We start from the raw sequence: 72,089 nt of genomic DNA, 5'->3' as shown, positions 1-72,089 counted from the left end.
AAGAACAGGTTTTAGGGTAAGGAAAGGGTATGAAAGAATCATGATATGCCTTTTAATATGTTTGATATATTTCTTTCATCAAAAAAATTTTGTTTTTATTTACGTTTTATTTTGCAATACTGAGTCTTGTTTTATAATTCAGTCTTAGCCATCAATCATTTATCTCCACATTTAAAGCTGATTTCTAAAAAAACAAAGACTAAAATTTAGTTTAGCCCTTCATTAGTTGACAGATACTTGACTTTTAAAATTTTGGGAGGTAGGGTTTTCCAAGTGAAAGGCTGGTCAGAGAAGCTTGTCAAATACGATTGAAAACTAAGATCCATCCAGAATTTAAACCATGTAGAAAAATGTTCCCACATTAGATAGATAGTGTTAACTCAACGGATAGGAAGACACAGATGACAAATACTTTCATTTTTGTTGTTTTAATATCATAAGAACTTGCAAATGTACATAGTAGGTATCATTTCTTTTAAACCCTTTAACAGCCTGGTCAACCAAACGGTTTATCATTTTTAAAGGAAAATGCAGGCTGGAGTTGGACAAGGACATAAGTGCAGAATAACATCGGTATCAAATTAGAGAAATACAAATAATGAAGACATGATTACAAAATGGGTTTAATCTTCTAAAAAGAATAAAACGCATCTCAAACTTAGTTTTTAAATAACACATCTTTTAGCCTTTTCAAAGCCCAAGAAAGTTGACTTCTGTGTAAATGACATCTTGCTCTAAAGATGCTGTCCCCGCTGTCCTTTTTCTACTGGCTTTTCTTCTTGTGGAAACTGCTGAATAAAGTAACAAATCCTCATTTGACTGAGGACACAGAAAATTAATTATTCTGTACACGCACCAAAAAGAAAACAGACTCAAACATATTAATATCCAGACTATTACCTTCTGGTTTTCTTGATCAGCATTGATCGAATCATTTGCTTGTAGGCAAACTGTAGCTGACTCTGAAAAAACAAACAAACATATAAACATTATTGTAAGGAGGTGTTTCAAGTTTTATAAGTTCATTTTTAAGATATCATTATCTGGCAGCTTACCTTTACCAAAACTATTTAACTTTTTATTAAGTTTTATGGTTAAGTATATAAGGCAGGCTATAACAACCAGACAGATAGCCAGAGCTGCAATGAGGAGACAGATAACTACATAGTTACTGCTTGAATCTCTTTTGATTTCTGGTGAAATGAAACAGAAATAAGGAAGCTTTAAGTAATCAAAACCAAACAAAAACAATTTAATATTACACTCCAATGTTATTAAACATACATTACCACTAGTATTAAGGTTTGATTTTCCTCCAGACTTTTCTTTATCATTCTTCATTACAGCGCAGTGGTACATCTGAGCCCCAGACAAGGAGGAGTTCTTGGAGTAGCTGTACAAACATCCTTCAGAATTAAATCTGAATCTGTATTTCTGATCACTGTCTGTGTAATTCAAATCTGGAAGATTTTGAATGGATTCAGCTCTAAGACAGAGCAAACTTTCATCTTCAGGACATGATTTATTTTGAGAGCTTTGAAGGGCGGAACAGTAAAGAGTCACAGAGTAGTGAAGATGGGATGGAGCAGATGTTGGGACTGAGGTGGCAGCAGGTTCTAGTGTCAGGAAACAAAATACCAGTTTTTAGGAAAAAATCCTGGAAACTATTTACAATAAATAACCAAATTGATACAAAAATTAATTATTTCACCAACATTTTATTACATTTTCTATTAACTTACCTTTAACTATCAGATATATGAGACTGATATATGTTTTGCTTCCTTCATACTCTCTTACACAGATATATAATCCAGAATCATTTATGTGTGCTTTTAAGATCCGTAAAATTAGTTCTCCAGGTTCTTTGAAAACCTTAATATGATCATGAATCTTATCTCTGTTGATGATTTCAGGAGCATTTTCAAAATTGATCCTCATCCAATATATGTTTCCAGCAGCCTTGCGTGGACATTCAAGCTTCTCAGGATCTCCAACATTAGCAGTTTTTTCTTTAAAAATTGGATAATCCTTACAACCTGAACAACCATCAAGCAAATCATTTACATAAAGAAAATAGGGACAGGAAGTGATAACAGAATTTGATTGTATCTGAAATTAACTTACATCCATCTTTCAGCATCAGCAGTAAATAGATTATAAACAACATTTTGTGGTTATCCAACAGAAGAATGCTCTTATTCTGTCACCTTATTAGATGTGATTCAGTCAAATGTAAGCGTATAAAGTGGGAGGAGCCAGTTTTAATGTCATACCATTGGTTTAGATCCGGGTCCATATGGTTCATTTTTTTTTTACTTTTCTACCTCAATGGAAATAAGATGAACTTTCAGACACAAACACACAAAACAAAAAACGGCAGTAAGCTACTTCTTTTCATTGTTGATTCTCACTGTGGTTTTTTTGTCAGAGATGGTTAAAAAACCCATAGAAGCTGCTTTTACATTCTCATGTCATTTAGATTTGTTTCATCTCACTCTTTTTTTTAATCTAAGAAATGTCTAAATATAAACAAAGTTGAAAAAATGATCAGGTTGTCATAATGTTTCAAATATAGATTCAGTCTGCAACTACATTTCCACATTTATATTGTGTTTCCAGTAGAAGTAAATTATAAATAAGTTATGAGTGCCACAAAAAAGTGAAGCGGATTTTTTTTCTTCCTCTTTGTTACACAAAGGAAAGCCTTCACCCTAAAATAAAAAAAAGAAACAAAAGTCCAAGTTTGCTTAATTAGATGTCAAAGGTGGGTCGTGTTTAATTATGCTGATGGTTTAACTTAATTAGTCATTTTCTGGTTCCATGATTCTGGCTTTAGTATTCACTGCATGAAGAAAATGACTCAAGTTGCAGAATTATACGGAGCTGACACATCTTTCAGAAAGCATTATTTTTCGAGCCCCGTTGTGAATCAGTCAGTAACAAGATTACTGTTTGGTGAGTGTAACTTTTAGTGATCCCATTTTCTTCTTTTACAAACAAATATTAGAAAAAAATATATATTAGAAAAAGAAAAACTCTCCCCAGAATGTTAGGTTGAATATTTATTGACGTCCTTATTAGAATCAACACATGTGGGAGAAGGGATCCGCATATCAGCGTATCTCAGAACCAGCTGCTGAAACATCTCATCAAGGGATGTTGAGAGGCCCTGTCGGTCATCATGCATGACACATTGTGGGCCTTCAAACATTAACATCACAACCATGTCCAAATCCTGAGAAGTTGGAGTTGGAAAATCTAAATTTTTGCCGCTCAACACAGGACATTAACTAAACTACCATCAGAGAAGCTGATCTGGGAACTGGTAGTTTTAGTTAATTATTTAGGTACTTTTTAGTTAATTTAGGTACTTTTAGACACCACAACCTGCATTGGGAAATCCCAGAGTGATTGGTCAGCTTTTGGGTGAGGTCATTGGGGATTTCCATTGGGGGCCTGCTGCCTGGAGCAACTACAAACATCACTGTTTCCAATGAAGCCTACTTAGTAGCACAGTCCTTTCACACCAAACCCAGAGCTCAGAGTGACAGGAACAGCAGTTCATGAGACAGAGCATGAATAATGAGTTTGCGTATATCTGCCAGGACTCTACATATGGTCCTTTTAGACAATAAGAGGCGTGCACAACTCTGCACTCTAAAACCCATTACTTTAAGGATGCATGTGCTGAGCTAGGGCATACAGTAAAGGCATTGTTTCAAGCAAAGTTCAAGCGCAGAGGGAGCGCTACTGCAACCAAGACTGTGAGACATTTTCATCAGGTGGGAGATCTGGAGCCATTTGGAGGAGAATGGGGTATAGTGTGTGTGATTTGTGCTAACTGAAGCGACCCTCCTGAAGCCAGGATGGTGGTGCACTCAATCCTGCGGCAAGTCAGTGTAAACCACATCCTGGCTGAAAGGCCCATTAGTCAGGTGCGCCAAAGCAACATTTTTACCGCCTCAGTCTTTCAGTATTCAAACCAAACTCTTTTAAATATGACACGGCACTAACAAGGGTTTCCCAGGAGATGTATTGCTCAAAGCAATAAGTCGAAAAGACCCACACCAACACAGCTGCGCACCCGCCACACTTGTCTCTCGCCTTTCTTCTCTCCTTGCACTGCTGTCTGTGTGTGGTAGTTTTTACAGTCTCAAACTTTAACCTTCTATGGATAAAGTATAAAATATTATTTTTTTTCGCCCACTCAACTATTGTGATCCCTTTCTTTTGTTTGTTTTTTGTACTACAAGGGCAGTACCTTTCATGGCAGCAAGGCCTAGGACACTAGAAAGGGGAAACTAGAAAACACTCAGTGAGCGCAGGCATCTGCCAAGAAGTCAATTTGTCTATTTCACAGCTGCAAGAAATCATTTAAAGCTACAGTGTGTAACTTTTAGCGACATCTAGCGGGCAGACTGCAGCAACATGAACATCTCCCCCCCACCGCTTCTCCCCCCCAACAGTACGGCGAGTGTTACGGGACAAAATGTCTTCCACGACGTCCGCATCACCTACCTTCTCAAGTGATGAGGTTTGTTTACATAGATAATTTTACAGATAGTATTTCATTAGTCTGTGTAGGGTATAGATTTCATGTAGACTTAAGATAATAAATATACCCATTATTTTTTCTACATCGTTGTGACGTTTTGGCGATCTCGCAATCGCTAGTTTGTTGGCTCTGCGCTGCCGTAGCGCAAAGATGTCTGCCTCCATGGCTGCGAGACCCGCTCCTATGTAATTATAAATAACGAATTCTAAGGCATCGCAAATATTAAGGTTAAGAGGCTGAGCTCGTAGATGATGATAAATAACATAGTTATGTATAATATATTACATTTCTGACTGTATATCCCTGTAGTTATTACACACTGTAGCTTTAAGAAACTCCTAAATCTGCATCGTTATCCAGACCACCACCATTATTTTTGGATTGAAAGCCAAGACCCGTCTGTTTCACAAATTTGGAGAGAGATATTATATCTATAACTGTCCCCTTAATCTTGCAAGCCAAAAGAGTTATTTTCCTTGGATGTACACAGACAAAAACACGCATGTTGCTTCACACTATCCATGTGGGATTTTCCATTTGACTTTCCAACTTTTCATTGACTTCTATTTATATTGATTTCATTTGTATGGCCTAAGCCACACCCCTTACGCTAACCATTACCAAGACATACAAAACCCTGCACCTAACCTAAACTCAATTCACACCTTTGTCCTAAACCTAAATTTAGTCCTAAATTTACACCAACCCTCTACAGACTATTTAACAGTAGGATAATAATACTAAAGATCTAACTGTACCAAGGACATTTTGAGGTGCACTTTCTCTCTTAAAGACATCTTGCAGTAAACAACATTTTCCCACTCATCTCAGCAAATAAAGCAAAACCACTCTTTCCATTGCCTCTTCTGTTGTACACTAGAGATCTGTGACGCACAAGAAATGTGTCTGCAAACACTTTGCTCAGTGTTGACTTCATTATGCACGGATGTCCAAGATGAGGCGTGCTTTATTGACACTTAAAACGTATTTGGTGTGAACAAAGCATAAGAGTGTTGGTACAATGCGGCCATTCTGGTTTACCTGTTTAACACTTTAAACATTTTTTTTAACTCAGTCTGGTGTGAACAAATGTAGACACTTTCAAAGTGTTGCATTTAACTCATTGAAAGGTTAAATTATTACTTAGAAATTGCCTGAGAACTGTGTTTGCTCTCATGTTGAGGTTGTCTTTTCTTTGTGGGTACTTATTGATTATTCAGCTTGTAAATTATGCATTTCCTGGTAAATATGCATTGTCAAAGCCCACAGAATAGTAGTTTCACTACTTCCTAGATTTTTATATTTGTAGATTATAATGGCAAACTTTTGTTTAAGAGTTGGGGATAAGTTAAGACACACAGTCCTTTTTTTAAAACATGTACATTAATAATTTGAATTAATCTGATTATGAAATAATTTCCCTTGGCTACAACACAGCTTTTAAAAGAAATGACATGACAATATTGAGTAAAAACAAAAAACAAATGGGCACGTGACACACCTCATTAAAGCTACAGTGTGTAATAATTACAGGGTTATACAGTCAGAAATGTAATATATTATACATAACTATGTTATTTATCATCATCTACGAGCTCAGCCTCTTAACCTTAATATTTGCATTGCCTTAGAATTCGTTATTTATAATTACATACTAGCGATTGCGAGATCGCCCATTACGCTCGAAAGTAACTACGGCAAGTTGAGAGAGATGAACTGAGACGGTACTGAACACACAGACTAATGAAATACTATCTGTAAAATTATCTATGTAAACAAACCTCATCACTTGAGAAGGTAGGTGATGCGGACGTCGTGGAAGACATTTTGTCCTGTAACGCTCGCCGTACTGTTGGGGGGGAGAAGCGGTGGGGGGGGGATGTTCATGTTGCTGCGGTTTTCAGTCTGGACGTTAGATGTCGCTGAAAATTACACACTGTAGCTTTAAGGTTTGAATTGAGGTTAGCCGACAACATTGTGGACACAAAAGGGATAGCAAGTATCATACCCATCTTCAGCTTATAGGTCAGGAGATGGTTTTATATTGTGGGAGAAAGTGAGGACGTTCTTAGTACAAAGCAAAAATGCTATAAACCATTTTTAACTATGCAGGCATTATAATTTTAGTTACATTACGGACTCTGAAACAGCTACAGAACCATGCTGGACCAGGACATTCTTGTATATTATAAACAGGTAGCAAGTAGCTGCTGTGGTTGAAGCAAGTCTGTATAAAGCATCCATGAACAGATACTCAGATTTACATTGCACTTTCTGACTGGAACAGTTTGGTTTGTGGCCATTAACTGGGTCACCATTTTGTTTACCACAAGCCAAAAATATTTTAGTTTGACAAAAGAGTAATTTAGCAGAACAAACCCACAACTTCTAACATGTGACAGTGGCTGAGGACTTATTTACATGTAAGATTAGATCTCTCAGCCCTATGTTGCTTATGGGCTTGGTTATTGTTTCCCTGACAGAGAAGATACCATTTAATGTTTTAAAAAAAAGTATAAAAACTCTTTATAGTTAAATGATTCCCCTAATAATATAGTATTGTAAATATTTTGTCAGATTTATTTACAGGTAAATACCAATAGAGGAGGCACAGTAAGATGTCTCTTGGAAAAAAAAAAAAAAGAAGATTGAGAAAAGTTTTTAAAGCTTAGTCTTTGTTCTTGACACCTTGCATTAGCAGGCACATTTTGTTTAACCTAAACAGGACATGACAGGCAAACCCCCTGACACTTAGTGCTAAGTAACAAACAGTGCATGGAAACTTGTGCAACATCGCGGTTTATCTCAAACAAAGGTGAGAAAACAAAGGGGCTTTTCTTCCTGTCTCACTTCCTGCTTTAATCTTAAAAAAGCAGACCATAGGTTGCTCTTTTTTAAGATTAAAGAGAAATGAATGTACACTTCAATAAGTTTGACCTATGTTACATAAGCAAAACATACAGAGCAGTTTAGCTCGCAAAGGATGGATATAGGCTCAATGTATCCTGTGGTTTCTGCAATATGTGCAGCGTGACTAAATATGAAACAATAAATCACCATGAAAAAAAGGTGATGCATCATTTAAAATTCAAAAAGTTGTATGGTTAACAATTTTATAACTTAATAAAATAAAATATTTTTTTAAGAGCAGGTGTGTGCATATTATATTTAATTAACTCATCCTTTTTACTTTGCTCAGCCGGATTAACCTAGTCTGATGTACTATTGCAGTTCCCAGAGCTCAGATCTGGTTGCTGCATATAGAAGGGTCTGTTCTGAGTAAACATCTCCAGTTGCTGGTCAAAGGGCGGGAAGAAGCCAACTGCGGCTTCTAACTGCCAGTGTGACTGTTGAATGTGCACCTGCATGCTTTTGTAGCAGAAAAGTATCCTATAGCTACAAAAAAAAAGATTTTAATTCATCTGGAAGGTAAAAATGTCAAAAAGTCAAATTTTTGTTTAGTTTTCCAATTAAAATTCTATATAAGCTGTTGAAATTTGGATTGGAAATATGTACTTCTGTTCCATCTAACAATATTACTGTTGGTAGATCATAAAACAATTATTTTGATACAGTGAATCAAAATCCATGTGTCAAAATAATATAAAACCAGAAGTGTCTGGGTTAAAAAAAAACACTGTAACTTTGAAAACAAGCAGGTCTTAAGAGTGTTATATTTTTAGGTTAACCAGCTTCTTGAATAATTTCTGTCTTAATGAACTTACTGTTTAAAAAAAACATTTGCATAAATGATTAATACCATAGATTGATTTAAAGTGCATGAAATATGTTTGTATACTTTTGGCTGCTCCCTTATGGCTCACCAGAGGAAGTCAGTATGACTTGCTCAGAGATTGATCAAAGACGTATCACAGGACACCCTTCCTGGTGTAACCAGATTTGAACCATTGTCCCACGCATAAGACTGTATGAAATCCTGTCTAACAAAAAAAAGGAAAGAAAAACAAAAACGAAAAAGCACCCAAAGCGCTATTTGAGTCTGGCTGACCTGCTTAGCAGAGCTGCCCCCTGCAGGCCACCAAAAATGTTTAAGTACTGAGGAACATTTGTCCTGGCTCATAGAGTGAGACACAATCTAATTTAGATACATTCTTATTGTTTTACTTAATTTCTCTATAACTACATCATCATTGAGGGATGTCAACCCAGCAAATCTTAGAGTAGTAATGATTAGCTATGCAAGTTGAGACTATTTTTTCACAATTATTCAGACAGTTTGATTTAAGTGATGAGGCAATACTAAAACACGCTTCAGAGAAGATGCATAAAAATCAAACATTAACATAAAGGTTAAAGAGAGAATCACTAAATACGTATTTCATGCTCGTGGTGAGCCTTTTGGATCCTCAGGAGGAGGCTGCTACACTTCATATTCATTACTCTCATTTTGCTATATGTAGTGAAGATAATGTGTTGGCTCTTATTGAATTCCATTATTTTTCATTTCAACCCTTTCTCTGTACTAACCCTAAAAATAATCCTAAACTTGACCATTACCAGTGCATACCTACCCCTAACCCATTTTACTCCTTAGCCCTTCACCTTATGTTAGCAAAACATCTTGTGAGGACAGGTCAAAATGTCACGCCAAAGGGGAATAACTGAAACCGGTTTCATTCTCATTCACACTATCCTTCTGGGGCCTTTCCATTGACTTCTATTCATATTGCATTCATTTGTATGGCCTTACCCAGATCTTGACCATTAATAACACATAACTGACCCTAAATCTATCCTAAACTTAATTCAAAGCTTAGTCCTGCACCTAACACCCACCCCGAGAGGAGAAATTCTCCTCATGAGAATATATTTATAAATATTTAAACATACACATGGTTGGATTCAATAAATAAATAGATAATTTACTCTCCAACTTAAAGCTACAGTGTGTAATTTTCAGCGACATCTAGCGGGCAGACTGCAGCAACATGAACGTCTCCCCCCCACCGCTTCTCCCTCCCAACAGTACGGCGAGCGTTACAGGACAAAATGTCTTCCACGACGTCCGCATCACCTACCTTCTCAAGTGATGAGGTTTGTTTACATAGATAATTTTACAGATAGTATTTCATTAGTCTGTTTAGGGTATAGATTTCATGTAGACTTAAGATAATAAATATACCCGTTATTTTTTCTACGTCGTTGTGACGTTTTGGTGAGCTGCTTTGCATGGTGATATAAACAGACGAAGTAATTGTAGTCATTAGTTTAACAGCGAGATTGTGTTCGCTGGAAGAATATATATTCCCCGTTTACAGAGTCCAAGTCTTGTTTGTGGCACGGGGGTTACAAGGCAAGGAAGAGGGAAAGGAAGAGGGCAGAGAGGCCGGGGTGAGCGTGCAGCTGGGGCCAGGCGAGAGAGGGGAGCCAGCGGGGTGAGAGCAGAGGAGGAAAGGCTTGAAGATCTCCAAAGGAGCTGGAGAGAAGTAACCGAGGTATATTTCCAGAAAATTATTTTACAGAAAATTACTGAATCATTACCTGTGAAACGTCAGGGACGTTGCTGAATAAGTATACTGGAGAGTAACAGCATCATCACGCAGCATGTTATTGTTTTAGACAGGTCTGAGCATCCTGTACTCCAAAAACTGCAGTGATATTAGACAATTGTGTGTGTAGGATTAATTACCTGTCCAAGAGAAAACTGGCAACTTGAGCATCACTTTGAAAACCTTTTTCCTCCATCAGTGACTTCCATCGTGTAAATGCCGTGCCAATGTTGATCCGTGTTTTTTGTCGTTTCTTGTCACTCTTGCGTTTATTCTCGTCGTGTTTCCGTTTCTTAGATGACGGGGGTTCGGTGTCCGCCGCTTTTCGTTGTGATACAGAGTAGGCATGATCCTCCATTCGTCTGATGTTTGGCCACACAGTGCCAAACAGTTTGCAAAGTCACTCACGCCTGCCGCCTTGTTTACCTTTCTTGTTACCGAGGCGCAGTATACCTGCTTCTTCTTCTTCTTTGGTTTCAGGCAGACTAAACGCTTCTCAGGCATAATACTGCCATCTACTGTTCAGTACCGTCTCAGTTCATCTCTCTCAACTTGCCGTAGTTATTTTCGAGCGTCATGGGAGATCTCGCAATCGCTAGTTTGTTGCCTCTGCGCTGCCGTAGCGCAAAGATGTCTGCCTCCATGGCTGCGAGACCCGCTCCTATGTAATTATAAATAACGAATTCTAAGGCAACGCAAATATTATGGTTAAAAGGCTGAGCTCATAGGTGATGATAAATAACATTGTTATGTATAATATATTAAATTTCTGACTTTATATGCCTGTAATTATTACACACTGTAGCTTTAATGTTTTTGAAGCTTTATTTATTTATTTTTATTTGTGAAAATTTTTAGCTTACAGCTAATAAACACAAAACTTGATAGATTACAAATTAAAAAAACAGGTTTAATAATGACATTTACTTTTAATGAAGGGTGTCTGTAAGTGACTTTGAGATAGATTTTGGCTAATAAAAGGCTGTAAAGCTTTGTTTGCACACAATGTAAAGTTTTCATCTATTATAATTTTCACATGGGCAAAGCAGAGCTTTGCTTATGTTATTTTAAAGTTTTGCAAAAAAGAAACTACTGAATTATTTGACAGTCCTTAATCCACTGACATCACTGTAGACGGCCTCTGGTGTTTTATCATGTTTTCTCTCCTTCCTGGAAGCTTTCCTTTTAATGAATGTGGGAGTAGTGTAAACTATCGACACTTCCTCCACCTAAGGAAAGAGTAATGGAATAATACAGTGGAAAGTGACATGTTAAAAGCAAATGTGCATATAAAAACCTGTAACTATAAAACACATTACCTGTTGATTTTGCCGATCACCATGGCCGCCAACAGCACCTGTTAAAGTACCACACAGATTTTAAAGATTATTCATAAAACAAATATTTTATACAATGGTACATATACTGATAAATGTTACCATTGGAGCAGTGGCAAGTTTTCTTCCGGAGGTTGTAAGTTAGAAAGAATATAAGAACCACACTTGCAGCCAAAGCGACACATAACAGAATAAAAACTGCATTTGTCTTCTGCAAATTCCAAATGTTGGGTTCTACAAAAAACAACATGTTACAAATTATTAAAAAAATATAAAATAAAAATAAAAAACATATTTTTTTTTCCGATTCTACATCCCTATTCTTTTTGTGTATTTAAAACTTTTCATTTACCTTGTATATCCAGTTTTGTTCCATTTCCAAACATTATCTCTCCACATGAGGCCACAGCACAGTAAAAAGCCCCGATATCAGAGGCGCTGATGTTCTTAGAGAGGCTGTAGAAACATTTCCTTTCAGAATGATCCTCAGGGCTATTCTCACATTCATCTCCATAGTTTCTCTGAGCATACACGAAACTGGGATATATTGTATCTGATCCAGTTTGGAACCAGTACACCATATCATCTGTTGGACAAGTTTTATCCTGAGAGTTAAAGAGGACTGAACACTGTAGAGATACCGAGTCTCCTGGATGGAGCACATCAGGAAAAGGATGCTGGATGATGGCATTGATGTTGGATTCCTTTCCTGGGAAAAAAATAAAAAAAAAAAAATAAAAAAAATTTATATATATATATATATATATATATATATATATATATCAGTGACGTGCGGTCAGGGGAGGCAGGTGAGGCAGTGCCTCACCAGCCATCATGGAAAGAAAGAAAATATATAATCATAAAGTAATTTAAATTGTTATATTCATCCGGTGGTTTGTACTAAAAAATATTCATTTTTCATGTAGCTTCACCAATTTCGATTTTTATTTGTTCAAAATCGCTGAATTTTCTTATTTTCCCATTCAAATGCTTGGAAGCGATGCCGGTGAGGCAGCAGCGAGCTCTGCCTCACCTTGGATTGCGCAACCCCTGGCTCTGCGCTGGCTGCAAAGCGGAGAGAGCATGTTGCTGTACGGCGTCAATAAAATGGTTTAAACAAATGTAATATGTGAACTTATTTCTAATAATTTGGCTTATGTATATAATGTACAGAGCTTTTTGTCACCAACTGTGTTTGTGTAACGTGTTTCGTGTAATGAGCGATTATAAACGGCAGAGAACAAGTTCGAGGTGAGGCAGGCAGTTCTCTTGCCTCATGGCAGGGGGTGCTCAAGAGACTGAAAACATAAGGCAGGAACAGGACGGATCAAGGAAGGCTTTCTTCCCTGGCAGTGATCTCCATTGAGACAGAGAGACTTTTAAAACTGAAGGAAGATAAGGAGGACTTCTATTCATTTATAAGTAAAGGTAAGACAGTAATAACATTTATTTTGTTTTGTTTTTTAAGGAAATGTGTGTTTTGTGAGCTACAGTTTGTATGTGTAAGGATGCAGAAGTGAAACATAACCTGTAAACTGCTGTCAATCTATGCATCTATTTGCAAATCTGATTCTGATGACGTCAGTGCCTCACCAGCTATGAACCTCACCGCACGTCACTGATATATATATATATATATATATAATTGTACCAAGCAATGTTATATTTATTTAGCAAACTGATGATTTCATATGTACTTTTGGTTACCTTTAATTCTTAAAAACTCTCCTTTTAAAGCTACAGTGTGTAATAATTACAGGCATATAAAGTCAGAAATTTAATATATTATACATAACTATGTTATTTATCATCACCTATGAGCTCAGCCTTTTAACCATAACATTTGCGTTGCCTTAGAATTCGTTATTTATAATTACATAGGAGCGGGTCTCGCAGCCATGGAGGCTGACATCTTTGCGCTACGGCAGCGCAGAGGCAACAAACTAGCGATTGCGAGATCTCCCATGACGCTCGAAAATAACTACGGCAAGTTGAGAGAGATGAACTGAGACGGTACTGAACAGTAGATGGCAGTATTATGCCTGAGAAGCGTTTAGTCTGCCTGAAACCAAAGAAGAAGAAGAAGCAGGTATACTGCGCCTCGGTAACAAGAAAGGTAAACAAGGCGGCAGGCGTGAGTGACTTTGCAAACTGTTTGGCACTGTGTGGCCAAACATCAGACGAATGGAGGATCATGCCTACTCTGTATCACAACGAAAAGCGGCGGACACCGAACCCCCGTCATCTAAGAAACGGAAACACGACGAGAATAAACGCAAGAGTGACAAGAAACGACAAAAAACACGGATCAACATTGGCACGGCATTTACACGATGGAAGTCACTGATGGAGGAAAAAGGTTTTCAAAGTGACGCTCAAGTTGCCAGTTTTCTCTTGGACAGGTAATTAATCCTACACACACAATTGTCTAATATCACTGCAGTTTTTGGAGTACAGGATGCTCAGACCTGTCTAAAACAATAACATGCTGCGTGATGATGCTGTTACTCTCTAGTATACTTATTCAGCAACGTCCCTGACGTTTCACAGGTAATGATTCAGTAATTTTCTGTAAAATAATTTTCTGGATATATACCTCGGTTACTTCTCTCCAGCTCCTTTGGAGATCTTCAAGCCTTTCCTCCTCTGCTCTCACCCCGCTGGCTCCCCTCTCTCGCCTGGCCCCAGCTGCACGCTCACCCCGGCCTCTCTGCCCTCTTCCTTTCCCTCTTCCTTGCCTTGTAACCCCCGTGCCACAAACAAGACTTGGACTCTGTAAACGGGGAATATATATTCTTCCAGCGAACACAATCTCGCTGTTAAACTAATGACTACAATTACTTCGTCTGTTTATATCACCATGCAAAGCAGCTCACCAAAACGTCACAACGACGTAGAAAAAATAACGGGTATATTTATTATCTTAAGTCTACATGAAATCTATACCCTAAACAGACTAATGAAATACTATCTGTAAAATTATCTATGTAAACAAACCTCATCACTTGAGAAGGTAGGTGATGCGGACGTCGTGGAAGACATTTTGTCCTGTAACGCTCGCCGTACTGTTGGGAGGGAGAAGCGGTGGGGGGGAGACGTTCATGTTGCTGCAGTCTGCAGTCTGACCGCTAGATGTCGCTGAAAATTACACACTGTAGCTTTAAGAATGTCAGATAAAGAATATCGACTTTTACACAGTAATAAAGGCCGGCATCATTTATCTCAACTTTGCTTATATAAAGAATAAAGTTCCCATTCCCTTGTTGTGCTTTAATATGAGTGGTCTGTTCATTAGTATCCTTAAAGTCAAAGGAATACGATGCTCCAAGAATTTCAGGCCATTTTCCAGGAATAAATCTGATCCAAAATAACTTTGCATCAATTTCAGATTTTATCCGTGGACAAGTAAGGGTCACGTCATCTCCCAAAGCTGCAGTTTTTGTTTCTAATGCAGAGCCATCTTTGCTTCCTTTGAAAGGAAAAATCAAACAAAAATGTAAAAATTTTAGCAGCAAAAGACACACAGAAATGTGGTAAAGGAGAAATTATGTGCCGAAGATTGTGTAAAAAACTAACTTTATACACTTACTTCCAACTCCAACAATCATCAAAAGATAGAAAACCATCAGCATCTTGTAAATATTCAACCTGAAGCTCTTTTTACATGAGAACACATTGTCGTCTGCATCATAAAACGATCCATTATAATTCAAATGTATAAAGAAGGCGGGGAGAAATTAGAGACGATTTGATTGGTTATCTGTAACATTGCTGGTTTACTCTGCCACCAGAGTGGAAATAATATTGATGAACTTTCCACTAAAAGCAAATACACAAACATCACAGGCTTTTTTTTCATATTTTTTGCCTGATTTCCATGTCCCGCGTGAGTTACTGTAACCATGACCATGGCTTTACCATTTTTTTCTTTCTTAAATTGAGTGATATTAGATAATCTGTACTGTTGTAAATCTGTAATTATTTAAGGATTTTTTCTTTGAAGGACTTCATATTTACAAAAGTACACACATTCTGTGTGTTTTTTTTTTTAACAATTTTTATGTCTTTTTTTATAGTTATTGAACATTTTCCATAAACAAAAAAAAAAGGATGACACTGCATTTTTCATTTTTGTGTAAACTGTAGCATAATGATTTTGATTTTGATGGAAGGGGTAAAGCGTCTCTTCTTCCCAAATTCTTTTTTAGTCATTTTCTCATGAGACAAATTATAACTATTGGCATGACTATCCTATAAATGTGTCAAACATTAACCAAACATGTAAATTGGGCCCTGCACTGCATAGTTAACCAAGAAATGCCTGTGTTAGAAAAGGTCATAAAATAACCATCATTTTTTTTAACAGAACATTTATTGCTGTTTAATAATATAAGTTGTTTCAAGGGGCTTCCAACCAGGGTTAAAACAGTATTCAAACCACAATTACCACAAAACATGGCCGTCCACCTTAATAGACAAGCTGTTAGGGTTTCTGTTTGTGGTAGATGTTTTGTGTTTTCCTTTTTTTGTCTCCACCCATCCACTAGATGGTGCCCTTTTCCCCTGTTGGCCTGGAGGAAGTCTTCTGGTTTTCCACCCACACCTGTGGCTCGTATGGTCATTACCAGAGGAGTATATGAGCAGCGGACTGTCACTACCTCGACGCCAGAGTGTTTGCTAGTATTGGGTACTCTAGCCTTACTGAGATTAGCTGAGTCTAACCTTCCGAGTTTTTGTCTCTCTTTGCCCTGGGTTCTAACCCTTTGTCTCCTTTGTGGTCTCCGGCAGGATAACTTCCATATCAACTGGATAAGCCTGGTCTTTCAAGCCTTGGAAGGAATCATTTGTCTCCCTGAGATTCAAGGAAAACATTCACTGCTCCTGTTAGCTGTCCACTTCAGGAAAACTTGTTGACAATCGGCTCCGCTGCTCCTCTGGACCACTACCTGTCTGCCTGTCCACCCTCCAGCAAAGGAACCACCAAGTCTGTAAAGCCCCCACAAACAGGAATCAAGGAGCAACCTCAAGTCTACTTCTGTGAGTCCTTCCCTGCCTTAATTTAAGCTTTGACGTGAACATTCCCACGGAAATTGAACTCACCACTTTGATCTCCCTCTGGTGTTTCCGGTTCACCTGACTGTTGGATGTTCCCCAGCTGAGAATCCTCCTTTTGTTCTCTTTGAGTTATCCCTTTCCAATAAACTGTTAAACTTTTCATCCGCCTCTGAGTTGTTTCTGCATGTGGGCAAAACATCTGAAACCCATCATGACACAAGCCAAGGAAGGAGAATATCAATCAGAAACACAGCCAAAAAGCCAATGATAAAGTTACAGTTACACAGGTAAAGGGGGAAAATCTGATGAAAGAGTAACAATTCTGCCTGCTCCCTACTAAACTTAAGCAGCGATGTATAATTTAAGGGCAATGTGCATTTTTTGTCCTCTCTCTTTTACACTAATCCTCTATATATTTTTCTATATTTGGATATTTTGCTGGGTTGCACTTAAAATATAATTAGATTCTTCTAAAGTTAATCTGATAGGGCAGTTGGGTGAAGTAAATATCTGGAACAAAGAGTTAACGTTTGGAGAATAAAGGAGACACAGAAACGTTCAGACTGCAGGCATTAATGCTCAATTCAGATTTTTTTGTGAAATCTGATTCTTTTGCATGGTTGTTCATTTTAATGACCATTCAATCACAGACCCGATTCAGTGGTGCATCTGATGTTTGTAAAGTGAGCTTCTCCAGAGTGATAGCGGTGACAGCCAATCACACAAGAAAAGATGGTGCCCCAATCAGGAGCTTGTGGGCGGTCCAAACTCAGGAAAGCATGCTTTAGTTTGCGCTTTGGTCTTCTGCTTGGTCCTAGTGCTAGACGATTGTCTTTGTACTGTAGCATAACATTGTTTTTGGAGAGTAAAACATGTAGGGGGCCAAAACAGACATTTGAAAAAGTGCAGGGAATATATCGCCTCCATCGCCCCCACAAAAGAAAATTATGTCCATGGTCCCACAGGCACAATAGAGGACGCAATGACGTCACAAGTGTGTGTACTTTATGTTGTTGAGTATTAATGATGTACAAGTCAGATGAATGCGACCTGGCGGTTCAGACAGGTTGTAACTGAAAATATCAGTTTGGTACTGGATTCAGGACCACATACCCAAGTGGCCTGGGACAAATTGGATAAAATTGGATTTGTGTTGTTCAGACTGTCATGAAAAAATCAGAAAAAATCAGATACAGGTTGTACATGGGCAAAAAAAAACAACTGATTTGTGTCACTTCAGGCTGCTGTGTGAATGTAGCTTAAGTTCATAGAGGATTAAAGCTAATAAGACTGGAACCTATCCTTTAGTGAATTATAAAGAGAAAACAGCTCAAACATAAAGCATCCAATGTAAAGGCTATATGGACATCTAGGACTACATCAATTTTGCAACCAAGTTCTTTATGGAATATGTTGTGCTGCAAAAGACACATTTCTGCAATGGACTGTTTTCCTAAGGTTGTTCAGACTGGTTCTCTCTGCAACAGGCCTCAGACTAGGCCTCAAGACTTGAAACTTTCATGAGAATTTGCCTCTGCTTCTCCAGACCACAATCTGATGGTTAAAGCCTGGCTTCACTTATAACAGGTAGATCGTCCACATAATGAAATATATTTAGAATACGTACAGTAAAATATTAAAAACAAGAGGAACAAAAGCCTGTTCAACACATAAGGATCATGTAAGTGACAGCAGGGATTCATTTATTTGCTTTATAAGACATGGTTTTAATTTGTAAAGAGTACTGTTAATCCAAACATTTGGAAAAACTAAATGTATGACATCCTGAGAAATATTTGACTTAACTGTCAGCATAAGCTAAATAATCAAAACAGCCCAATGTTAAATATATTTAAAAAATAAATAAAAAATACAATCAGGCAGTGTTTATCTGTAAGTAAACACAGAAACTAATTTGTTTTACTTAAATAACAAATTGAATCAACTCTTTGCTGCAGCACATTGCTAAGATAAAAATTCAAACTTGAATGATGCTTAAATTGAAATAATCGCATTATTCATTATGGCCCAACCATAATGCTAAACATAATTCAAACCTTAGTCCTAAACCTAACCCCCAATCTGACAAGAGAAATTTTCCTCTTCAGGGAAAAGTCTTCAGTTCCCACAAGTACCTATAGGTTGCAAATACGTTGTATATTTGTAGAAAATTGTCCCCACATAGTAATAGAAATATGATACCACACAAATATATATATATATATATATATATATATATATATATATATATATATATACATATATATATATATGTATTATACAGTTAGATTCAATACATTATATGTACAGTACCATATAGATAATTTTCTCTCCGACTTGATGTTTTTGAACTTATGTTTATTCATTTTCATTTGTGACAATATTCAGCTTACAGCTAATAAAGACATAAGTTGAAAGATTACAAATTACATCTGATTCATAAATACATCTTGAAAACTGACATTTCTTTTTAACAAAGGGTGTCTGTAAGTGACTTTGAGATTTATTTTGGCTAATAAAAGACTGTGAAGCTTTGTTTGCACAAGATGTAAAGCTTTCATCTATTATAATTTTCACATGGGCAAAGCAGAGCTTTGCTTATGTTATTTTACAGTTTTGCAAAAAAGAAACTACTGAGTTATTTGACAGTCCTTAATCCGCTGACACCACTGTAGACGACCTCTGATATTTCATCATGTTTTCTCTAATTTCTGGAAGCTTTCCTTTTAATGAATGTGGGAGTAGTGTAAACCATCGACACTTCCTCCACCTAAGGAAAGAGTAACGGAATAATACAGTGGAAAGTGACATGTTTAAAGCAAATGTGCATATAAAAATCCGTAACTATAAAACACATTACCTGTTGATTTTGCCGATCACCATGGCCATCAACAGCACCTGTTAAAGTATCACACAGATTTTAAAGATAAATCATAAAACAAATATTTTATACAATGGTGCATATACTGATAAATTTTACCATTTGAGCAGTGGCAAGTTTTCTTCCAGAGGTTGTAAGTTAGAAAGAATATAAGAACCACACTTGCAGCCAAAGCGACACATAACAGAATAAAAACTGCATTTGTCTTCTGCAAATTCCAAATGTTAGGTTCTACAAAAAACAACAACATGTAATAAATTATTAAAAAAATAGAAAATAGAAAAAAAACATTTTGTTTTTCAGATTTCACATACCTCTTCTTCTTGTGTATTTAAAACTTTTCATTTACCTTGTATATCCAGTTTTGTTCCATTTCCAAACATTATCTCTCCACATGAGGCCACAGCACAGTAAAAAGTCCCAATATCAGAGGCGCTGATGTTCTTAGAGAGGCTGTAGAAACATTTCCTTTCAGAATGATCCTCAGGGCTATTCTCGCATTCATCTCCACGGTTTCCCCGAGCAAACACGATACTAGGATATATTGTATCTGATCCAGTTTGGAACCAGTACACCATATCATCTGTTGGACAACTTTTATCCTGAGAGTTAAAGAGGACTGAACACTGTAGAGATACTGAGTCTCCTGGATGGAGCACATCAGGAAAAGGATGCTGGATGATGGCATTAATGTTTGATTCCTTTCCTGGAAAAAAAAATAAAAAATAATATATATATATATATATATATGTATATATACCGTATTTTCACGACTATAAGGCGCACTTAAACGTCTTTTTTTTCCCTCAAAATGTGCGGTGCGCCCTTTGGTGCGCCCTATGTGTGTTGTAACTGCGACTTTTGAGACCACCTCATTGAGGAGATGATGAAAGAGTGGCTGAATGTAAGGAGACCAGGTGTTTTTTTTTCCACTCATCACCATCGCTGTTAATATGTAACTCCATGCGTGCCCATCTCACAGCTGATGTCAAAAACATGGTGAAACAAATTAGGCTGTGCTCACTGTTCAACCACTCGACATCGGTGTGAACCGGACCCAGCAGGTGCAGCAGAAGCAGTGAGTTTACATGCAAAGTCAATGGTTGACGCGCGTATAGGTGCAGCAAAAGGTCCCGCAGCGCGTTTTGAGCAGCAGGCGCAGCGCGTCGGGAGCGTTTAAGCATCTGACGCACCGCCAACGCGCTGCTGCTGCTCGAGATGGAAAAATTGAAGTTTTGTTGCTGGACGCGCCGCATCAACCAATCAGAGAAGCTGATCTGGGAGCTGACAGCGAGACAGACACAGCGCTCTGATGACATGATATTAACGCAAATGAAAAAGGCTGGATGGATGAGGAGATGATGAAAGCGTGGCTGAGGCAGGTGTATGTGAGGAGACCAGGTGGTTTTTTCCAAGCATCACCATCGCTGCGTGCCCATCTCACAGCCGATGTGAAAAAAAAAGGTGAATCAAATGAACGCTGTGCTCGCTGTTATCCCGGGGGGTCTGACAAAGGAACTTCAACCGCTCGACATCGGTGTGAAGCGGCCGTTCAAAGTAAGGCTGCGAGCGGCGTGGGAGCGATGGATAACCGACAGACCACAGTTTCAGGATAAGTGGAAGGCAGCGCCGGGCAAGTTACGCCACCGTTTGCGGATGGATTGTAGATGGACTAACGTGTCTGCTGGCTCTGTTGTTCAAGCTTTTGCAAAAGCCGGCATTATTTCTGAGGAGCTGCGCTGCACGGAAAGTGACTCTGAAAGCGAAGAAGGGGAAATTGGCATGTCTGATTTAGCGCAGCTGTTTAATTCAGAAACAGAGGATTGATGACTTTGATGGGTTTGATTAATACTTTGTAATAAATACATGAATAAAGCACAATCATACTCAGTTTTGCTCCCGCTCTATTTTTCTACCTGAAAACTTAATTCAACAGCAGCATCTGGCCGGGTCTCCTCTGGTTTCACCGCGGTGGCTGGCAGGTGTTTTTTCATCTAAATAATCTAAATCTTGCAGCTATATTTGCTGTGATCAGTGGGAATAAAGTAGTTTTAACATGTTTCTTAAGTGAGAAAGTCCACCTGAAAACTTAATAATTGCAGTCAGTTCATCCAGATTATCTATTTCTGTGGGAGGCGCTCAGACCCCCACATACCAGCGGTGCGCCGACAGTAGAAATCCCTTCAACAGCAGCCTCACCGCGGCGGCTGGCAGGTGTTTTTCATCTAAATAATTTAAACTGCAGGCACCAGGATACCGGCAATAAAAGCGAACATATTCCGTCGGCAGGTTTCAGGATTTTAAGTTAATTTAGGAGTGATCACAGCGCTGTGTCATCTGCGATGTGTCTGTCTCACGGCCAGCTCCCAGGTTTGATTAATACTTTGTAATAAATACATGAATAAAGCACAGTCATACTCAGTTTTGCCCCCGCTGTATTTTTAAATACGCAGTAGAGGTATTTAAAGGTAGTAGAGGACATGTACCTGTATATAAAAAACGCGCCCTATAGTCCGGTGCGCCTTATGTGTGTGTTAAATACAGAAATGTGACACATAACTGAGAGTGCGCCTTTTAGTACGGTGCGCCTTATGGTGTTGAAAATACGGTATATATATATATATATATGTAACAAGCAATTTTATATTTATCTAGCAAATTGATGATTTCAGATATACTTCTTTTTACCTTTAATTCTTAAAAACTCTCCTTTTAAGAATTTCAGATTAAGGTAACCGACTTTTACACAGTAATAAAGGCCGGCATCACTTTCTTCAACTTTGCTTACATAAAGAATAAAGGTCCCATTCCCTTGTTGTGCTTTAATACGAGTGGTCTGTTCATTAGTATCCTTAATATCAAAGGATTTTGTTGCTCCAAGCATTTCAGGCCATTTTCCAGGAATAAATCTGATCCAAAATAACTTTGGGTTAATCTCAGATTTGTTCCGTGGACAAGTAAAGCTCACATCAGTTCCCAAAGAAGCAGTTTTTGTTTCTAATGCAGAGCCATCTTTGCTTCCTTTGAAAGAAAAAACAAACAAAAATGTAAGCAGAAAAGACACACAAGAATATGATAAAGGAAAACTTATGTGCTGAAGATTGTGTAAAAAACTAACTTTATACACTTACTTCCAACTCCAACAATCAGCAAAAGATAGAAAATGATCAGCATCTTGTAAATAATCCACCTGAAGCTCTTTTTAAATAAGAACACATTGTCATCCGCATCATAAAACGATCCATTATAATTTAAATGTATAAAGAAGGCGGGGAGAAATTTAAGGCAATTTGATTGGTTATCTGTAACATTGCTGGTTTACTCTCTCTGCCACCAGAGTGGAAATTATATCGATGAACTTTCCACTAAAAGCAAATACACAAACATCACAGGCTTTTTTTTTTTCTTTTTTTTTTGCCTGATTTCCATTACATGCATGAGTTACTTTAACCATGACACTGGCTTTACCAGTTTTTTTTATCTTAAATTAAGAGATATTATATAATCTTTACTCTGTGGTAAATCTGTAACTATTTAAGCATGTTTTCGTTGAAGGACTAAGTATTTACAGAAGTACACACATTCAGTGTTTTTTTTTTTTTTTTTTACAATTTTCTGTCTATTTTAATGGTTATCAAAATTTTTCCATAAACAGAAAAAAGAATGACACTGCATTTTTTCGTTTTTGCGTAAATTAATTATCATAGTTCAGGATGCTGTAGCATAATGATTTTGAGTTTGCTGGAAGGGATAAAGCGTCTCCGCTTCCCAAATTAATTTTTAGTCATTTTCTCATGAGTCAAGTTATTTCCATAACTATTGGCATGACCATCCTATGAAAGTGTCAAACATTAACCAAACATGTAAATTGGGCCGTGCACTATATAGTTAACCAAGAAATGCTTGTGTTAGAAAAGGTTGTAAAATTACCAACATTTTTTAACAGAACATTTATTGCTGTTTAATAATATAAGTTGTTTCAAGGGGCTTCCAACCAGGGTTATGAGCCCCTTAAAACAGTATTCAAACCACCATCCCCACAAAACATGGCCGTACACCCTAACAGGCAAGCCAATGAAGGAGAACATCAATCAGAGACACAGCCAAAAAGCCAATGATGAAGTTACAGTTACATGGGTAAAGGGGGAAAATCTGATGAAAGAGTAACTACTCTGCCTGCTCCCTACTGAACTTCAGCAGCGATGCATAATTTAAGAGCAATATGCATGTTTGGTGCTCTATCTTTTACACAAATTTTCTATATATTTGTCCATATTTGGCTATTTTGCTGGGTTGCACTAAGAAAAATAATTAGATTCTTCTAAAGTTAATCTGATAGGGCAGTTGGATGAAGTAAATATCTGGAACAAGGAGTAAGTTAAAATTTGGAGAATAAAGGAGACACAGAAACCTTCAGACTGCAGGAATTAATGCTCAATTCAGATTTTTTTTTTTGTTTAAATCCGATTCTTTAGCATGGTTTTTCATGTTTCCAAATAGATGCAACTTGTATGTGATCTCCAGTTTGAAATGCATTCACAGAACGCAAGTATTAATATAATATAACTAACTTCAAGGTGTTTGACCATTCAATCACAGACCTGATTCAGTGGTGCATCTGATGTTTGTAAAGTGACCTTCTCAGGAGTGATAGCGGTGACAGCCATTCACACAAGAAAATATGGTGGACCAATCAGGAGCTTGTGGGCGGTCCAAACTCAGGGAAGCATGCATTCATTTGCGCTGCGGCCTTCCGCTTGGTCCTAGTGCTTGACAAATGTCTGTGTAGTGTACCATAACATTGTTTTTGGAGAGTATAACATGTAGGGGACCAAAACAGACATTTGAAAAAGTTCAGGGAAAGGGTTTTCCCCATCGCCCCCCCAAAAAAAAATTACGTCCATGGTCCAACAGTCGCAATAGAAGACGCATTTCCTTCACAAGTATGTGTACTTTATGTTGTTGAGTATTAATGATGTACAAGTCAGATGAATGCAACCTGCAGACAGGTTGTATTTGAAAATATCAGTTTGGTATCGGATTCAGGACCACATAGCCAAGTGGCCTGGGTCACATTGGAAAAAACTGGATTTGTGTTGTTCAGACTGTCATAAAAAAATCGGAAACAGGTTGTACATGGGCAAAAAAAAATCAGATTTGTGTCACTTCAGGCTGCTGTCTGAACGTAGCTTAAGTCCATAGAGGATTAAACCTAATGAGACTGGAACCAATCCTATAGTGAATTATGAAGAGAAAACAGCTCAAACATAAGGCATCAATTGTAAAGTCTACATAGACAGTAGGACTACATCAATTTTGCAACCAAGTTCTTTATGGAATATGTTGTGCTGCAAAAGACACATTTCTGCAATGGACTGTTTTCCTAAGGTTGTTCAGGCTGGTTCTCTGTGCAACAGGCCTCAGACTAGGCCTCAAGACTTGAAACTTTCATAAGAATTTGTCCCTGCTTCTTTAGACCACAATCTGATGGTTAAAGCCTGGTTTCACTTATAAAAGGTAGGTCGTCCACATAATAAAATTTATTTAGAATAAGTTTAGCAAAATATTAAAAAGAAGAGGAACAAATGCCTTTTCAACACATGAGGATCGTGTTAGTGACTGCAGGGATTCATTTATTTGCTTTATAAGACATGGTTTTAATTTGTAAAAAGTACTGTTAATCCAAACATTTGGAAAAACTAAATGTATGATGTCCTGAGAAATATTTGACTTAACTGTCAGCATAAGCTAAATAATCAAAACAGCCCAATATTAAACATATTTAGAAAAATTAATAAAACATACAATCAGGCAGTGTTTATCTGTAAGTAAACACAGAAACTCATTCGTTTAACTTAAATAATAAATTAATTCCACTCTTTGCTGCAGCAAATTGCTAAGATAAAAATTGAAACTTGAATGATGCTTAAATTGAAATAAGTGCATTATTCATTTTGGCCCAACCATAATGCTAAACATAATTCAAACCTTAGTCCTAAACCTAACCCCCAATCTGAGAAAAGAAATTGTCCTCATGAGGACAAGTCTTCGGTTTCCACAAGTACCAATAAGTTGCAAAAACATTGCCTATTTGTAGAAAATTGTCCCCACATAGTAATAAAAATATGATACCACACAAATATATATATATATATATATATATATTTAGATTTAGTAAATTTTATGTAGCATATAATTTACTCTTCAACTTGATGTTTTTGAACTTTTATTTATTTATTTTCTTTTGTGACAATATTCAGCTTACAGCTAATAAAGACATAATTTGAAAGATTACAAATGAAACAAAACACGTTTAATACTGACATTTCTTTTTAATAAAGGGTGTCTGTAAGTGACTTTGAGATTGCTTTTGGCTAATAAAAGGCTGTAAAGCTTTGTTTGCACAAGATGTAAAGCTTTCATCTATTATAATTTTCACATGGGCAAAGCAGAGCTTTGCTTATGTTATTTTACAGTTTTGCAATAAAGAAACTACTGAGTTATTTGACAGTCCTTAATCCACTGACATCACTGTAGACGGCCTCCGGTGTTTTATCATGTTTTCTCTCATTTCTAGAAGCTTTCCTTTTAATGAATGTGGGAGTAGTGTAAACCATCGACACTTCCTCCACCTAAGGAAAGAGTAATGGAATAATACAGTGGAAAGTGGAAACATGTTAAAAGCAAATGTGCATATAAAAACCTGTAACTATAAAACACATTACCTGTTGATTTTGCCGATCACCATGGCCGCCAACAGCACCTGTTAAAGTACCACACAGATTTTAAAGATAAATCATAAAACAAATATTTTATACAATGGTACATAAACTGATAAATTTTACCATTTGAGCAGTGAGAAGTTTTCTTCTGGAAGTTGTAAGTTAGAAAGAATATAAGAACCACACTTGCAGCCAAAGCGACAAATAACAGAATAAAAACTGCATTTGTCTTCTGCAATTTCCAAATGTTGGGTTCTACAAAAAACAACATGTTATTAAAAAATATAAAACAGAAAAAAAGCATACTTTTTTTCAGATTCTACATCCCTATTCTTCTTGTGTATCTAAAACTTTCCATTTACCTTGTATATCCAGTTTTGTTCCATTTCCAAACATTATCTCTCCACATGAGGCCACAGCACAGTAAAAAGTCCCAAAATCAGAGGCGCTAATGTTCTTAGAGAGGCTGTAGAAACATTTCCTTTCAGAATGACCCTCAGGGCTATTCTCACATTCATCTCCATGGTTTCCCTGAGCATAAACGAAACTGGGATATATTGTATCTGATCCAGTTTGGAACCAGTACACCATATCATCTGTTGGACAAGTTTTATCTTGAGAGTTAAAGAGGACTGAACACTGTAGAGATACCGAGTCTCCTGGATGGAGCACATCAGGAAAAGGATGCTGGATGATGGCATTGATGTTGGATTCCTTTCCTGGAAAAAAATATATATAATTGAAAAAAAGCAATGTCATATTTATTTAGCAAATTGATGATTTCAGATATACTTTTCGTTACCTTTAATTCTTAAAAACTCTCCTTTCAAGAATGTCAGATAAAGAAAATCGACTTTTACACAGTAATAAAGGCCGGCATCACTTTCCTCAACTTTGCTTATATAAAGAAAAAAGGTCCCTTTCCCTTGTTGTGCTTTAATATGAGTGGTCTGTTCATTAGTATCCTTAAAGTCAAAGGCATGCGTTGCTCCAAGTATTTCAGGCCATTTTCCAGGAATAAATCTGATCCAAAATAACTTTGCAAAAACCTCAGTTTTGTTCCGTGGACAAGTAAGGCTCACATCATCTCCCAAAGAAGCAGTTTTTGTTTCTAATGCAGAGCCATCTTTGGTTCCTTTGAAAGGAAAAAACAAACAAAAATGTAAGCAGTAAAAGACACACGGAAATATGGTAAAGGAAAAATTATGGGCTGAAGATTGTGTAAAAAACTAACTTTATACACTTACTTCCAACTCCAACAATCATCAAAAGATAGAAAACAATCAGCATCTTGTAAATATTCCACCTGAAGCTCTTTTTACATAAGAAAACCTTGTTATCTGCGTCATAAAACGATCCATTATAATTTAAATGTTTAAAGAAGGCGGGGAGAATTAGAAACAATTTGATTGGTTATCTTAAACGTTGCTGGTTTACTCTGCCACCAGAGGGGAGATAATATCGATGAACTTTCCACTAAAAGCAAATACACATTTCCATTACATGCATGAGTTACTGTAACCATGACGCTGGCTACAATTTAGAGATATTAGATCATCTTTACACTGTGGTAAATCTGTAAGTATTTAAGCATTTTTCTTTGAATGACTAAGTATTTACAGAAGTACATACATTCTGTATTTCTTTTTTTTTTTTTTTTATTTACAATTTTTATGTCTATTTTTTTTAACCCTATTGGCATTGCCATCCTATGAAAGTGTCAAACATTAACCAAACATGTAAATTGGGCCCTGCACTGCATAGTTAACCAAGAAATGCCTGTATTAGAAAAGGTCATAAAATAACCAACATTTTTTTAACAGTTAGAACGTTTATTGCTGTTTAATAATATAAGTTGTTTCAAGGGGCTTCCAACCAGGGTTATGAGCCCCTTAAAACAGTATTCAAACCACCATCCTCACAAGACATGGCCGTACACCCTAACAGACAAGCCAAGGAAGGAGAACATCAATCAGAGACACAGCCAAAAAGTCAATGATGAAGTTACAGTTACATGGGTAAAGGGGGAAAATCTGATGAAAGAGTAACTACTCCCTACTAAACTTCTGCAGCAATGCATAATTTAAGGCCAATGTGCATTTTTGGTGCTCAATCTTTTGTCCATATTTAGCTATTTTGCTGGGTTGCACTTAGAAATATGATTAGATTCTTCTAAAGTTAATCTGATAGGGCAGTTGGGTTAAGTATATATTTCAACAAGGAGTTACCGTATTTTCACGACTATAAGGCGCACTTAAACATCTTTTTTTTCCCTCAAAATGTGCGGAGTGCCCTTTGGTGCGGTGCGCCCTATGTGTGTTGTAACTGCGACTTTTGAGACCACCTCATAGGGGAGATGATGAAAGAGTGACTGAATGTAAGGAGACCAGGTGTTTTTTTTCCACTCATCACCATCGCTGTTAATATTTAACTCCATGCGTGCCCATCTCACAGCTGATGTGAAAAACATGGGGAAACAAATTAACGCTGTGCTCGCTGTTCAACCGCTCGACATCGGTATGAACCGGACCCAGCAGGTGCAGCAGAAGCAGCGAGTTTACATGCAAAGTCAATGGTTGACGCGCGTATAGGCGCAGCAAAAGGTCCCGCAGCGCGTTTTGAGCAGCAGGCGCAGCGCGTCGGGAGCGTTTAAGCATCTGACACACCGCCAACGCGCTGCTGCTGCTCGAGATGGAAAAATTGAAGTTTTGCTGCTGGACGCGCCGCATCAACCAATCAGAGAAGCTGATCTGGGAGCTGACAGCGAGACAGACACAGCGCTCTGATGACATATGATATTAACGCAAATGAAAAAGGCTGGATGGATGAGGAGATGATGAAAGCGTGGCTGAGGCAGGTGTATGTGAGGAGACCAGGTGGTTTTTATTTGAAACAAAACACCAGGCCGGCATTATTTCTGAGGAGCCGCCCGGCACGGAAAGTGACTCTGACAGCGAAGAAGGGGAAATTGGCATGTCTGATTTAGCGCAGCTGTTTAATTCAGAAACAGAGGATGATGACTTTGATGGGTTTGATTAATACTTTGTAATAAATACATGAATAAAGCACAATCATACTCAATTTTGCTCCCGCTCTATTTTTCTACCTGAAAACTTAATTCAACAGCAGCCTCTGGGCGGGTCTCCTCCTCTTCACCGCGGCGGCTGGCAGGTGTTTTTTCATCTAAATAATCTAAATCTTGCAGCTATATTTGCTGTGATCAGTGGGAATAAAGTAGTTTTAAGATGTTTTTAAGTGAGAAAGTCCACCTGAAAACTTAATCATTGCAGTCAGTTCATCCAGATTATCTATTTCTGTCGGAGGAGCTCAGACCCCCACATACCAGCGGTGCGCCGACAGTAGAAATCCCTTCATCAGCAGCCTCTAGGCTGGGCAGTCTCCGTGTTCACACCGGTGGCTGGCAGGTGTATTTCATCTAAATAATTTAAACTGCAGGCACCAGGATACCGGTAATAAAAACGAACATATTCCGTCGGCAGGTTTCAGGATTTTCAGTTAATTTAGGAGTGATCACAGCGCTGTGTCATCTGCGATGTGTCTGTCTCACGGCCAGCTCCCAGGTTTGATTAATACTTTGTAATAAATACATGAATAAAGCACAGTCATACTCAGTTTTGCCCCCGCTGTATTTTTAAATACGCAGTAGAGGTATTTAAACGTAGTAGAGGACATGTACCTGTATATAAAAAACGCGCCCTATAGTCCGGTGCGCCTTATGTGTGTGTTAAATACAGAAATGGGACACATAACTGAGACTGCGCCTTTTAGTACGGTGCGCCTTATGGTCGTGAAAATACGGTAGTTAACGTTTGCGGAATCAAGGAGACAGATCCATTCAGACTGCAGGCATTAATGCTCATTTCTGATTTTTTTGTGAAATCCGATTCTTTTTTATGGTTGTTCATGTTTCCAAAAAGATTAAACTTGTATGTGATGCATTCACACAACACAAGTTTATTTTTATATAACTAACTTCAAGGTGTTTGACCATTCAATCAGTGACCCGATTCAGTGGCGCATCTGATGTGTATAAAGTGACCTTCTCAGGAGTGATAGCGGTGACAGCCAATTACACAAGAAAAGATGGTGGACCAATCATCGCCCCCACAGAAAAAAAAAATGAACTTCATGGTCCAACAGGCGCAATAGAGGACACAATGACGTCACAAGTCTCTGTGTTTTATGTTGTTGAGTATTAATGATGTACAGGTCAGATGAATGTGACCTGGCGGTTCAGACAGGTTGTAATTGAAAATATCAGTTTGGTACTGGATTCAGGACCACAAAACCAAGTGGCCTTGGTCACATTTGATAAAATTGGATTTGTGTTGCTCAGACTGTAATGAAAAGATCAGATACAGGGCAAAAAAAACAAAAAAAAAACAGATTTGTGTCATTTCAGGCTGCTGTGTAAAAGTTCAAAGTTGCTTAATTTCATTGAGGATTAAACCTAATAAGACTGGAACCAATCCTATAGTGAATTATAAAGAGAAAACAGCTCAAACATAAAGCATCCATTGTAAAGTCTACATAGACAGTAGGACTACATCAATTTTGCAAACAAGTTCTTTCCGGAAAATGTTGTGCTGCAAAAGACATTTCTGCAATTGACTGTTTTCCTAAGGTTGTTCAGACTGGTTCTCTCTGCAGCAGGCCTCAGACTAGGCCTCAAGACTTGAAACTTTCATGGGAATTTGCCTCTGCTTCTCCAGACCACAATATGATGGTTAAAGCCTGGTTTCACTTATAACAGGTAGATCGTCCACATAATGAAATATATTTAGAATACGTACAGTAAAATATAAAAAACAAGAGGAACAAAAGCCTGTTCAACACATAAGGATCATGTAAGTGACAGCAGGGATTCATTTACTTGCTTTATAAGACATGGTTTTAATTTGTAAAGAGTACTGATAATCCAAACATTTGGAAAAACTAAATGTATGACATCCTGAGAAATATTTGACTTAACTAAATAATCAAAACAGCCAAATGTTAAATATATATATATATATATATATATATATATATATATATATATATATAAAATAATAATACAATCAGGCAGTGATTAACTGTAAGTAAAGACAGAAACTCATTTGTTTAACTCAAATAACAAATTAATTCAACTCTTTGCTGCAGCAAATTGCTAAGATAAAAATTCCAACTTGGATGATGCTTAAATTGAAATAATCGCATTATTCATTATGGCCCAACCACTCCATCTTTCAAACACTTAAACAGGAAGAGCACAGCAGAGTGTTGAAGGTATAAATGTATTTAAACTGCTCTCCTTCTTCATTTCTTTCATTGCATAAAAATATGCAATGGGAAAAAAAACAGTATTGTATTAACATATATTACAGAATAGTTTAACACCAGCTCAACTCAGTACCAAAATAACTAAGCAAAAAGTTAAGTCTTATAAAGTGAAACTATCTGTAAAGGTTAAAACTGTAGATTATATCAGGTTGGAACATTCTGGTTTGTGGCTTTCATTTGGTCAGACTGTACCTTTCCATAATATACAGCATGTGAGAGGTCTGTAACCACGTTGCTGCTAGTTGGACTGTAGGCGTGAACTAGTGCTGTGTATTCAACCGTCTCACCTCCTTTTTTTATTGACTGCTTTAAAACTATTGAGATGTCCAGTAATGATGAGAATTACATTTTCTGAATTAGAAAATCTGTTTTTTGAATTACAATAAAACTTGTTAATGAAAACAAAGATTGACACAATGATGTGGAGATTTTATATATATATATATATATATATATATATATATATATATATATATATATATATATATATATATATATATATATATATCAAACAAACGATCATACTTTGATCCTGAATCTGTTGGCCTACCTGCACGTTTTCATGACCTATCTTATTTGTAGGCTGTGATTTATTTGTTTTTTTAAAAAGAGGAATTTAGATTTGAGATTTAGATTGTAGAGCTATTGATTATCCTCTGATTGAGATATGCTATAAACTTATACCTTTTACAGCTTTGTTTCACCTTATATGTGGTTGAATTTTATATTCACATTTTATTTCTATACAATTAGTTTTGTCAAAGGGGTGGAAATGGGTTATGGAATGTCTTGACTGCCAGTGTAGCTGTAGAAGCTATTCATTTTATTTTTTGTGGTGTTAAGTATCAAAGCAGTATGTCCGTTGTGAAAAAAAACAAAAAGAAACGTCAGTGCTTCTAAGCATTTTTACAAATACAACATCCCTTTATAACACCAGAGGCTTGTTTTTGGGTTTTACTGGTCCTGATTGTGTTTGTTTTAACACGAGAGTATAAAGGCACACCATAAAATTTTTTTATAGTTTAATAGGGTTTCATAGAGATTTGAAATAATTGCAGGAGGCATAAAATTTAACACACACCTCAAATGGATTTGAAAGTAATACTACTAGAAGGTGTGTTTAAGGGCAGGCATGCAATGTATGATATTAGTATTCATTGTAATCAGATACAGCACAAAGTGTGCGACCAAACCAAAGGATTTAAAATTTCACAGTTCATATCTATTCATACACTGTACAGCCCGTCGCTTTGATCCGATCTGACTGCTCACACTGTGCATCCAAAATCCACAAGTCGGACTCAGGGATATAGATAGGGCTTTCCATAGTTGTCTACAAAATCAGAGAAGATGATGAATTGAAGAAAAAATAAGATTTTCTGTAATTTTCGGGTTCTAGAATATGTGTGCATATGATCCTTTTCTTTTCGAATTGTTTGTTACCTTTTTGGGTGTTTCCTTTTTAGACACCATCTTGGAACCTTGCTAAGGAGGAGGCCCGCCTCAAACCCAGCTCTCTTATAGAGGGAGCCATGATGGCTGAACTTTGATTGGCTGAGGGTAAATTTAGAAGGCGGGGATAGCAGTATATAGGTGGACTGCTGGCTGTAGTAAGGAGTCTGATGGGAAAGCTGCCATTTTGATCTAAGTATAACTATGCTCTGATGAAGGAGACCTAATAAATCACCTTTTGTTTGTGCTCCAACCAATTTTGCTGAATTTGTCCTTCCACACCACACCTCTCAGCGCAACAATGTGCAGACCTCTGATTCAACAGTATGATATGCTTAAGATCACCTCACAAGGGCCGACTGAAGTGTTTCATTTATATCTGACTGTACCATTCTCAGTTTAGTTGGAGACTAATCATTACCTCATGAATAGGCTACTACATGACACAAGATTCATGATGAAACTAAAACTCTTCTTGGTCCAAAAATATCTTACACGACTGAAAAATCAGCCCACAGACAGCAAACAGTCATATACTGTGTTTTCGTGTTAAAAAAAAGAGGAAAGACAAAGCAATTTATTTAGTATCGGTTTAATGGCAAACCAGTTTAGGAGCTCTAATAATGTAACAAGGATGTACTTATATTATTATTAGCACAAACATAGGGGCCTCTGTGGTTGGTGAAACATCGTCTATTCTTACAGGCTGTGTTCAAGGCATGCTGAACATTTTCCTATATTTTAGTTCCTCAGTCTGTCAGCATCTGGTATTCTTTTCTCAGCTCGCTGCTCATCCCTACAGTAAAAATCTCTTCTTAGAGCAGAGACAGTATGGTTATGAGCAGTAGTCTAGCTGTAAAAAAAAAAAAAAAGGGGAATGGTGCATTTTTTTGTAGCACACATAGCCTATTTAATATAGTCTATTAACATAAAGCAATATATATGGCATGGTTGTTACATGTCAGGTATGCCGTTCATTCACCTTTGACCAAGGCACCTTATAGTAGAAACACAGTGAGTCCCTGGACTGGCATGGCTGTCATGTTTTGGTTGGTGTTTGTGGACCCAAATGCAGAGGCAGAGATGAGTTCTTGTAGATTTAATCAGAGGAAACAGTTTAACAAAGGCAGGAATCCAAATTTCAACTTAATATGTAACACAAACCACAACCATCGAGACACCAGGGGAAAATAATCACGAGGAGCCAGGGAGAGACGAGGTAGGAAGAAAACAGCATTGAGAAAGCAGCAGTGACAAGGAACCAACAAAGAGTGACAGCGGAGGGAGAGAATAAATTGCTGACTGAGACAAAGGCAGGGCTAACGAGCAGATAAGGAGCAGGTGTGAGAGGAGACAACGAGGGAGCCAAGGGGAAAGGAACACACACACAAGAGGGCAACAGAGGGCAAAAACAGAAAAACCTGAGAACTTACATAAATCTAGAAACTACAACAAAATAGAATTTAAACCAATAAAATTAGAAAACAAGGAGCAAAGTAAAGCACAACGGAACTAAGACCATGACAATGGCTATCACTGCCCCTACATAGTTAGGGACTAATTTCCCAGTGGTATCAGCTACATTGTCATGGTAGGCCACTTCTTTAATTTTGCTCAGGCTACTTGTTAGCCCACAGCCCGCCAAATGTTCAAATGGCAATATTACTGCCATTACAGTTAATATATAGTAGAAATTTTACACATTCAGTAATAAAATGTCCCATTGGATGGTGTGTGAGGATGGTCATTTAAGAAGGGTGATTATTAAGATTTTTTTTAAAGACTTTACCAATATGGGAAAAGTAATTAGTGGAATTACTTCTTAAATGCAATTATCACACTGGTAAAAACAATGGTTTGCAATTGCTCTGCAGGAGACCTTGGTAAAGGAAAAACTGGTAGGGAATTAATTTTCAGGGATCATACAATCACCAAGGTTTCCTGAGCAATGATGATGACTGGTTTAAAATTGTTAATTGCTGTACTTATATAACTCTTTTCAGGTCAGGAGACTTGACCAAAGTGCTTTAAACTACATTCAGTCATTCACCCATTAACATACACACTCAAACACTGATGGTGGAAAGCTAGATGGTAGCCACAGCTGCCCTTGGGCTCACTGACAGAAGCGAGGCTGCCGTAAACTGGCCCTCTGACCACCATCAGTTTCAGGGGAAACTCCTGCATCCCAAGCCATGTCGCTCTGGTTTGTTGCTGATCTGACTTTCTAGACTAGAGCATTGCTCTTGATTTTATACAGTTTTCTAATGTTTGGCCCCTTTCCGAGAGACCATCCTGCTGGACCATGCCTTCCCTGGTCGTTACAGGTGTTAAGCAAACAAAGCTCAAATAATTTGTTTTTATTTGAGGGTAAAATGGAAGTGGTTCATGCTGCAGCCAGCTTATGAAATATATATAAATATATATATATATATATATATATATATATAAAATATATAAAATAGAGACAAATTATAAAAGAAAGATTGAAAAAAAAAGGAAAATCATAAGTACAATATAAAATTAGACCAGATTGTAGTAATAAATAAAGCTGATTTAGCCCACCTGTTTTAAAATCATATAAATATGTGTGTGTGTTCCCCATCAAGATTTTTTTGGGGGTGGGGGGTTGTTGCTGTCTTTCTTTTTTTTTTTTTTTTTTTTTTTTTGTCAATTACAGGTGTTAACCAATCTGTGTTTTCAGGCAATGTTTTCCCCAAAGGTGCTATCATAAGCTGCCTGAAGCCACTTGCATGAACGCAATATTTTGATGAATTTTTTCTATAATGCTGTTAAAAAAAAAACAGTGCTGAGTGCAAAACTACTAATTGTCTGGATGACATTGGTAATATGACCAGTCCATATAACCTGACTCTTGTTGCCATTTCATTTACTTTTTTTTTTTTTTTATCATGCTATCTCTCCGGCAGCCAAAAATATTTATTCGACTTTCCTCCATGTAAGTAAAGATTAAATCACATTGATCAGCTGGTTTAGGTTTTGTCTGTGTGGGTGGTTTAATATATTTGAATTTTTTACCGTTTATAGTTTATGATGTTTAGTATGGATCTATTGCAGCTCTATATAAATAAGGTGAGTTTCACTCTGTATTTTACCACTAATCCGGTATACCGGTAAATTCCATAACAGCAGCATAGATCCTCTGTGTGTTTGTTTTCTGTTTTCCACATTTAGGATTTATTACTGTGAAAATGACAGCAGTGTAAAAATTTGCTGGCACTGAAATGAAAAAGGAGAAGAATAGATTATGACAATGTACATTAAAATAATTGTGGATATTTTTTGTATAAAAAAATGCATAACTTTGATTACCGTTGCCATTGCTTTCCTTGATGATAAAAGTAAGGAAAACTAAAAAGATGAGGCTTATTGCCAAGCCAAAGCAAATGAAAATGTGGATGTGCTCTGATTTATTGATGGCTTCTGCAACAAAAAACAAGAGGGAAAAAAATAAGATTATTTCTATTATTAAAAAACAAATAATATTTTTTTAATTAAACCAGTCAAATGTTCTTTAATGTATATTCTGCTTAGATATAAAGTTTATTTTAGCAATATTTTCAAAGAAAAAAAAAATCAGATTTTATTTACTGTTGGTTTCGCATAGAAAAAGTATCGTGCTTCCTAGGCTCTGAAATAAGGTGAGCAAAACCTCACACATAATGTGTAAAGGTTATTATTACTTTTTCATAAATTATATCTAATAAAAATCTAATTACATAAAATATGATAAAATTACCAAATACCCTCATTCAGTGAGGAAATTCAAATTCTTAAGTACTAATAACCAAAATGCTAATTTTGATTTGTGAGAAACTTAGACTATAACATTTTCTATTATAATGTAAAACCAATTTTGGCAACACATGTTTAATATATGCGATAACCTTATCATTAACTGAACATAATTAGGTTTATTCTTGCTTGTGGAATATGGATAGAGTACCAAATGCATTTATTTACAGTAGCAGCCATTCAAAATGGCGCTTCCCAGTCAAACGCCAGCCGAATGGCAGCCAACTGGTGTGACCCTCCTCCTTCTCGTGGGTGTACATATTGTTTTACTCTGACTCCATCTTGCCACTGAATTACATGGAGATGGTGCTTCTCTTTAGATGTTAATGTCCACAAATCAGGACAGAAACAATAATTTAGTACAAAGATTGATGTTTAAAAAGGAATTATAGGGGATCAGCCAAGGGCCCATCAAGGAAAGTGGGGAAACTTTGAATAGCTAATACTGCATCTGGTTATATTTTTCCAATATTGGTTCAAGTTCATGTTTACGGTCTTTCAGGTGCAGAATTCACTTGTCTTTCTGCTCAGTCAAGATTTGTGTAAATATACTGCTCTATAATTATTGTATCATAATAGTGAAAGTAATGTCACAACAAAGAGAAAAGTTAGATTTTTACCTTTGCTATGCAGTTTTGTTCCATTTCCAAATAATATCTGACCACATGCAGCCACAGCACAGTAATACGTTCCAGGGTCTACCGTCTCAGAGAAGTTGTAGAAACATTTCTGTATTGATGGAGCCTTTAAACTATCGTCACATTCCTCTAAACTATTTCCCTGTAAATAAAGTAAACTGGGATGAGAGTCATCTGACCCAGCTCTGAACCAGTACACTCTGTTATCTGCTGGACATGTTGACCTCTCTGAGTTGGACAGAACTGAACACTGTAAAGCCTTTGGGTTTTCTGGATGACCTGGACCAGATGGAGGCTTCTGAAGAACAACGCTTACATCTGAATTCTTTCCTGAAAAAAAAAAAAAAAAAAAAAAGGTTTACCAGCAAAAAGTCACTGATAAGTAAGGATGTGAAGTTATTAAACATTAAATTAACACTAAATAAATACTTTTACCTTCAATCTTCACAAATGTTCCTTTCATAAACATGAAGTCAAGTTGTCTGACTTTAATACAGTAATAAAGTCCAGTATCATTCTGCTGAGCTTCAGTAACATCAAGAAGAAATTCTCCTCGGTCTTGTTTTGTCTGAATGTGGCGATTCTTGGAATCTTCATCGCCCATGAAGTTAAATGTTGCCCCAAGAAATTCAGGCCACTTTCCAGAAACAAGGCGGATCCAGTACAAAGTTTCTTGGTAGAGAACAGAGCTCTGGCGAGGGCATGTCAGGGTGACATTTTGTCCTGGAGGGACGGTCTTTACCTCAAACTTAAAATCTTCAATACAACCTGGAACAACAAAAACAAAATTATTATTCAAACAGTTAAAGATTTGCTTTGCTTGAAAAACAAAGAAGACTAGTTACAATAGATTTTACTCATACTTACACCCAAAACCAACTATAAGAAGAAAATAAACAATCCGCTGCATATTGTCAACACTCTTCTTGAGAGTAAATGTACAGTAAAGGAGATCTTATGATGGGTTAAACTATTACAATAATGTTTAGTGGGAGGGAACAACCTAGTGTGATACGATTGGCCATAGACGGTGATTGTTATCTATCATGTAGAATAGATTTTTCAGCTTGTCCAAACTAAAGGAAGCATTTTCACTACATATTTTTATATTGGGTTACCTCAAAGCAGCTTTTTTTATTTTTTACTTTTGGATACATACTACTTTTGCTTAGTGCAACATAAAATAAACTACAAAGAATTGTGGTCTATCCCCTTAACAGGAGAGGAGCATAGGGGGTATGCGGACATTGTACTTCTCTTATACAGTTGATAAACAAAAATGTATATAAGCCATTGTTCATATGTACATTCTGCATACAGTATGAACAAAAATGAATATTTTACTGTCTTTTTCAACTGTAAATCATTTTAGGCCATAACAAACACAGCACATTCACCTTATATTCACCTAGTGGGAGGAGTGTTGGCCTAGTGGGTTAGAGCAGTGTGCTTTTGCTCTGAGAAGGTTGCAAGTCCCTGGTTTAATCCCTGCACCCTCCACTCTGGGTTACTAAGCAAGAAACTTAATCCCACACTCCTCTCCAGGCGCTACACAATGTCAACCCACTGCTCCCCAACATGATGGGTTAAATGCAGAGATACATTTCTTTTTGAGTTTACACTTTTCACTTTGATCCATGTTTTTCTGTTTTCTAGTTGTAATGGTTAATTATTTTGTGGTGTTTTCTGTATTCACTGTGATGGACTGGCGACCTGTCCAGTGTGTAATCCGTCTCTCACCCATAGACAGCTGGAGATAGGCACAAGCACCCCTCGCGACCCTGCTTGGGATAAGCAGGACAGAAGATGGATGGATGTTTTCTGGATGTATTTAAATTCTAAGGTATTTCTTGTTTTTCCTCTGTTGCCCTTTTGTGGTGGTCTCCTTTTCTCCAGCTCCTTTCTAGACTCCTCTGTTCACACCTGCTCCCAATTTGCTGATTAGCCTGGTCTTTGTTTCTCTCTCTCAAATATGCATCTCCTAATCAGTCACTGTGGCTGATTTGTTGTTATTTCTTTCCCCCCTTGTTGAGAGTATTCCTAGTTCTCAGTTTTTGTGGATTTATGTTTTGGATTTTTGCTTCTGTTGCCACCTTTTTTAATTAAATCTGCAATAAACCGCCTCAGCTTCAGTATCTGCATTTGGGTCCTGTCAAACCTCCACCCCACCGTGTCAGGCATAAACACAACAAAACTTCAATATAACTTTCAATCTTGGAAAAAAAATTTATATTTTTTTATTTCTATTTGTAATCACAGCATCAATACCCACTGGACAGGGCCATGATGTCTAAATGTAGGAAAAGATATTAGCTTTTGATTACCATCTTGTTTACTCATTTACAACGAGGTAGGGCAATGAACGTCAAGCATGTGTAAAAGTTTAGACAAACACGTCCACCCAGATTTAACCAACGAACACTAACATTTACATGACTGCCACAATTTTTAGCCAATTAAATTATGGTCATAGAGATGCACCCAATTTGGAGATGAAAATGAGGGGTAACTTTTGCAGAACATATTAAAGGCTGTGGCTACGTTTTTAAAGTTTTGAATGTTTCAGGCACCATTAACATTAGAGCCACAGCCAAGTTGAATGAAAAATAAGTAGCATTCAAATAAAAAATACTTTATTAATCCCAAAGGAAAAAACTATATCACTATAAAGTACCAATGATCAGTGGCTCCTCATAATACCAGAGGCACCAAGGGCTAAGGGTCACGCATAAACCGCGTAGAAAGACCTGGGAATGGTTGGATGGTTTTTCCAAGAAAAAAAAAAAAAAAGTATTAAATCTTAAACATATTTTCCATAGCCACTCATGGCCCAGAATTCTTGAAGGTAGATTTAAGGTTGCTGGAGCAGACTGGACAGCACCTTTTAATACTGCAATAATACATAACCTTATCTGATGAGGCCAAAGCTAGAATTTAGTCATTGAGCACACCTCTCCTGGGGAAAGAATAGTTTAGAATATTATTTAATAACAATAACAATTTAATTGCAAATAGAGGCAATAGAAGCATAAATCCAGAAAGGCTAATCAAGGACCATATGAAACCAGAACAAAGGAGAACACACAGGTTAAGGAGGGAATGAAGAAACAAAGAAAGATGGAAGAATGAAAACGTATTACCAAACTCGCAGACCTCAGCATCAGAGCACTCGTGTAATTGGTTTCTCAACTTCCTGACCCGCCGGCCCCAACATGTCCGACTGTACAACCACTTCTCATCCACCATCACCATAAATACTGGAGTGCCACAAGGCTGCATGATGAGTCCCTTCCTCTACTCCCTCCTCACCCACCAATGCAGACCTGTCCATGGTTTCAGTGTTATCATCAACTTTGCAGATGACACCATGGTGATTGGCCTCATTAGAGACAATGATTAGGCCGCCTACAGGGAGGGGGTGGACCGTCTGCCTGAATGGTGTGACACAAACAACCTGCAGCTGAATACCGAAAAGACTAAGGAGCTCATTATGGACTTCAGGAGGAACGCTGACCCACATACACCCATCCACATCAAGGGGACGGTGGTGGGGCATGTGGACAGCTTTAAGTTCCTTGGAGTCCACATCTCTGAGGATTTGGTCTGGATGACCAGCTGCTCCAAACTCATCCAGAAGGTGCACCAGCGCCTCTTCTTAGTGAGGACCCTCAGGAAGAACTATCTATTCACCATCAAGAGCATCCTCACCAACTGTATCACAGTTTGGTATAGGAACTGCTCTCCCTCAGACCAGAAGGCCTTGCAGAGGTTGGTGAAAACTGCCCAGTGCATTTCCAAGGCATTACTCCCTGCACTCAACATCTACAGAAAACGTTGTCTGAAAAGGGCTGGAAATATCACCAAATACTCCACTCAGCCTGCACCAGTGGTGTCAAAAGCACACCTTTGTTTCTTCAGTAGAAGTATAGATACCACAGTTTAAAAACACTCTGGCAAAAATTAAAGTATCAGCTTGACCTCTTTACTCAAGTAAAAGTGAAAAAATATTTGCTCCAAAAACTACTTAAAATATAAGAATATAAAGTAACTTAAAAAAAAAAAACAGCCAGATGCCAATATATCAATTGAAAGCTCAATTTTTTCAACTATTTCAAACAATTCTTTGAGATAGGGCCAAGTATGAGGGAGGTCTTGATGGTCTCCGTCTCCATCTCCCGATACGCTCTCGCCTGTGTCCGACCTTTCAACATCTTTTTCTGAATCCGACATTATAGCATGGCATACACAATTCGCGTTTGTAGTTTGAAGAACACCTGTTTGCTTCTGATGATTTCCTTTAGCTCACAATGACTGTTTGTGTTCTATGACTCATCTAATTACAATAGTTTTCACTAGATGTGGATGGAGCCAATGACCTGCATTGAATGGCGCACATGAAGTGAAATAAATATTTATAGACATTAAACCGAAGCCAAGAGTAACGAGTAACATTTGTTTTAAAAATGTAAATGTACTTGTTACATGAAACCTCTGCCCTGCACACTATTCTCACTCCTGCCCTCTGGGAGGTGTTACAGAAGCCTACGGACCAGAACCGTATATAAAGTGGGTCCACACACACACACACACACACACATATATATATATATATATATATATATATATATATATATATATATATATATATATATATATATATATATATATATATATATATATATATATATATATATATATGGCAGCTGAAGTATTTTTTTATAAGCAGGAGCAGGATTATTATATAGGGTTATTGTACTGGATATCAAATATAAAGAAATAGGTTATTGAACAGCGTGTTAAACAGTAATTGTACGTTATACATTGCAGAAGTTATTGCCATTGCAGTGTCGCATATCCTAACTAAGTATAATCTGTATATAATTTTTCATATTTACTTATTTATTTATAGCCTCTTACAATTACTCTCTGTTCATACATTTATGGATGCAAACTAAATGTTGTTGCTTTGTACTTGTGACAGTGAAATTACAATAAAGTTGAATTCTATTCTGTTTAATTCTATTTAATGTTTTTTTATAAAAAAAAACAAACAACATTTTAGATATTTATGTTAGCCTTTTTGCAGGAAATGCATGTACACATGAATTTTTTTTTAAATGAGCAAATACAAACTATGCACTTTTTTTGTTTGTTTTTAGTATCTTTTATTGGCTGTTTTACACCTAAGCTACATACATAAACCTACTTGCAGCCTAGTTTTAAAGCAATAGTAAAATGGTGCATGAGAGCTTAAGCACTGCTGTGGTTGTGGTTTGTTCATATAAGATTGTTTAAACAAAGGGGCTTTCCTTCCTGTCCAAGCTGCAGCTTCACTAAAGGAAACAAAAAAAAAACTTTTGATCTATACCTAACATGCAAGTAAACTAACACATTCTTGCTATGACTTATTCACCTAATGAATAAGTACACATTCGCACATGTACAAGTATGCTGAGCTTTTGTCCGCTTAATTTCCTGTTGAAACTTAGCGCTTGATGCATGTTTTTAGAGTAAACAGCTTTGCGGTTGGTCGAAGGAGTAGTTGACAGAAAGAACTGTCAGATATTATTGATTCTGCAGTCTGAAAAAACAATTTAGCGAGCTGAATATTCTGAAACATTGTTAAAGAATGAATCTATATCCATTACAATAATAAATAATTTGCAAACTTAATCTTAAAATCTTATTTTATCAGTGTGCACATGCAGAATACTGATGTGGTTGGATGGAGCTGGGTGATGAAAAAAAGTTTCCTACTGTCAGAAAGAAGTTAAACACATCTCAGTTTCTACTGTGTTTGCTACAGACATGTTGATATCACTATCAATTAAAATCTTATTCTGTCACAGCAAAAATCTTTGATAATTTTGTTGATAATCTTTTATAATCATGATTGGAAAGAAAAAAAAAAATTAAGATTGAAGACAAACTTAATGCGAGTTCAAAAGCCTTAACGCAAACTGATGGACCGCCTTTGTTTTTCAACTCCGCCTCCTTTAGCAGGAGGAGCAAGAGGTGGGGAGGTATGGAGGAGGTGTTTGTGCCCACAGCACTGACCTAAATGTAGCTCTTTCAGAAATGCTGTCAGATGGAGGAGTCTAAAATATCATCTAAAGACAATATGACAAAATGTTGTAACCATAGTCATATAAACCCCTCTGAAGACAATTTTATGATGTTTTATTTTTTATTGCTTTTTAGTATTTTTTCTGGTTAATGCACCTCTTACAGCAATTTCACAGGGAACTCTAGGGACAGAAAAATATAAATTTGCAAAGTAATGTCTTATATTTAATTTTCTAAAGGTTAAACAGAACAATGGTTAATAACTGGACCTTACCTGATTTACCATCATTTTCATATTCTTATCTTGATTTAATGCTTCTTTTTTTTGAGCCCACTGGGTACACCTCGAAGCATGTTTCATACATGCACATATAAACACATGTTATTTGTTGAACTATAATACAACCTAATGTGCAGAATTTTAACGGTTGGTACACAGATAATTCAGTGGAATTATATGCAGATCCACATTTAAGCAATAAAATAATAATGTGAGAGTAGAAATATATTTTAAAACTTTCATCTGAAATGTGAGGGGAAAAAAGGCCCAGAATTAGTGCTAAGGTTCTTATAGGTTGGTACGACTGTATGCAGTCCAAAAGTGCAGGAGAGCCAATATTTAGGATGCTCCAACTTTTAAACTAACTGCACCCACTTCGTGTGAGTATACTTCCTGGGTTAATCAGTAAGCTATGTGTTTACAATGCAGGGTCTCATCTCTTAACAACAGATGTTTCCTATGTACATCTATTTCGCTTTTGGTTTGAATTATTTTTTTTTATCTCTAAATTCGGAACTTCAGGCTGCCACACTTACTTTTTATAAATGCATCAGTCCTTTGATTGACAACAGAGCCTCTTTTCGCAGAGCTCTCTCTGGTGCATTTTAACACATACACCGATTACACAAAAATGTAAAATTACCCAAAATTTTTTGATACACTCAATTTTAATGAGCATACACCCCAGAAACTGTGTTTTTAAACACATTTACTTTAAAAATGTGCTGTGAAAAATTGAACCCTGTGTCCCTCAAACTATGTCATCGAACCCACACTAAGCTAACACATTGCCTATGCGTAACTGCATTAGTACGGCTGCCTGTGGGTCAGAGCAACGTCTCTGGGTCTATCTGATAGTTCAAGTATTAAGTGGGAAATATTAAAATTGTTTCCAAAATGGAAAACAAATTGAAATAAAAAAGTGAGGGCTTAATTGGAAAATAAAGAAAATATGTGTATAGCATATTAAACCCTCCACTTGAGAAGATAAGTATTGATGAGCACCATACTATTGACAAGAACTAAACAATTTTAGCTTCTTATTTCCTCCCATTGTCATGGTAGTGTAAATGGCCAGACACAATTTCACCTCCAGCTTCTCTTGGTAAGTTTCTAAACGATTTCACCCCCGCAACTTCACCTGTCAATCACCTTCACTACAACTGTGACAACAGTTCCTGCCACCTTAGTGCAGGAACTCGTGCACCCAGAGCTCTGCTATACCACTGTATTGCAAAGGAGCTATGGCACAAGTACAACATTTAAGCAAAGATTTTTGCGCCCTACGGTGGAAATACGTCACCAATCCAAAAAAAAATGAACATAGCTTTACATGTCATTAAAGATTAAATATCTATCTGCACATCTCAAAAAAATATTATAATTTAATTTTAATTTGTTTGTTTTTTATGTCTTAATCAAGGTTAATGGGTGGGTGGTAGCGCTCTCTATAGGCCAGCCGCCCCTGGAAAGGACACTTTTTTTTTGTTCATCTGCTGATCTCAGAGCAGTATTGGGTTTTTCAGTGATATCACTGCAGGCTTTGATCATACTTAGAGCAAGTTTAGTGATGCTCGATAGAATAATGCAGGCATTTGCTCATTGGAGGATTCTGAGTTTTCCCTTTCCAGCGGAGAGACAAAGATCGCTGGTCGAGGTACAGAAAGAGAATCAGTCAACAAAACCGAGCTAGGCAAAGGGGACCTAGGAGAAGGCAGAAACTAAAAACTAGGCACAGAGGCAGAGAAAGTGTTACAGACCATAGGACAGGGTGAGACAAAGGGTCTAGGCAAGGTCATTGTTGAAGTCCAGAAATTAGATGACTTATCAAATCTATTGACCGCTGGAGTAAGGCTGCTGATCCTCATGTTTCTGTGGCTTTTGGTATCGTAGCAGTGTGAGCAGTAAGAAAAAATCAAATCCTCTCACTGTTTTAAAACATTTTTAAAGGGGACATAGAATGATTATATAGGATATTTGGTGCTGGTCCTCAAGGTTTCTGAATAGGGTGTGTAACATTGGTTGGGCTGAAAATGGCATATTTACTGTTCTATGAGCCCTAATGCAAGCCTTGTTATAAGCCCCAGAGTTAACTGACTGTTTTCTTGCCTTTATGGTCTACTTATGAATATTTAGATGAGCTGTGCGCTGATTGGTTGGTTTACAACGAGCGAAGCTGTTGAGCAAAGACGCATCATAGCAACAAGCATTCACTCACTGAAACATCCAAATTGTTGATGTGGTATGGTGACCAGACGTCCTCTTTTTCTGGACATATCCTACTTTTTCATACGTAAACATTTTTTTTAATTGTCCGGGATTTTGATAGACTACAGTGCAGCAAATAGTCGAAACCCACAGGACATTCGAACTGAGCCATCAGCTTCGGAGCTGGTCCGGGAACCCCGGCGGACAGTGGCAGGGAGCCAGCGGGGGACAGAGCGACCGAACCCAACCAGGTGACGGTATCCCAGACAAAGGTGGCCCTATGTTTTTCCCTTCGTCTGCCTTACCGGCCCCCAGCCCACCCCCCAAAGAAGTGATGACTTCTGGGTGGTATGAAGTCATCACTTCATACCACCCCTCCCTCGGGCCAGTGAACCAGTGGGCTGGTCTGTATGTTAATTTCGGGGTGGGACAAAAGTACAGCTGAAAACCAAATAAGGCAAAATCCCTGAGTTTATGTCAACTCGGGGCTACGTTTGGATTTGTCGGTTTTATGGAGAAATTAGGTGTCAATGGGGTTTGAGCTTTTCTGTACGTCCATTTTATCCACTAAAGTATCGTTATTCATTTACGACAATGTAAACTCAGTTTTGCATTCTATGACGCCTTTAAATTATGACAAACATCATTTTTCAACATAAGAGTTTTATTTTGTGGGTTTTGTTAGACCTGCTTCTATTTGTGGTTTTTCAAGTATGAGGTACCATGTTGAGCTAAAAAACGTAATATAATCAAAATAACAATCATTGAAGAAAAAAAAATAAAAAAAAACACCAACAGTAAGGGAAAGCAGCAAGTTAAAGGACTTAGAGGTGAATAACTCAACTTAGTTGTGTTTAAAAAGAGGGCAGCTAAACTGGTGTAAGTGTATCTAAAAATAAAAGGCATTGAGAAAAATGGAAAGACTATAGCTTGGCTTAATGTCTCAAACAGTAGTCTCAAACCAGTGGGGGCTGCTGTTTGAGGCTATTATCAAGTCAGTAAGTCAATAATTTCTAAAGCTTACCCATTCTTTAGAAATATTTTGAATATCAGGAATTTATATGTGAATGTGTAAGATTATTCATGCAGTTTCCTAAGTAGACAAAAACAAAGATGAGGTTTGATACTGGATATAAATTGTTGAAACAAATGAATGGAATCATAACCACATCACTTCTCTGTGTTTAATATTTACATGAGAAAAATCTGCTTTGCTTTTTAGACAGAATTGTCAATTGACCACATAACAAACAAAGTCAATGCATTTAATAAAGTGATGTGAGACTTTTCATTGCTCTCAAACTAAGAACCTACTGGAAAATCGCAGCTACACAAAAACTCTCAAATATGTTAGCTTTCCAAATTTTGTAAAAGTCTGTACTTATACTTTACTTGCCAAATTTCAAAGTAATCATTACCAGATTTATTTGGTATTTGATCAGTACTCATGTACAAAAGACACAACAGCCGCATATATCCCCTTTGTCTCTGTGTATGCCTTCTTTTTTTCACCCTCTGGATTAATTACTGTGAAGATGACAGCAGTGTAAACATTTGCCTGCAGGTTTTTGCTTAGTCCTCTGTTCGATTGCAGAGCTTCAAAGGCTGAAATGAGATAGCAGAAAAAATTGCGATATTTAAATGGATATTTAAATTAGTTTGTATAACACATAACTAGATTACAATTACCATTGCTTTCTTTGATGCCATACAAAAGGACAGATAAAATGATGAAGACTAGGGCAAATCCAAAATAAATGAAAATGTTGACCGGCTGTGACCAAAGGTGGGTTTCTGCAATGAAAACAGAATAAAAAAGTAAAAAAATTAATTGAAGATATTTTTTGGAATAGAATAGAAAATCCGTTTATTGTCTTACAATGGGGAAATTCAGCAATCTCTGCCTTTTTGTGCATTGTCACAATGAGGTACCTGTGGTGTGGGTGGCAAAAGTGCGTAGAAAGCCTAAAAAATTTTATTCTATAAAATTTTATGAGTAAGAGTAGAACTACTTTACCACATTTTTACTCAAAAGTTAAAACAGTATTTTGTAATATGGCTATTTAAGTACTGAGTAAATTATCTACTTACTCATGATCACATCTTAATCAATATTTTACAAAATTATGCAAAGTTAAACAACATATAAAGTTATATGCAAATTCGGGTGTCTCAAAGATAGAAACTATAATAAGCAACATTTGCTAAATGTACAATAGCAAATTTAGGTGGTTCAGAGTATGTTAGACTAGGTTAAATTAGAGAGCATAGATTTCAGTATTTTCATGGGAATTTGAAATTAGTCAGCACAGATGGATAATAACATTACACCAATATGCCTTAAGTACAAAAACGTATTTCTCTCCCTGGTGCATTTTTCTTAAACAAGATGGCCTTGGTTTAGTTACTTATAATGGGTAGATTACCTGAAATTTTACTCGAGTACTGATGCATTATTAAATTTTAGGTCAACTAAAGAACAATTTTGTGAAATTACTCCTCAAAGCACTTTTGTTTAAAGTTACTCAGGATAATTTAACTTGTTACTACTTGCCTCTAGAGGATTGAGGAGTAATGAGATTCTGAGGAAAGGGATTATTTAATTCAATTAGGAATAAGTCTGTTACAGAAAATGAGCAATTGTGAAGCGAGGTGAACACTTTCTGGGTGCACTTAACAATCACTTTACTGTATAACCGCTGAAGCAAACATTGTGATTAAAATGAAAGTTGTAGATTTTTACCTTTGCTATCAAGCTTTTCTCCATTTCCAAATAATATCTGACCACATGCAGCCACAGCACAGTAATAAGTTCCAGGGTCTACAGTCTCAGAGAAGTTGTAGAAACATTTTTGTATCGATGGAGCTTCAGAAATCTTCTCACATTCATCTAAACTGTTTCCCTGTAAATAAAGTAGACTGGGATGAGAGTCATCTGACCCAGCTTTGAACCAGTACACTCTGTTATCTGCTGGACATGTTGACCTCTCTGAGTTGGACAGAACTGAACACTGTAAAGCCTCTGGAAGTTCTGGATAAACTGGACCAGATGGAGGCTTCTGAAGAACAGCAGTTACATCTGATTTATCTCCTGAAAAAAAAAAGAATTTACCTTCATAATTAGCAAAGAAATACTAATGAGTAAGAATATATAGCTATTAATCTTAAAATGAAATGTTACCTTTAATCTTTAAAAATGTTCCATTCATAAATATGAAGTCAAGTTGTCTGACTTTAATACAGTAATAAAGTCCAGTATCATTTTGTTGAGCTTCATTAATATGAAGAAGGAATTCTCCTTGGTCCTGTTTTGTCTCAATGTAAGGAATCTTTGAAACTTCATCAAACTCAAAGTTAAATGTTGCACCCAGAAATTCAGGCCAGTTTCCAGAAACCAGTCGGATCCAGTACAAAGTTTCTTGGTAGAGAGTAGCAGTCTGACGAGGGCATGTCAGGGTGACGTTTTGTCCAGCAGGGACGGTCTTTACCTTAAACTTAAAATCTTCAGTACAATCTGAAAAACAAAAAACAAAATGTTTTATCATACAAACAAGCATGTGCAGGAAGGTGAAAAAGCAAATTGGGTGAAATGCCAACTTTGCTTCACCAAAACATTTGTAGTTAGTGTTGGATTCAGTCATACTTACACACAACACCGGTCAAAAGCAGAAAATATATTATCAGCTCCATATTGTCATTACTGTTGAGAGTGCATGTAGCTTAAAGCAGATCATAGGATGGGTGAAACTAATATGCTTAGTGGGAGGGAACTAGTGTGGCCATAGACAGTGTTTGTAATCTTTTTTTAATCTTGTCTAATCTGTAAATGTTTCTTTATACTACATAACATCCCAGTCTGAAACAAATGAATCTTAAGGCACAACGGTAATATGAGCATGTCTTGTTTTATTGACTTATACTCATGCCAAAGAAGATGCAACATAATCTGAATCCATGCATGCCTACATATGGCTCTTAAACATCACAAAGTAGGAGCGTTAAACTTGTCTTTAACATATAAGGCTTAGGGTTATAAGATATGCCAGTGTGAAGGCGAGGCCAAGAAATGTGTTTGGCTTTGTTGTATGCAATAAAATACTATTCAACAATTTAGCAGTACATGTAGATATTTACACCAGTTGTGGCCCTGGGTTTGAATTAGCCACTAATAAATGTTTTTTTTTTTTTTTTTTTTTTTTTTTTTTTTTTTTTTTACAATTTTAATTAAAATAGGTAATTCATCATTAATAAAACCACAAAAAATGTCTCTCTATAAACAAACTCTTGACTCAACAGTGGTCAACACTAGTCCTTGATCCATGAGATCACAGACAAAGACTAACCACACACAGTCACGCTTTATATTGGCTAAGGTTTATTAAAACAATTTCCTGTTATAATTATTCTGTTCAATTATGCTACTGTAATTGTTAGAATTAATCGTCATTCATGAAAAGCCTTGCAAAACCCTTTAATTATGAGGGTTGCTAAATATCTAAATAATATTTAGTATATTATATAGTTTTCCTACCTATAGTGTGGGGCTATTTTTTTTTTGGACCTCCCTCAAGGGTCAAATTAGTTGAAGCAGAGATTCCCTTACTAAGGATAAAAGTAATAATCCTAATTGCTTAATGCAAGGCATACACTCTAAGATATTTTCAAACACTGTACTCAGCTACAGCTCAAACTGTACGACGAAACTGCAAGGTTTAAAATTTCATAGCTCATGATGCATGTTCTTATACTGTATGGCTGATGCTCAGATGCGATTTACCTGCTCACACTGCATGGCCAAAAACGAAACGTCTGACTCAGTGTGTGGAGATGGCGCTGGTTGGTCTTATCAATCTGGAAGAAGAAGTAGAAGAACTCCCTTGTTTGCACATGCGCAGTGCACAAGGTTCTGGTAAATTGGCTGTGCTTCAACAACAGGTTTCACCCACAAACACCTTATGAATTTCTAACATGTTTGATTTTCTCCTGACCTTACGATTCCTGATTGGGAGGTGGTCACGAGTGGCTGATTGCCCCTCTATACTACATGAAACAGGACACACCATGAGGCTGAAACTCAACCCTATCCAAAAACTTCTCAAACATCTGGAGAATCAGCCAAAAAGGACAAAAACTCATACAGTGTATTCTGCAAGTTTGGAAGAAGAAAATGCTGACATCCCACAGTAATAAAATCAGAATAAATAATTCTGTAGCCATAAGAGCAGTTGGGCACATACAGCCGGAACTGAACATCACTTAAAGACAGACCCTTTCAGATAGAGACCCACACCGTGTAACACAGTTCACTGTTAGAAATGAAAAAACCTACAAGTGTTTCTTGGCTTATCTTTTTTCTTTTAGACGTTTAGGACAACTTCCGCCAAATGAGCCCAGTGCTTTAGCTGTACTATTTCTTTGCCTGAAATTTAAGTCCTGTTTAGACTCTTTACTATATAAATGCATGTTATTTAAAGTTTGGTTTAAAGAGTAATCGCTTGCAGGAACATGAACTGGGCCAAAGCTTGATGTCATAAGTGCCTTTATGGTCAGCAGCTTTCAATGCAGAGTACAGTAATTTATTGAAAGAAGACACATGAGGCTTGGGGAAATCTGCAAAAATATTATTTGGCAGCATTAGTTCTTAAACTATTTAAATACATAATGTTGCTTAATTATGCATTGAAAAATTGTACATTAAAGCAGCAGTAATTATGAAGTAAATAGGATTAGACTGAATTTGGAATATGGCATGAATGGAGTTCTGTTTTCAAACGGACACCTTTTTAGACAACAGTGTGCGCCTCCTGTGGCCACCGAGGAAGGGAGGGATCACAAGACAACAGGCTAACAGGCTGCGAGCTTTGATCAGCCAAAAATACACAATATTACATTCAACAGAATGTTCAAGGAAACTCCTTTATGGAGCAAATATCAGTTTGTCGCTAACAGGAGCGAAGAAGCAGGCTGCTATTCTTTTCTCATGTGTGGCTTTCAGCAGTAGTGAGGCAGGTACTAGTGGCATAGGTACTAATGTACCAATGCCACTATTTTTAAATAGTAATAATTTGGATAACTCATAATGAAAAATATGAATGGCTATCGGTCTTTAATGATTAGAAATAGCAGTTTGGATAATTATATAAAAATTATTAACTTGATTTATCAGTAAAAATTAATACTTAAACTGGGCTTAAATTAACCACTAGTAAATCTGAGCAATTTTACTATACATTTCAAATAGGTGATTATTCATCTCAAACCAAACCACAAAAAATGTCTCTATATAATAAACCTGTTGACTCAAAAGAAGTGTTCAGCCCTGAAACTTGATGAAATCAAACAGACAACCACCTCACCATAAAGTATACTATTACTTAAAGAATTATTCCCCTTTGTAGGAAATTATTCTCTTAATAATCCTACTAGAATACACACAAACTACTAAAAAGGGAAAACACAAATAATATAAAAATAAGATAAACTGATGACTCTGGATGGTAGCAGATTTTAGCTAATTTAAATAAGAGTCTAGCTTAATTAAACTTTATATAATTGTTATCTAAACCAGAAGCAAATAATAAGTCCACAGAATAAAAGTTAATTTAAAATATGGATCATTGAACAAAGCTGAAGCAAACTGCTACCAGAGTAAGTAAAGAGCATCAAAACCTATTGCCTTTGCCCAGGTCACAGATGAAAAGAAAAATTTTTTTTATATATATTTTTTTCTTATATGTGAAGTGGTTGGAGTGAACCAGCAGCCATTGCTCTCCTTTAAGGCTTGATAACGGTTGTAACTCAGAGGGGAGAACATGACTATAAGGAAATAGGAAGCTGGCTACGGCGGTTTTCAGAGTGTGTGTGGGTTGCAGTTCAGGGGAGATTGTGCCACAAGGGGCAAGGCCAGCTCTACTATCCTCTTTTGGAGGCAGGCCTGCAGCACTTTTGGCTCTTTAAAGTTCTCAATAAGGGAGGAGTGAGTTTGGCTGCTAGGGACTCACTGGAGTTGTGGCTTTGACAACGTGAACGGGCGGTACGGTTGTTTTCTTGGAAAAGGCAACTCCAATACCATAATGCTGCCACATTTCAGCAAGGAGGCTTTTCTTTGTCTCAAAGTATCTATTCCGGGACTTTCTGGTTTGTCCAATAACAGAGGCTTGTTGGCACATTGGTTGGACCTGTGAGGTGAACTGGAGGGTTCTGCAGATAAGTCTCACTGCATGCTCCAGGCTTATAAGCTTTCTCTTTGAAGGAATGAAAGAAGCAGGTAGACTGTGGCTTTCAACCAGGGAATCACAGCACCAGAAATTTATCTTTGTGCTTCAAAGCACAGAGCTTAGCTCAGATGCTTTATTCTCCTTTGCAGTTGAACTGTGAAAGATACTGGATATCATAAAATTTGCTCATAAAAGTCCGGATTATCTCCCAGACATTGGAGACTGTTGGAAGATTAAGATAGGAGCAGAAATGGGCAGGATTATCTTGTAATGTGAACCCCACGTATGCAGAGAGTAGGTGTCCAGAGAAGAGCTGCAGCTATGTCACAATCCCAGTTAAACCAGTAGCAAAAATTAGATGCATTAAACCCTATTTAAACTTTTGGAGGGCACCAAATGGATGGTTTTAGACACAAAAGACTGGATTTTTCACAAATATGCAATAGATTCTCAAAATGATTCTTAGATATGCAGACAGCACTCTAAGACATATATTTACCCAGCTTTTGGTTAAAAAAAAAAAAAAAAAAGAGGTTCACTTAGGGTTAATAAGTCTATTAAAAACACAAAACAATTCATATCTTTTAAGAGACATATTTAGTAGAGATCTGCCCCTTTAGCAGGAGGAGCATAAGGGAAAGACCTAAAAGTAGCTCTGTCATTTTCAGAGGTGCAAAGATGAAGAGGAGATGGAAAGTCGAGTGTAAAAAGGAGACAAAACAGTGGCAACCAAAGTGAGATGATCTCTTGTGAAGATAAACATGAAAGAGGGACAGAACTCGACTGAACAGTCAGTGGAAGTGAGAGCAGAAAAAAATAGCAACACTGATCTGTTATAAAAGAGGACAGGATACAATTTTAACAGGATGAACAAATTACTATTTCTGCAACAGAAATGCCTGGAATTTGGGAATATAGTATATAATATTTCCTCCTGCTCTTGTTTTTTTTACAGAAAAAACAAAACAAAACAAAAACTAATTGGGCATCTTTTGGATCTATTTAAGCATTCTACTAAAAATATTGTTTAATACCAAAAAATCAACAGCTAATAAACAAGATAACTTGTTAATGTTGGTGATTAAGGTTAACCCCAGATTGAAGGACCGAGATCATTGTGGGTAATGCTAAATTTGAATTGAAAAAGCTTCCTAGATGGGAAGCGAAACATCTTCAAACTTGTAAACAAAATCAAGTGGATTGTTTTTAACATTTTAAAACTTTATTTGGAATGACTATGACCTGGATGACCGACAATCTTCAACAGCGTAAACCCCAAGCTTAATTGTTTTGCTGTCATTTAGACAAACCTCACAGAGCTCAGTGTTGGTCTGGGGTTTGGTTATCATGCTATTTAAACCTCATAGTTTACATGAGTTATTCTTGTAATAGGTTGCCTTTTGTTATGCTGATGTGCGTTTTTTATATTTTTTTCATCCTACTGTGTTGTTTCTGCATTCCTCAGAAGATGAATCAACATATTAGGTTGAACTTTTTGTACCTAAGCACCATGATAAGTTGAGAGACAATTTTATAAAGAATCTCAATTTAAACTACCATGAATTTTTTCTATATCATCATCATCATCATCAAGAAGTTTATTGCTCATTGTTGACAAAAGATTGATAGTACAAGCAACAAATGTAAAGAAGAAGCAAAGGCTAGCCTTTTTTCAGAGGCAAAAATACTTGTTTGGTGTCAAGGTTATGTTCATATGTATTAAGTAAAACATTTTATGTTAAACTGAGCATTTAAGTTGTAAATAATAAAAAGGAAATACATTTTATCCTGCTGCTCATTAATGGAAGATAATTCTAAAGAACATAAGATAATTTTGATTATGCCTAAATGTATCTCTGACTAACCTGCCCCACTAAATAAAACCATGGTGTAAAGCATTTGTATGACATTTATCTGTTCAATTATTAAGAAAATTTTCTACTATTCACTGTCTATTAAAGGGAAAAGGTAATTGGTGTGAAAATTGAAGGTTTTTTGAACAACTAAAAACAAAAGACGGCTACTTTCAAGATTGCATCAGTTTCCTTTGTTTTCCTACTCAGGACCTACTTTCTTTATTTGCAAAAAAATGCACGTCCACATTAAAATGTACAGCAAAATATAGGCATATACACTATATTGCCAAAAGTATTTGCTCACCTGCCTTGACTCACATATGAGCTTAAGTGACATCCCGTTCCTAATCCATAGGGTTCAATATGACGTCGGTCCACCCTTTGCAGCTAGAACAGCTTCAACTCTTCTGGGAAGGCTGTCCACAAGGTTTAGGAGTGTGTTTATGGGAATTTTTGACCATTCTTCCAGAAGCGCATTTGTGAGGTCGCACACTGATGTTGGACGAGAAGGCCTGGCTCTCAGTCTCCGCTCTAATTCATCCCAAAGGTGTTCTATCGGGTTGAGGTCAGGACTCTGTGCAGGCCAGTCAAGTTCATCCACACCAGACTCTGTCATCCATGTCTTTATGGACCTTGCTTTGTGCACTGGTGCACAGTCATGTTGGAAGAGGAAGGGGCCAGCTCCAAACTGTTCCCACAAAGTTGGGAGCATGGAATTGTCCAAAATGTCTTGGTATGCTGAAGCATTCAGAGTTCCTTTCACTGGAACTAAGGGGCCAAGCCCAGCTCCTGAAAAACAACCCCACACCATAATCCCCCCTCCACCAAACTTTACACTTGGCACAATGCAGTCAGACAAGTACCGTTCTCCTGGCAACCGCCAAACCCAGACCCGTCCATCAGATTGCCAGATGGAGAAGCGCGATTCGTCACTCCAGAGAACGCGTCTCCACTGCTCTAGAGTCCAGTGGCGGCGTGCTTTACACCACCGCATCCGACGCTTTGCATTGCACTTGGTGATGTATGGCTTGGATGCAGCTGCTCGACCATGGAAACCCATTCCATGAAGCTCTCTGCGCACTGTTCTTGAGCTAATCTGAAGGCCACATGAAGTTTGGAGGTCTGTAGTGATTGACTCTGCAGAAAGTTCGCGACCTCTTCGCACTATGCGCTTCAGCATCCGCTGACCCCGCTCCGTCAGTTTACGTGGCCTACCACTTCGTGGCTGAGTTGCTGTCGTTCCCAAACACTTCCATTTTCTTATAATACAGCTGACAGTTGACTGTGGAATATTTAGGAGCGAGGAAATTTCACGACTGGATTTGTTGCACAGGTGGCATCCTATCACAGTTCCACGCTGGAATTCACTGAGCTCCTGAGAGCGACCCATTCTTTCACAAATGTTTGTAAAAACAGTCTGCATGCCTAGGTGCTTGAATTTATACACCTGTGGCCATGGAAGTGATTGGAACACCTGATTCCAATAATTTGGATGGGTGAGCAAATACTTTTGGCAATATAGTGTATGTACATGTTTTTGTTTTTAATTCAGTGTTTTACTTGCTTTCCCCCCCCTGTTTAATACATAGACGTACTTGCAGCCTAGTTCTAAGGCATGATAAAATGGTGCATGAGAATCTAAGTACTGCTGTGGTTGTGGTTTCTTCATACAAGTGTGTTGAAAACAAAGGGGCTTTCCTTCCTGTCCAAGCTGCAGCTTCACTCTGATGAGTAAAAAATACAGCTTTGAGTCTGCACCTAGTTTTCTCATGCACAATTATGTGGAAATGAATTATTTCAGTCAAATGTTTTGAGGATACTGCTCTTGTTAATGCTACTGTATAATAAAAATATGCATTGGCAGATTTATTTTCTTCTTGTTTTGTGAAGTGAATTTAAAATATTAACAGTTTAGGGCTTTGAATAAAGCAAATGTTTAATAAATTACTAAAGTTTTTGAACACATTTAAGTGACAGGTATAAAAAATAAAATTAAATACATTTCAAAACTTCAACTCATAACATTTGTGTCATTAAAAGTAATTGAAAATTACACCTTAAAATAAGAGATAACATTATTTTTTCTCTTTCGTTTCTTCCCTTACCCCATATTCGTTCCAGACAATACATTTGCGCCTCCTATTGACATAAGTGGTTGTTTTCACAGTATAGCTCTGTAGTTGCTTAAAGCTCTGCATATGTGCTGCCACATTTTCAACCTGCCAGAATGACAACTAATTCTGCTTTACCTGATGACAGAAAGAAAAGTATCAAATACTTAGTGAGGTCATTTCCTGAGTCTGGTATACTAAATTAGCAAATGTGACACATTTGTATAGAAATCATTTGTATCAATTACATATAAAAATATCAATGCACTAAAAATAGTGTGTGGAAAGTATGTGAAAAAAAATAATAAAAACTTAAAAGCATTTTATTTGGAAGAAGGGGAGGAAGGAAGCCATTTGCCAAGGTGCCTTATTATATCAGTGTGCATGTGACAAATGTTAATAGGATTGAACAGGCTTTGGTCATGTAAAGAAGGTTCTATTGTATCAGAAACTGTATAAAAAAGATCTGTTTCCACTAAATTGGCTCCATGCATTCATGTATCAGTGATCAAGTATTGGTGATGGCTGATAGTGTATAGCTATCATTTATAATTTCATTTTAATTACAAATAAATGCTTAGTAAGGTTGATCATCTCTCAAAATCACAAACTAAGAAATGTAGGAGGGATAGCAACACTACTTAGCTCTTCACATGTAGATATATGATGAACTAAAACGGTGAATAATTTTTAAAAGTCCATCTCTCTCAAATTTGATTTTTTGACTTGTGTTTTTTAGCTTTTATTTTTTTTCTTAAAACAGTAAAGACACACTTAACATCATGTTCCACCCTAAACTGAAAGCCCACCTACTTTTTTAGATCCTCCCCTTTAGCATGAGGTAAAGTGGTTGGGAGGTGTTCATGGTCACACCAATGAGCTAAAAGTAGCTCAGTCATTTTCAGAGGTGGAGACATGTGGAGGAGTCGGAAAGTCAGATCTAAAAAGGAGATGAAACAGTGGCAACCAAAGTCAGATGATCCCTTATGAAGGTTGATATGAAAGCGGGAGAGGACCCTTGACTGAACAGTGAGAGGAACTAAGAGTAGAAAATGACAGCAACACTGCTCTGTTTTAAAAAAGGAGATGTTTAAAATTCGTCCTGATAAACAAAATATTATTTAGAAAATGCCACCTTAAGTTCTGTGACAGAAACGCCAAAAAAAAAGGATAAAAAATCTAACATCACACTTTCTTACTCTAAATGGAACAGGGGAATTGAAAGTAAAGTGGAGAAAGTCAATGACAGTGTTTTTTTTATATATATATGTTTAAACTGGTAGACCATTTGCTTAATTTCTAATACAGTGGAGAAATTGTCCAATACTTTTTAAAAAAAGTACCCGCTTTGTGCATAGAAGCATGGCCTTCTAAACTTAGTGTATGGCATGACAAAAAAGAAAGTAATGCAGTGGTTTCACACTGGTGTAAAAATGAGAAGGCTTAATTTTCTCTCCATTTATAGCTGAAAGCTGAAAACTACTGTACCTAAGACTGATTTTGATCAACAAATGAGCTTCCACCCATGCTTACTCATGCTAATATGACTTTTTATTACTGGTAGCTTCTTGTACACAAGAAGCAATAAAGTTACTTTGAAACAATATAACAGCATAAGATCCTGTGTAAAGATTAGGCCTGTCAGTTTTAGACTGTCAATGTAGACTACACATAGTTTCAGCTATCAATGACAGGAAAGAGTGATATTCATGAAAATCTATAATCTAAAAAGCATGTGGAGATAAAAAATAAAAAACATACAAAAGTATACACATATAAATGTCTGTCACCTCCATTTTCTCTCGTCTCTGCTTTGTGTGGAAGCTCATACTGTTTGGCTGGTATCAGTGGCTGCGTCCGCCAAGGACCAAGTCTACCTGCATTAAGTCTTTTGGGAATTGATACAATAAGGAGACCGGAAGAGTTTTGATATGGATTCAAACAGGTCCAGCCTTCTACAGCTTTAATCGCCCCTCATTAAGCGTACGCTCTGTCACCTAGCAATCATGACAGTAAACACACAAAAGAGGCAAAAAATGGATGCTGAACTTCTCTCTACTATTGGTTTGGATGCCTCATTATGCTTTTTCCTGCTCTCTATAAATTCTTGAGGTTTACATTAAAGTTAAAAGTTAGAGTCACATTAACCCTCCTCATTGCATGTCGCTGATGTAAAGTTGAATTTCTCATGGGCCATTTTCAACACACCACTATCAAATAATTAGAGCATTAGCAGAACCTTATTGGACATAATACATACTGAGCAGGTTATACAGTAATTTGATTCAGGCATTAGAGCAGGGACACAGGTTGCCCGAGGAAAAAACTTTTTTTTAGGAGGAAAATAATTACTAACATAACAAATAGGATTCCTGATAGAGATTAGGAGACTCTGCCATAATAGACATTTGAATATCTAATGGTGTGTTCACATCAAAAGCAATTCTACCAATTTTTGAAGTGCTTGTTTGTTGCTGGCTTAAAATGTATTATTTATTATTTCTGCAGCTAAGAAAGTCAATGCTTCAGAGCATAATCAATTAGGGGAAGATTTTATCTACTGCTCACTGGTTTTGTCTAACTTCACGGACTTGGATTTTACTATGTGAGTTACGGTACGTTATCTATTATGGCAAACAAAATAAAGTAGTGTTGGTGTCCATTAGTCCACCAGATCTTCCACTGGATCTTCCAACGGTGGTAAGGTGAGGAGGACACACTCTAGAACAAGAGACTCGGCAGAGAAAACATCAGAAGCTGTAGCAGCATGGGAACAGCTCTGGGGCTCAGGTTGATGAAAATGAATGCTTTAAACTCCCTCTAAAACCACCCACTGACCTCTAAGGAGGCTTCCTTGCTTCATCATATTATATCATCAAGCAACACCTTTCTATCTTCTACTTTGATTGAAAAATAACTATGGCTCAGCTGGACTCCCTTACCCTATACCACGGCAACATCTAGTCCCTGAATAGATGATAGTGCACTAATGGATAGAAATTCCAATTTTTGAACTCGTCCCTTATGGGTTTCACTTCACTTTTGCTGCACTCTAATCATCTTTGTGAGGACCCAACTAAAAAAAATTAAACAAGCTTTTATCAGCCAAAAAGTAAGCTTTTCTTTTATATTTGAGTTCACCTTCAGCCTTGACACACATCAAAACCAAGTAGAAGTACAGACTGGATGTAGAGAACAGCCTCAGCTGTTTTTCACAGCTGCTTTGATGAGCTATCCGAGCTCATCAAAGCAGCTCAGGTGTCTTGATGAAAATAAAGCAAAATTTAAATAACAATTTCTGCTCCCAGTTCATTAAGTTTAAATGTGATTATATCGCAGCCCTATTTTTATAAATACAGGTTTATAATATAATTTTATTTTGTACCTATTTAGATTAACTAACTTCCAGGCAACATATTTATGTTTTTTTTTTATTTCTTTGAGAAGGAAAGCATAAATAAATATAAAAATGAAATGCTCAAATGTAAAATAGTCTCTATTTTAGTTATTGTTCATTCCACTTTTGGAAAATCATAAATACTTTTTACTGAGGGCTGGACTCAGAACTGGAAAAATTGCCCAAAGGGGAACACAAGTAAAACACTTATCTAGAAGGACCTGCTCTAATTTCTAAGGTTGGAATATACAGTAACTTTACCGCTGTAATTGCAATAGTACTACGATAATAAATATAAGTAACATCACACATTCTTACTCTAAAGAGGAACAGGGGAATTGTAGTGCCAAGGTTAGAGCTATACATACAGTAGTCATATCATGTCTTATTATGCATCAATGGCAAATCATCATCATCAGTAATAGGACAGAATAGTAATGAACCCCAACCAGTATATCCATGGTTGGAATACACAAACTTTCATATTTGTGTGCAAGTCAGTAACAACAAAAAAAAGTTAACAACACAATCAGTTAATCGAATAATGCTGTAGTGCCAAGTGAGCCAGTATTCCAGCTGAGAGCCATTTATGTTTAATGGTACTGTAGTGTTTGGTGGTGTTAAAGTCACTTGGTGCATGTTGTTGCTCTATTGTTGAAATGGATCTGTACTATCTCCCAATACTCTACTTCTCCTGATGATTATATTCCAAATTTGTGTCAATGTAAATGTTTTTAAACCTAGAATAGATAAAATACTTTTATGAAACCATTTCCAAGCTTCCCCATGTTAACAAAACAAAATGGTTACTTTATCTGAAAATACTTTACGTCGGTGATAATGTTACATTTCACTGCCACATTTTGGATAAGGATCTTAAATTTGTTTACTGGTATAAACAGTCTCTTGGTTATATGGTTGAAAAAGTAGCTAGTGTAGTTTTAGGTAAATTGGAGGTATATGAAAAATTTAGAGCTTCTGGCTTTGACACGAGAGCAGATGGAGGTCATTATGATCTCACAATCACAAATGTGACCAAAGAGGATGAAGCAACATACTTAAGTCACGCTGGGACAACATATTCACAGACGTTCATCTATGGCAAATTCCTAGCTGTGAATGGTAAGATGTAGTTTGTTGGCTGTCAAATTCCTGGAAAGGTGTTGTCTTTGTTTATAACGGGTATATGTCTTGTTTACCATGTTTTTGCTAACTCTGCAGATCATAAACAGCAGAAATCGCTATATTTGGAACAACATCCCACGACTGAGTTGGTTAAACAGGGAGACACTGTAACTCTTCAGTGTTTTATTCTCTCAAAGAACAAAGAAAAAGTTGAATGCCCGACTAAACCCAGGATTTACTGGTTCAGAGCTGAATCTGATCGATTCCATCCTGGCATCATTTACACTCAGGGGAACATCAGTGACAAAGTAATGGAAAGAAGCTGTTCCTACAGTTTATCTGTTCGAGACTCGTCTGATGCTGGAATTTATTACACCGCTGTGGGCACATGTGGATCAATACTGTTTGATGGAGGAACTAAAGTAGCGACAAGTATGTGTTTACAGCCTCATTCACATGGAATTTGATTTGAGAAATAATCCGATAAAGTGACAGTTACGAATAGTAAAAGCACATCCTATCTAAACTTGAAATCTGATTCTAACCATCTTTTCAACTCTTCCAATGTTTGTTTCTGAGTTAGAAATTTGTGTTCTGTACAGACATATAGAAAATACCAAACCACCTTTTCAATCAGCTCTTTCTTAACAACACATGCTTAGATTATATGTGATCTATTTTTCTTTTCCTCCAATCTAGGACCAGAATCAGACCCTATAGTTCTTGTCCTTGGAGGACTTTTGGCCTTTAGTGTTTCTATAATTTTTCTATTAATTGTCAACAATAAAGGAAAGATCATCTATCACCACCACAAAGGTAAGTGTTTCATACTCTACACTACTTTTCTCTACAACAAAGAGCTTTCAAACTGTAAAGCAACAAAATTAATGTCAATATATCCAGACACTCTAACCCTTCATTTAAAAACACAAATAGATTTCTTCAGAAGCATTAGAAAAAAAAAGGAACTATATGAGCTGTCTTTCCAACAACATTTCCCAATAACTCAGATAATCCACAAGGATAAGCTTGTATAGATAATGGATACTGCACCATATTTTAAGAGTATAAACTTAGTAACTATATTCCACATCCATAGTTACCTCTAATCTTTTGCTTTATTTAAAGGACAACTATGTGACATTGAGTATACTGAAAATACCAATTTAAGTTCTGGATTAATCAAGTTTGATGGTAAACCATATCAGACAGTTTGATTATTGCTGAATGTTATTATTCTTCCTGCAGTAGGAAAATAATCTTTTTTTTTTTTTTTTTTACAGAAACCACCGAAGCCAACTATGTAGAGGAGAGACCAGGAATAAGGAGAGGAAGATGAATGAAATATTTATTTTAGCAATGCCTTTACTCCACTGTCTCATCAGATTCTTGCCAACAGCAGTTTTCTTCTCTACAAGCACCATGGGGTCAATATTGAGTTTGACTGCATTTTTTCCAGATCACACTTATTTTTTGTCTAAATATGAAATCAGTTCTGTGAAGAATACCCTCATCATACCTACTGCTGCAGGTGAATATAAAGTGCCTTGTTAAAGATAAATACATAATAAATAACTCCAAGACTGCACCGTAAATGAGTGTAAAAGATTAATTCTCAAGTGTCTCAATGGGTTAAAGGTGGGTAAATAAACTAATAAAAATATACCTTTCTCTTAAGTATATTTTAACATCTGTTTTTCGGTAAGGGACATCTGAAAGATGGCAATTTTCAGTATTAATGAAACATTTTGAAGTAATTAGTTTGTACAGTACAATGCAAAATGACAGATTGCTGTGTTGAGTTATTGTAATCGTGTCATGAAGTTTAATAAAATTGCATTTGTTTATCTCTTGGTCAGTTTCCCTGTGTCAATTTCTGTTTTCATTTAGAAATCATGCATCATTAACATGGCCTTAATTTACAGCTGTAATTCATTTTATATCTAAATGCTTTATGTTGGCTCTAATCCCCGTTTGTGCCAGTGTGCAGGTAGACTGTTATAAAATAACAGATAATGGCTCCTACTGTATCAAATGAAAATAACTTCAACTGCCAGCAAAACTTTGGAATACATAGCAAAATGTACAGTACTGTTAATATTTAACTATTTGGCAGTATAGCATTAAGTAAACCTGCTGGTTTCACAGCTTATACTACAATCACCGCAGCTTGGGTTGCTCCCTGTTTTAAGATCCAACTTGGACGTTTACTGCAGGGTCATTGTAGTGGGAAAAAAGTATTCAACTATTCACCCCAGTTAAATAAAACGAGATCGATGGATTTCACTCAGTATATTTATTTTCATATCTATGCAAAGAAAGAACAGTTCATCATACAGCCCTTACTGCTTGGTATTCAGTCCTGTTCTGCCTAGACAGCGTATGTTCCCCCTTACTTACAATAATGGAAAGTTCTCAGACTCAAAACAAATTACAGACACGTTGGTTAACAGTAACATGTTATGAATAAACCTTGAGAAAGAATTGTCTTGTTTTGGGAAGAAGCTATGTCTGGTCTAAAAACACCCTTTTACAGGGGAATTGTGTGGCCTTGCAGATGAAACAGACTGAGTAAAAACTTGTATACAGTAGTGAGTTAATGTTAATAGGATATATTAATATGTGAAATAAGAGAAACTAAATTTTCGACCACAGTCAGTTTGCTTTTTTTTTGGCATTACACTGTCCCAAGTACAAAGCAATGAAATGAAGTCCCTGCATTTAACCTATCCCCTTGGGGAGCAGTAGGCTGCCATTGTGAGGTGACAGGGACCATTGTGGGGTTAGGGGTTTTGCTCAGGGACCCAGAGTGGCAGTCTGTGGGAGTGGGGCTTGAACTCAGAACCTCTGGATTCCAAGCACAATGCCCTAACCACTAGGCTGCCACTCCCCTTTTTGACAATTTCCAGTAAGTAGGCATCTATTATCATAGTAGAGTCTTGAAGACAGTTCAAAGTTTGTGTTTACAAGCTTTCACCAAAATATAGAAATGGTTAATGATCTGTAATTACATAGAACCTTTGAAAATCAAGGGACTCCAAACTTTTTTATACTACTTTCAGTCATTCATATATTCATGCATGCACTGATGGTGGAACACTGTTATAGCCACAGCTGCCGCGGCGCTCACTGACAGAAGCAAGTCTGCCGTACAGAGACGACCGTCGACCATCAGTAGGTTCAAAAAAAGTGACCCTTCATTTGCAGGATGAACTCCGGCATCCTATAAAACTGTTGCCCCATAAGTGAATATCACTCTCTGATTTATTTAAAACACATTATACTCTGAACTAAATAATCATTGATAGGTCATGATGCTGTTATTACAACTCTCATTTAGTTTGCTTTTTTTTTTTTGGGAAGTGCAACCTGTGTAAACTCAAGCTCTCAAGAAAGCTTTATTGCGAACAGGCACCTTTATTATGTCTTTTCCAAAATGGAAGTTAGAAATTTTTTTCTTTGTTAACTGACCTATTCATGTTTCAGTGGTTTATTAAAAAATATATTCATGGCCACCTTTTCTATACTGTACACTTCAGATGCACACTGTCAGCATTATCAAGCAACATTCCTTTGAAACTGTTGGTACGTTTTAACCAACTGAAACATTTTGATAAACGGTCGGGTTTCAATTATAAAGTTGTTGAGAATGAGCTAAAAATGTCCAAATAACTAAGACATTAGGGTGAAAAAAAGTTATGTACAATGGCATAAAGTTCTACATTCTATCATACAAAATGCACCTTCTCATTTCAACAAATAATTTCACCTGACAATTTGAAATGATACATGGAAACTTTAACATGGCTGATTGCGGTTTGGTTGACAAATGTGTTGAAAGAGAGAGGCTTTATTTCCTGTCCAACCGTTCGAAAGCTGAAGTGATAATTACCTTTTCCTTTTTAAGTATGCAAATAATAATATGACTATACAACTTTGCAGCAACGAGAATTAAAGTAATTTTACGTTACATCCCTTATTTAGAATGAAATGGTTTGTTGCTCCTTTCTAACTTCTTTTCTGGGGGAAGCTTGCAGAGCTTCTGTTGCTGTAAACCTCAAAGGTTGGTCAAAGGTAAAATAGCAGCTTCTATTTGATGCTGTGGCTTTACTCTTACCTCTTGTCATTGAAAGGAAAAAGCTTGCATGAAAAAAAGAGTTTCCAAAGCAATATGTGTAACAATAAGTCAAGATGTCAGACAAAATTAACAGTATGAAATAAAATAACAGCATCAGCATAAATCGAGACAGCAAAGCGTGCAACCAAGTTTTGTGGCCCAAACAGGAACAAAAATATATTTATCTATATAGCTATATACAGGGAAAAAAGTTTACACTGTTAATATTATTTCTTTTATTTTATAAAAATGTAAAATTTTGTGTCATTAAAATAGCTAATATAATTCTGTAAAGACTCTTTCTGCCCTTGTTTTCACTTAGTTTCCATTACCTTAAGGACAAACCAATCCACTCACTGTGATGTTTTTAAGCTGCTGTCACACTGTTTGAGGGCCTTGCCACAGTGCTGTGGCCACGTATAGTGCATGCTTTTGCTTTTGAGGCAACCCTATTTTGGAAATGAGAAGTCTAAAATGTAAATAGAACAAAAAGGCCGGCATTGCCACTGAATGAGTCACTTTTAATATTTCTCCATATCTGTGTTTTGTTTTCATTCAATTCAATTCAGTTTATTTATATAGCGCCAAATTCACAACACATGTCATCTCAAGGCACTTTACAGTTCAACCAGATCATACAGTCAAATTGATACAAAGTTTTCTAATCTAAGGAAAACCAGTTGATTGCATTGACTCATTGACTCAAATACAATCCCTCACACTAAGCATGCTTGTAGCGACAGTGGAGAAGAAAAACTCCCTTTTAACAGGAAGAAACCTCCAGCAGAATCAGGCTCAGTGTGAGAGGCCATCTGCTGAGTCCGACAGGGGTTCAAAGAGACAGAAGCAGAGACACAAGCAGCTGTAGAAGGCGGCCCCATCCAGGAAACACACAGCCAGGCAGACGAGCTCCCATCCCAGAGGACGAAGAGAGCACAACCACTCAGTCACGGTCAGAGAAACAGCACCACACTGGAAAACAGGCCGATCTCCAGCATCTATAAACAAGGGTGTTGATGGAAGCAGCACAGCTGATGTTTCTTTCCAGGATGGCGTCACAGCCATCCTGGAATGTTCATGTTTTTTCCCAAACTACTTTTACATCTGATGTTTAGAATCTTTGTGCAGTCTAAAAGGTCTCATTATGGATCAAAACATTATAGGGACAACACATGTGGTTTGATTCACAGTGAGGTTAGAGAAACTTCATCTGTGCACATGATTAATTACTGTGCTATAACATCTATAGTGACGTTGGAATAACACTTTCATGAATCAACAAGTTTGTGATACATCAAGTTAACAACTTGATGCAATCCACTGTCACCTGATGCCACATATATAGGAGAAATCATTCAGCTGGAGGAGTTGCTGCTAAATCAGTCAATTAATGCAATATACTGGTTTACATGTACAACCCTGTTATTTTGCATGCTAAATAAAGCTCTTTCACAGCTAGCTTAAAATTATGGCATTTTATTTTTCCATCTGTCTGTCTGTATGGTGGGACTTAATTGGTTTTGTAGAAAAGCTATTAGGAGGTAAATTAAAACTTTTTATTTATTAGAGCTATGTTTTTTCAAACCTGAAATCTAATCACATTTATAATTGTCCATCAGTCTTACCAACTAAAAACTTATTTTGCTGTACAGGTCAACTTAAACTCTTTTGTATAGATTTCATTAATTTATTTAGTTGTGGCTTCTTAGTCGTCTGGATACAGATCTATATCAATTTATTGATGATCTGACAGTTTTTTGGTGCTTGTACCCAGGCAGAAGACATGGTAGCAGCGAATGACATTGAGTTTGGATAATCATTGTCAGATTAAGATCAGAGATATTTTCCCCCAGGATCAGGACACTGGCGTTGGATGGATGCCAGAGAAGAAGGAAGGAAAGAGCTATATGGCCATTGTTTAGAGGTTTGACCTTGGCAAGCTGCAAAAAACAAGTGAAAGTAGCCATTATTAAAGTACAACCAAATAAAGCTAACAAGTTTTCATACACTGCACAGTCTCAGGAAAATTTCCCACAAGCTATTTGAGAAAGTGAAAAAACACTATCATCATCTCCTATCACACTAGTAAACATTTTAATATCAAATAACCAAAATAGACTGTGTTTGGGCATAAAATAGAGTTTTACATTTTAAATGTATTATTTTTGATGATTTACATTCCAGATTTGTGCCAATTTAAATGTTTTTAAACCTTATAACTAAAACTGGAATAGATAAAATCATTTTATGAAACCATTTCCAAGCTTCCCCATGTTAACAAAACAAAATGGTTGCTTTATCTGAAAATACTTTATCGAAATGTTGCTGCATATTTGCCTAAGTTCAGTACAAGCATTAAAACAACCTAAATAAAATTCACAGTTTTAAATAAAGAAGTGCAAATAAAGACATAACTACCTGATTGCCCATGAAGAAAAAATGCCTCACAGGCTAAGTAAATATAGTGGGCTGTGCATCTTCAAAATTTCAGCCAATCACTGATTTGTGCTTTGGAAACACTTCAACACCACCTAAACTTAGCACTCCACTTGAACAAGAAAGCATCAACAGTGCGAGAAAAGCTTTAGCACAATGATCGCAAGATTGACTGCAATGATCTTTCTCACAATAATGTGTATGTGAACTTATCTTCAAAGAGAGTTACATTTGTAAAACACAGTCTAAGGTAAATGACGTGAACAGCTCCAGCTATTTTATTAACGCATTGACTAATTTCTTTTTTTCACAGCTCTTATTCATACCCTTCAGCCTTCCGGCCTCATCCCTTTAACTGTGGTTGACGTCGGTGATAATGTTACATTTGACTGCAACATTTTGGATAAGGATCTTAAATTTGTTTACTGGTATAAACAGTCTCTTGGTTATATGGTTGAAAAAGTAGCTAGTGTAGTTTTAGGTAAATTGGAGGTATATGAAAAATTTAGAGCCTCTGGCTTTGCTATGAAAACAGAGGGAGGTCATTATGATCTCACAATCACAAATGTGACCAAAGAGGATGAAGCAACATACTTATGTCACGCTGGGACAACATATTCACAAACATTCATCAGTGGCACATTCCTAGCTGTGAATGGTAAGATGTAGTTTGTTGGCTTTCAAATTCCTGGAAAGGTGTTGTTTCTTTGTCTTTTTTTTTTGTTGCAAGTATAATGGATATCGGTTTTGTTTACCATGTTTTTGCTAACTCTGCAGATCATAAACAGCAAAAATCGCTATATTTGGAACAACATCCCAAGACTGAGTTGGTTCAGCAAGGAGAGATTGTGACTCTCCAGTGTTTTATTCTCTCAAAGAACAAAGAAAAAGTTGAATGCCCGACTGAACCCAGGATGTACTGGTTCAGAGCTGAATCTGATCGATTCCATCCTGGCATTATTTACACTCAGGGGAACATCAGTGACAAAGATCTGGAAAGAAGCTGTTCCTACAGTTTATCTGTACGAGACTCGTCTGATGCTGGAATTTATTACAGCGCTGTGGGCACATGTGGATCAATCCTGTTTGGTAGAGGAACCAAAGTGGAGACAAGTATGTGTTTACATTTCATTTGTATCTTAGATAGATATACATTGGTTTTGGTATGAAAAACAAAATAATATAAATATGGGTAAAGATTAGGGAATTTGGGAATATTTGAAATGTTATGAAATGCAAATATAAGCTAGTAATATTTTAACAAGTATTTTTAAGTTCTAAAATTAGAGTATTTTAATAAATTCCTCGTGTTTATACATTATTTTCATAAAAAGCAGATCTTTATCATCTTCTTTATTATAATACACTTCTAGAATCTATTTTTGTGTTGGGATATGATGGTTAATGGTTAAGGTTAAAGAGTACATGTCCTACCCAACATAATGTTAACATAAAGTTAATTTGCAAACAATGTCACCTAATGAAAATACATTTTTGCCTTTCTGTTTTTTTGTTGCTGTAATTTAGCTAAAGAGATTGGCAGCCTTGTGAAAACACTTACGGGACTGTTGGCCTGCTGCTTTGTTCTTATTTTCCTCCTAATTATCTATATAAAATGGAAAAGAAATTGCAATCAGAGCAAAGGTGAGTTTTAAATAATGAAATACATACAATGCACATCAGTTTACAATTAACCTTTAATTTGATTTATCTTTAATAATTTATGTTAAAAATCCAAATCCAAAAAACAGAGTTTTTGGGCATACTAATATAATCTGTTAGGCACTGCACAAACTGCAACATGAAACATGGTGGCGGCAGTATCATGCTGTTGAAGTAATTTTCTCCATTGGTATAAGGAAAGCATCTTAGAATACACGGTTGATGGATGGAGCTTAAGATAAAGTTGAAAAACTACATCAGTACCAAAATAAAGCCTAAAGGCTGCTAATCATGCTGTTGTTCTATGTTATCAATGTTTTTGATTGTTTTGGCCAATATTCATACTTAAATTCAAATTTGAAAAAATTTAAACAATGGGCTAAATGTCCACCTCCACTACTACCTCAATAAGCATGACGGGACTTGACAGACACACCTAGATTAATTTGTCTGACCAACAATAAAAAACAGGAAATAAAAGAGCTGCTGAAGTTCAGGAAGTTGTCGAGCTGTGCATAAAAACCATTGATGTTTAGCTGTAACATCAACCAAATAGTGATGGGAATGGCAGCACTATTAATCAATTAAACTGATTTCCTCCAAAGATTTGTTTTTTCATATCCATGCCACACTTTTCAGATTTTTATGTCAAAATGTATTTTTGGAAAGGATGTATTCTACTACTTTCATTTCACATTTACACTAACATGCCAGTTTTAACAAGACCACCCTACCTTATTTCTTTGAGATATATATTTTACAAGAAATTATCAATTTCTACACGTGTTGTTTTCCGTTATCACCCTAGCACATGTAAATCCTTATGATATGTCAACTTCACTTCGAAGATACTAATCTCCCATTTACTATTAGGTTCCCTCTTGAGAAGTGTGGAGATTGCTATTATGGTACAGGGATTTTTTATGTTCTAGAAACAAATGCAGGTGAATTGTGGTTTCTGACATAGTGTATTATTTTATTAGGTGTAGCCATAAGATGATGAGTTCCCAGAGGTAAAAGAAAATGAACTGAACTGCCATGTCCTTGACTGACGTGTTTTTTGTGTTAACATACAATGCAACATTTTAGTTTACATGCCACTTTATGTGTATAAAAATAAAAGGTAGAATTTGTTCTTTAAAGTTCAAGTTGGTGGTCACAGTCTGGTGGAGGATGATAAATCAAGAGCTGTTTCACCAGGAATCTTGGTAAATATCTGACAAGTATAATATAGTACTCCATGTCCTTATGACATGAAAGAATAACAAACATGTTTTGTTTTTTTTTGTTTTTTTTGCAGGATGATGAAGCAAAAGTTGAAAACTATGCATCGGTCCACAAATGGGTTAGAAGAGATAATGAGAAGAAGGAGCAGCCACAAGAATGTGTTTACTCTGCTGTCAGAACCAATAACTGCCATACCAAACTCTCTTCACTTTAATTGTTACACGATGCATAAATGTGTAAGTTTTTTTGTGGAATTAGTTGATTAGATATATTTCACAGCCAAATCCAAATTACATGAATATGAAAAAATCTGCAAACTGCAAAATTTTATTTAAGCCGGATTTTATTATTTGTTTATTCATTTGGTAGTACCAGTATGTTGTAACAAAAACAAAAGCAGTTCTGGTTTCTAATTGATTACACTACGTTTTTTTTATATATATATAAATAAACATAATTGTAAATTTTGTTGACAAATTGTAATATTATAATATAGTGAACTTAGAAATAAGTTTGAGGAATCTCCTGGGGTTTTTGTTTAGCATTCTCATTGAAAATAATGATAAAAACAATAAATGTTGAGCTTAATCCTCACAAGGGTTTTATTTTAAATGGCTTCTATGAGCTCTACTGTGATCCAGCTGTTTTTTCTCTAATAACATATACTGTAGTAAAACATTTCATTATATTACAGAAAGACATTGTGTTAAGGTACAACTGTAACAGGCTGAATATTGCATGCTATATTCACAATACATCTACAAGTTATTCAAAAATTGAAATTTTGGGGGTTTTGTTGCATAAAGTTGCTGATGAAAATAAATGATGATTAATAAATCAAACAAAAGACCAGAGTATTAGTAGACCAGTATTGGAGGTGCACAGTGTCATTCGTTGAGTAACTCTGTATGGTAGAAAAACTTAAGTCAACTGACAATCATAAAACTGAAAAAAAAAAGAGTAATGCGCTGATATTAAAACAGGGTTAAAATGATGCAAATTTCTGGTCTTGGTCAGTACATGAGCAGCAAGTCAAGGTTGGGCATATTTTTCTTAAGGACACCAAAAGGCTTTG

At 36.7% G+C, this 72,089-nt stretch overlaps 2 protein-coding genes across 2 annotated transcripts; one reads left to right on the top strand and one right to left on the bottom strand.

The window, feature by feature from the left end:
- Nucleotides 1-47,212: 47,212 nt before the first annotated feature.
- On the bottom strand, nucleotides 47,213-52,951 carry LOC119777302. Its single transcript, XM_038276129.1, has 5 exons — nucleotides 52,868-52,951; nucleotides 50,927-50,969; nucleotides 49,048-49,380; nucleotides 48,610-48,957; nucleotides 47,213-47,471 (listed from the first exon to the last, which is right to left on the bottom strand). The coding sequence occupies exons 1-5, from the start codon at nucleotides 52,949-52,951 to the stop codon at nucleotides 47,305-47,307; spliced, it is 975 nt and encodes a 324-aa protein (XP_038132057.1). The 3' UTR covers nucleotides 47,213-47,304.
- A 6,105-nt stretch (nucleotides 52,952-59,056) lies between these two features.
- On the top strand, nucleotides 59,057-71,329 carry LOC119777293. The gene is made up of 12 exons (XM_038276117.1): nucleotides 59,057-59,062; nucleotides 61,227-61,569; nucleotides 61,669-62,004; nucleotides 62,272-62,388; nucleotides 62,701-62,766; nucleotides 62,856-62,907; nucleotides 68,248-68,324; nucleotides 68,439-68,783; nucleotides 68,903-69,238; nucleotides 69,653-69,769; nucleotides 70,931-70,995; nucleotides 71,088-71,329. The coding sequence occupies exons 1-12, from the start codon at nucleotides 59,057-59,059 to the stop codon at nucleotides 71,226-71,228; spliced, it is 2,001 nt and encodes a 666-aa protein (XP_038132045.1). The 3' UTR covers nucleotides 71,229-71,329.
- Nucleotides 71,330-72,089: the final 760 nt, after the last annotated feature.

This window comes from Cyprinodon tularosa, unplaced genomic scaffold, assembly GCF_016077235.1.
Source record: "Cyprinodon tularosa strain WSP-4 unplaced genomic scaffold, ASM1607723v1 ctg122, whole genome shotgun sequence".
Taxonomy (NCBI): Eukaryota; Metazoa; Chordata; class Actinopteri; order Cyprinodontiformes; family Cyprinodontidae; genus Cyprinodon; species Cyprinodon tularosa.
Note: the sequence above shows the minus strand (reverse complement) of the source record. Positions and strands in the feature narration are given on the sequence as shown.

What these genes read in the sequence shown, in the direction of transcription:
- LOC119777302 (XM_038276129.1), bottom strand. Translation starts at nt 52,951, where the DNA reads ATGTGGCAGCATTATGGTATTGGAGTTGCCTTTTCCAAGAAAACAACC. An exon ending in AACATTTTTAAAGATTAAAG is followed by an intron (nt 48,958 to 49,047) that starts GTAACATTTCAT and finishes TTTTTTTTTCAG; the next exon opens with GAGATAAATCAGATGTAACT. An exon ending in AGAAAAGCTTGATAGCAAAG is followed by an intron (nt 47,472 to 48,609) that starts GTAAAAATCTAC and finishes ATCTCATTTCAG; the next exon opens with CCTTTGAAGCTCTGCAATCG.
- LOC119777293 (XM_038276117.1), top strand. An exon ending in AGGAACTAAAGTAGCGACAA is followed by an intron (nt 62,005 to 62,271) that starts GTATGTGTTTAC and finishes CCTCCAATCTAG; the next exon opens with GACCAGAATCAGACCCTATA. An exon ending in GATCTTTCTCACAATAATGT is followed by an intron (nt 68,325 to 68,438) that starts GTATGTGAACTT and finishes TTTTTTTCACAG; the next exon opens with CTCTTATTCATACCCTTCAG.